Here is a 72089-nt window from a genome sequence, read left to right on the forward strand (position 1 = left end):
AGACAATTTTATTTATTTATTCTATAAATCATATTTGAACATGTCGCCTTTTTACTGTGAGACAATATAATGCCCTGTTTTTTTTAAATTATTATTTCAACAAGTTAATTGTTAACGCCTGTGCGCCAATTTTTTAAAAAAAAATTACACATAGATCCATAGAGGACAAAAACGTCCGTGTCAAAACTTCAATTGGGAGCACAGACTTAAGATTGGTCTCATTTAAAAGAAGATCCCTTGGTAGATTGTCGAAGTAAAAAAAATAAAATAAAATAAAAAGTTTAAAAAGTGAAACTTCTTCTTTAGTACGTATTTTATTTTAGATAGTTGCCAAGGCAACGTTTCTAATTTTCAGGTTTTTTTTAAGTTTACGTTTTTCATCAAAAATATCCGTGTTTTATTCTATTTCAGCTTTACTTTAATTAACAAAAAAATAACTTTAACTTTTAGTTAATGATAACAACACTGTGTGAAACAAACAGTTGTATTAACCATTAACAGATACATAAAAGCTTATTTTTAATTCATGTTAGCCAATGTGTTAACAACTGTAACCTTATGTAAGTCTCACCACTGGAATTATTGTGCTATTCAACACTACGTTTGGCCACATTTCCAGATTTCTTAAAATTGCATGATTACACTGACCACACATTATTCTTCATCATGATAATGTAGTTATATACATATTTTTTAATTCCAAGTGAAAACCTCACACCAACTGCCTAACAGTAGGAACCTCTGAGAAAAAAACAAAGTTTGAGTATTCTGGTTATTTCAGTGTTTTCTTTGTGGTTTTGTCCCCAGTTCATGTTTATTCCAGCATGCAGATACAGCTAACACTCAGAATCACATGTTGATGCTTTGAAGTCACTTGAGTGTACGTTTCATCTTTCATGTTGTCTTTTTGTTGTCCTTTTTATACATGAGTACTCTAACAAAACAGGCTTTGTTTGGAGGGTTGGTTAAATCAAGACAACCTTCTCTTGTCTGTTTTTTGATTTATCTGAATCAGATTGATTGTTTTAATGCACCTGCATTTTGACTGATGTCTGGTTTGCCTGTATGCAGCAAAGAAACAAAAGAAAGTGTGTTCAGAGATTAAAGTAAATATCGCCATAAAATCACCCAGTCAAATAAGTCACAACCTTCCTGAGGTTTAAATGACTTTATTGCAGTTTTAAAAATCTTTCTTCATGTTACCGATGTGTGATTATTTCATACGTCTCTTAATGGACGGCAAGGAATTGTACATTTCCTCATGAACGACTACAAAAGGAATGTTGCTATTTTTCTATTTAAAAAAAAAAAAAAAACAGAATACAGGACCACTGGATAAACACCTTTCCCGTAATAGAAAACCCAAATAATTACAGTCTCAGTCAGAGCGGCTTCATCCTGTTTCACACATTCTCAATTATCATTGTTTTTAGGCTAGAGTCTAAATATCGAAGGCACACCCTGAACGCCCCCTTCCCCGCGGCGTCCATGTTTCCAGCTCGCAATGATTGCCAATTAGAGCAGAAATCAATTTATAGTCTCCATTGCTTAATTGATATCATTATGTTTACTGTAGAATGAATAATCGAATATTGTATCATTACATGAAAATGAAGTCGTGCATGAAGCGGGCCCGGCAGGTAGCCGCCGCTGAGAGGTTTCTCGTTAAAAAAAAGTGATTGCTGATAATTAAGGGTTATCATTACATTCCCACTTCCCCAAATGCCGGCATTAGAAATTCAGCCTTCCAAGTTCAGCCTAAAAAAAACAACAACAACTAAAAACGAATAGTTTCTAACATGAGAACCAAATCAAAACGACATCAACGTATCTTTCAGAACAAAGCATTTATTTGATAAGAAATCATTTCAGATTTTAAATATTTACCACAAAAAGCTCTTAGTGGGAAATGTTAAATAAATTACTAGTTGACTAAACAGTCATAAATAAACAGAAATAATCAAGCACGTCTTGGCTAAAGCCCGTCTCCTTAGACTTGTGTTCATGTCTAAGTTGTCCTCCAGGTGATTGTGAAAGACTTTTCAATGGTGTGAGATAGTGGTCCTGCGTCAATCAGCAACTCCTGATTCTGAAGGAGAGAAAGAGAGAGTTATTCGAACAGAAAAATGGAACGAGGGAGTTTGTGATGCAACTTTACAGATGAAATGAAAGCTAAAACGCACACTCATGGTCAAGAGTTACTGCACAAATTCTCTTTAGGAGCTTAAACTCGTGTTTGATTGCAGGCTGGTTCCGTCAATGACCTCATAATGGCGTGATGAAGAAAAATAAATGGTGTTTCGAGCGAATCGTTGGAAAACGCCACCTCTGATCTGACATACGCTGCTGAGGGCAAACGCACGCATGGAGACAGATGGAGCTGCCTCGCCTCTTTCAGACTTATTATGCAGTCGGGAAATACTAAGAAAGATAAATGATTTGGTGTGGGCTGGAACACTAGTTATTCAGATGCGCACAGTTTCTTTGTCATTTCCCCCCCTTCGATTCTTCTCATGGCTGGTATAAATCTCAGTCTCTGGAGCTCATGCCTGCATTCTTATTAATAGAAACGGTCGATGCGCACAACTTTTAAAAGGCATCTCTTTTTTTTTGTTTGTCAGAATGTAAACTTCTCTCTGTATTTCATCAAGCTCACTGTACAGGGTGAGGATATAGAGGACTAGGAGAGACACTTACAAAATACAATGAGGAATCAATTTGCTGAATGCATTCAGATGTTTAGCTTTTAAAGTATTCTTAGATATTTTAGTGATTCTCATTACTGTAATAAAAAAAATATTTTGTATCGTTCTCAGCATCATTTAAAGGCGGCAAACACATACTTCCATGATGCATAAAAAAATCATGGATTACAAATAATTTGAATTATTATAAAATTATTATAAACAATATAAATAATTAAATTGTCATGAAAATGATATCACTTATGAATATTAAAATTAAAATCTCTTTAAAAATGTACAAATATTTATAAATAAAATATAATTTTGTCTTTCTTTGTATTGATTTTGGGGTGAAATACGATCTGGATCAATAAAAGGCAGCAAAATACTTCCAATTTAAATAATATAATCATGTATAATATCCTCAAAAGTCATGCAAATAATATATCTTGAAATATTAAAACAAAAATATTTATATTTTAAATAAAATATATTTTCATATTTCTTTGTATTGATTTTGGGGTGAATTTTGATTCACCCAATTATGAAAGTTTACAGTATACAGTTTACATTTTTAAACGTTGTGATATATTTACATTTTTATTTTTAAATGAATAAACAGAATACAAATTAAATAGATTCTTTTTAAGCAGCACCTCTTGTCCTCCTAATTGTATCAGTGATTCTGAAAATATGGCTGAAGTATATGTTTGCATGAAGCATCTCACCTCCATGTTGTAAGTAAAGGCCAAGTTGGTATCAGGCTTCTCAGGTACTCTCATGGTAACCACAGTGATGTGCTCTTTTACACCCCACACCTTCACATTACCCAGGGTTAACCTGTCAACCTCGGCCAAACCATCATTGAGAACCGTGTTAGTAAGAACACCCTATAAATATAAAAACACAGCTGTTACACAAGATACACACACATGCATATTTAAAGTTAGAGCAAAAATGCTATTGCAAATGATAATTGCTGAAAGTAAAACATCTGGATACATTATATTAATGCATATTTGTGGGGGAAATGTACTTAATTATCACAAATAATCACAAAAACTCTGATTAAAACAAATATGACCCGTTACTTGAGATTCACTCATTTCACTGAAATTGTGTTGTTTCAGTATTAATGTAACATCTGTGCCGAGACAACTCAAACTAGCTGAGTTTGACCTCGTTTTTACAAACAGTTCTCAACTCCATAGGGCCTTGTTTTTTCCCAACGCTCAAAAAATCTCCCCACATATGACATCAAACCCACAGGAAGTCCAGAGAGCTCTGACCTGGGCCAAGCGGCCTTGAGCTGCTACAGCATGAAATAGTTTTGGAACTGGATTTTGTTTCTAAATTGAGAGAGGCCACAGATGTTTGGCTTCAAGTGAGATGGACAATCTTGAAGTCCCTATAGGTTTTTAATGGTAACGGTGTATGACCACAATCCAAATAAATCTGAAAGAACTGCACACATAGCGTTCTGAACATATGAACATACCAAAGACACGTTGAAATTTATCAAGAGGGAACCGTTGTTCTGAACAGTATCTGTAAGGAGAAAGACGGGAAAAAAAGAAGACGATTAAGAGAAGTACAGGAAAGGGCCATAAAAAAAATAAAAAAAAACTGTGATACAATTATTATGATTTTAGAAAAAAAATAAAAAAAATAAACACTTATAAAGAAACATGTTAAGAACATTTTATTGCGTGTAATGCTGATGAGACCTATTATTAAAATTAAATATGTTATCAGTAATAGTATTAACTATGTGGAAAAAGTTATAAATCTAACATAGGTTAATCGGAAATACATGCATCTACTGTACTAACATTTCTTGCAAATCTCCAAAAACAAATCTATATTTTGAAATGAACACCTGGGGAAAGCAAAACACCAACTTGTATTCCTTTTCACACAAATTATGATTACAGGGACAGATTATCATTTAATAAAAACTTACTTTCGAGTGGTTCCTTGCACACTATTATGTTATGATTACCTCAAAATGCTTTGTGCATGATTTGATATGAGTGTCACATAACCAGCTCCATATGTATGACTTTTCTGATGTAGTAAACTTGTCTGTTAACTCACCTTATTGCACTTGCAGTGCAGAGTAAAACTGTGTTTTTATCTCACGTTTGCTTTTGTTAACGCTATTGTTAGGTTTAGGGCCCTATCATACATATGGGCACAATGCAGCGCCTGGCGCGACACAAGTGTTTTTTGCTAGTTTCAGCCTGACGCAGTTATCATTTTCACGTCCTACGCCATGTTGTTTAAATGGCAAATGCATTTGCGCTCATTTGTGCTCTCATGGGCGTGCTGGTCTGAAAACGATTTAGCTAATTTGAGGCAACTGAAATAGACTGTGCCATTGACCAACAAAAACAAATATATGGTGGAATCCAGCTTGTCCCGTAGATGGTCTGCTTAAGCGCTTTAACCTCACGCACGAAAAGATCCATTTCCTCTCTGGAGAAGCGTTCAGTCTTTCCGATTGCAAATTCCGCCATGTAAATAGCGAATCCGACATGGCGCGAGCACAACTTGCTTTTAAAGGGAATGGGAAATGAGACTCTGATTGGTTTATTACACGTTACGCCCAAAACACACCCATTACTCATTAAGAGAATAGGCACAACCCTTTTAGACCGAGCTTGCCGACCATTTTTCCCGTCGTTAAACTAGCAAAAGTGCAATTGCACTGTGTGCCTTAGACTATTTGCTTAGATTGTTAAAATGGATTGTTACATTTCTGAACTACTGCAATATGTACAACAACCACTGAACTTAATGTGTTTTTAGAGTCACTCACTGGACATTTCAATTTGAAGTGAAATGGTGCAAGAAGCAACGTAATACACCCCCCCCCCCCCAACACACACACACACACACACACACACAACCAAACATAACCCACCAATTCCCTCTCCATCATCCCAGAACAGGGATCCATGTGCTGAATCTGCATCATCGAGAGCAACAAGCAGACCCAGAGGATTCTTACGACTACAAGACAAAACACAAAACAAAATTGTGAACACAACATTCATTTACGACATCACAACCATGAACACCAACCTTTAAATGTTAACACTTATTCAGTGTTCAGAATCTTGATCGTCTTGATAAACAACAGTGTGAAGTCATGTCACAGAGAGAAGGTGGGAAATGGACAAATAAAAGAAAATTGACTGTTTGTGTTGTAAGAGACTTTTTGAAAGTGAAAAAAAAAAAAAAAAAAAAAAAACTATGAAGCTATAGAAAGTCAAGTCAAGTTTATTTATATAGCGCTTTTTACAATACAGATTGTATCAAAGCTGCTTCACAGTATTAAATTAAATTAATACATCAATGTTTGTTTCTAGTGGAAAACGTCCACGTTTGGTAATGCTGATCAATAGTATTGTTGATTGATTGATTAATTAAATTAAATATCCCCAACTGAGCAAGCCAAAGGCAACAGTGGCAAGGAACCGAAAAAACTCCATCAGGTGACCTGATGGAGAAAAAAAAAACCTTGGGAGAACCCAGGCTCAGTCGGGGGCCAGTTCTCCTCTGGCGTCTATGAACTAGAGGTCGGATTTAACTGTAAGATTAAAAGTATTATATGAATGCCTGGCTGAAGAGATGCGTCTTTAATCTAGTTTTAAACTGCGAGAGCGAGTCTGAGCAACGAACAGTATCTGGAAGACTATTCCAGAGTTTTGGAGCTAAATGTGAAAATGCTCTCCCTCCTTTGGTGGACCTAGATATCCTAGGTATGACCAAAAGCCTCGAATTTAGTGATCTTAAAGAGCGCGATGGATTATAGGGCGATAGAAGGTCCGTTAAATAGACTGGAGCTAAGCCGTTTAGGGCTTTATAAGTCAGTAGCAATACCTTGTAATTAATACGGAACTTTATAGGTAACCAATGTAGTGATGATAAAATTGGTGTTATATGATCATATTTTCTTGATCTAGTAAGAACTCTAGCGGTGGCATTTTGGAATAACTGTAGCTTGTTTATTGAGGATGCAGGACAACCGGCTAATAAAGCATTACAGTAATCTAGTCTCGATGTCATGAATGCATGAACTAACTTTTCTGCATCAGAAACAGATAGCATGTTACGTAGCTTAGCAATGTTTCTAAGGTGGAAAAAGGCTGTTCTTGTAACATGAAATATGATTTTCAAAAGACAGGTTGCAGTCTAGTATAACACCCAGGTCTTTTACTGTAGAGGATAATGTAACAGGACATCCTACTATGTTAAAGTTGTATTGTGAGAGGTTTTGTGGACGTTTTTTTGAACCAATAAGTAGTACCTCTGTCTTGTCTGGATTTAATAAAAGAAAATTGTGCGTCATCCAATCTTTTATATCTTTAACACACTCTGTCAATTTGGATAATTTAGCGTTTTCATCTGGCCGTGATGAAATATAGATTTGAGTGTCATCAGCATAACAATGGAAACTAATTCCATGTTTCCTTATAATATTTCCAAGTGGCAGCATATATATTGAAAATAACAGAGGGCCTAACACAGATCCCTGCGGCCTCCATAGTTTACTGGAGTTATGATCGATTTTTCTCCATTTAAATAGACAAAATGGTAGCGGTCAGATAAATATGATCTGAACCAGCTTAATGCTTGTCCTTGAACACCAGTATAATTTTGTAGTCGATCTAAGAGTATTGTGTGATCTATAGTATCGAACGCAGCACTAAGATCAAGTAAAACTAGTATTGAGATACAGCCTTGGTCAGAAGCTAAAAGTAAATCATTTGTGATTTTAACGAGTGCAGTTTCAGTGCTATGGTGCGGCCTGAATCCAGACTGAAACTTTTCATAGATGTCATTTTCTTGCAAGAAAGAGCCCAGTTGGGCGGATACAACTTTTTCCTAGTATTTTAGACATAAAAGGAAGATTTGAAATTGGTCTATAATTTGCTAGGTTATTATGATCTAATTGTGGTTTCTTAATGAGTGGTTTTATAACTGCCAATTTAAATGTTCTTGGAACATGACCTGATTATACATTAAACAAATCTTAATAAAGATGCAGGGTAGTTTCTTCACCTGTAGTGTGTGTTGTTCTCTGGTTTCTGCCAGGGAAGGATGTAGCCTCCTCTCACGTGCAGGTTAATTTTCTCTAATGGTGTATCCATATCCACAAACTGTCCTCTCACTCCAACATCTTTGCCCTGGATGATAAATCGCAAACAAGCAGATAAGAGACCCCAATATATAGAGGACAAAGTACCGCAGATTGAAATTGTTGCTGAAAGCCAGTTGCATTATGACTGGTTGTTTAATTCACATGCTAACTAAATCTTGCTAATAAAGATTTGCATGCTTGCTAATAAAATGTTTTCTTGCATGCTGATAGAATGCTTACCGTGTGGTAATCGTACCAGCGGGCATCTGGCACGTAGCCCTTGACCACAGTGGCGCCCTTCACAAAAAAAAAAACAAAAAAAAAAACAATGAGAACAAAATAATAAACAACAACATAAACAACACTAAGAAGAACCATCGATCTCTCTTTACTGATTGCATATAGTGCTATGTGACAGTGTGACTTGTGATTTGCTTATAGCACGAATATAGAGAAGGTGTTTTTGTGAGGATACCTTGTCCAAAGCAGGTGTGATTAGAAGGGCGGGACCCCAGAGGAACTGCCTGTCGATTTCCCATGTGTTTTCATCATTGACAAACCTACATTACAGGACACAGCGCTGAGAACATTATTTATACAACACAGTGCATGCAGATCGTAATGGAAAAGAAGAAAAAGTGAGGAAAAGAGAAGGAGGATAACAAAAACATGAGATGCAGAAAAAAATAGAACAGAACATTCAGTCCAATAGTTCAGGCTGCTAAAAACAGAGTGGAAGTGGAAGGTTACACAGGACAACAGGAAAGTAAAAAGCACTGATATCAAAGCAGGCTAAAAAAATCATTAGATGGAACATCAGAACATAAGAGTTCTGATTAGTCATCCCTATGATTGAGATGTAATTGATAGAGAGGATGGACTGAAAATAGTGTCAGAAAGAAAATATGGTGTAATGAAGATGTATTTGGAGGGAAATTGAGGAGCAGAAGGTCTTAAAGGGATGGTTCACCCAAAAAATGGAAGTTTCGTCATCATTTCCTCACAGGCACTGTTACATTTACTTTTATTGCATGGGAAAAGAATAGCATGAACATTCTGGTAAACATCATGGTTTTGAAATAGTATGAGGGTGAGCAAATGGAAGACAAAATGATTTTCATTTTTGGGTGAACTACTCAGAAACAGGGGTACTGGTAAACACTCACTCGTGCAGCATGGGTCTGACCACAGTTTTTCCGTTAACGTGAGCTTCATACATCAGTGTGTACAAATATGGCAGGAGGGTATAGCGAATATTCAACACATCACGGGACATATTAGCAAACTCTGGGCCCCAGGCCACGGGATCCTGCCTCTGTGAAAGATTACAAAAATCTCATCAGATTAGAAATATCCAACACTACTTCTGAACACAACGTGAATGGATTCTCCAGCAAACCTCGTCACCAGAGCGTTTGACAGGTTGCTAGAGCATTATTAAGTAATTGCCCTGGTGTTCTGGGTGCTTACAAGTGCATCCTAGTATTCTATTCTTCAATAAAGGTTCTTTGCTGGCGTCTATGATTCCATGAAGAACCTTTAAAGTTTAAAGGTTATTTATAGTGGAACAATATTCTTTAAATTATTAAAATGTTCTTCAAACTAAGAAAACGTTCACTGAATTGCTCTTTATGGAACCAAAAATGGTTCTTCTATGGCATCACTTCAACAAAAAAATTTCTGGAACTTTTCTTTCTTAAGAGTTTTCATTGGAATGTACATGTTTTTGCTTATCTATTGGTGACATCTTTTATAAATGTTTTCCTCACAAGTTTTGTCTTAAGCTTGCTCAGTAATTGTATTGCATTGTTTTATGTAAAGCTGCTTAGCAATGTTTATTATAACAACATGTTGACACTAAATCTATCTGTACAGACCAAACTTCTACTGCATGTTCACTTCAAAATGAAAATTCTGTCATAATGTACTCACCCTCAAGTTGTTTCAAACCTGTATGAATTTCTTTCTTCTGCTGAACACAAAAGAAGATATTTTGAAGAATGTAGGAATAACCAAACAGTTGATGTACCCCATTGACTTCCATAGTATTTTTCCCTACTATGGAAGTCAATGGGGTCCGTCAACTGTCTGGTTACCGACATTCTTCAAAATATCTTCTTTTGTGTTCAGCAGAAGAGAGAAATTCGTACAGGTTTGAAACAACTTGAGGGTGAGTAAATGATGACAGAATTTTCATTTTGAAGTGAATTATTCCTTTAATATCAAATTTTCAGTAAAGTTATGTTTTCTCTCTATAATTCATTAATTTATGATCCAGTTCCAAACAAATCAAACTGGAACAACAGCACATATCCTGCATTATCCATTATGAGATCATGGGAATAAATACTTTAGCCCAGAACTATATTTTGCATGATCCAAATCTGTACAGCAGTATCCTGCTGAATCCAGATGTAACCGTACACCACAGTGAGCATGTGTGTGTGTGTGTGAGAATCTGACTCCATATACAGGCAGAATGTTAATTGTCTGCCAGACAGAGAATCAGTTTGCCCCCTCGGTGGCACAATGAGTGGTGTTAAGAGCGGTGGGTGTGAGTTAATGTGCTCACAGATATAAAGGTGAACCATATCTGATAATTATTTCTCAAGTACCACACGTTCACATGTCTGACCACTAATGCGTGCATGCTAACACTTAACTTTTTTTAACACAGAATTTTCCGTCATTTATTATGCAACATTTCCCCGCCATTGACGAAATATGTACCGGTGTTGTAGTCTCCAGTATAGGTAGGTTTAGGATTAGCTGTGGGGTTAGGATTAGGGGGGTGGGGTTTGAATTAGCCAATCAGGTAATGGCTTCATTTAAGGGGGTAATAATTTGGCAGTGAGTCGAAATTTGGCACAACAGTGGAAATCCATGTTTTTCACTAGTGGGCGCTATTACACATCTTCTGAAATAAAAGACAACAAGTGAAGAAGAAGCAAAAACAAGCTATAGAAGCATTGCTAATGCACATGTAAGATGATGTGATTAGCAAATATATAACGGCATATAAATCAAAACTGCCTAATGTAATGTCGAACCCAAGAAGACGTATGACTGTGCAAGCTTTAAGGGTGTTCATATTAGACAATCTACTAGGTCTACTAGATCGGTCCGAATCCAATCCGGACAAAGTCTTTGACAAAAACACAATTTTCTCAGCTTTTTGTTCAAAATGTTGCTTTACTTTTTTATTTATTTATTTATTTTTTATTATTGATTGATTGCTGGCAATAATAACGAAAATATGATTGCGGGGAAGGAGTTACACATGAACTAAACACTTTATGAAGTAAGAACTCCTCACAGTTTCTGTATGTTATGCCAAGGCTAAAAACGGTTCGTGTCTTGTAAACGTCCTTTAAACAAGACATTTTTACCTGATACGCAAAAGAGATATTAAGGCTTGTTTTCAGAGAATGTATCTTGAATATTAGTGTAGTTTGTCTTGTTATACTGACAGATTTGTCTTCCAACTGCTCATGTTTAAAAGAAGTGAAAAAATATGCCATTGCATCAAGACAAAAAAAACTTTATATTAAAGATAAATGATCTGAATACGAGCCTTAATATATTATGCAGTTTGACTTTAAGATCAATTTATCTAAGTCTATTTTTAAACAACAACAAAAAACATTTAAGGAAATGATTTGTGCATATGAACATGTAATTGTCAAGTTGTTTTCCAGGTTAAATATATAATTAGAATATAATATATATATATATATAAATAAAATAAATAATTATTATTATTATTATTATTATTATTATTATTATTATTATTATTATATATTAGGGCTGTCAAAAGATTAATCGCGATTAATCGCATCCAAAATAAAAGTTTGTGTTTACATAATATATGTGTGTGTACTGTGTATAATTATTTTGTATATATAAATACACACACATGCATGTATATATTTAAGTAATATTTGCATACATATACTGTATATATTTATATATATTTTATATTATATATAAATATAATTTTTTTATATATAAATGACACATTTTTCTTAAATATATACAAGCATGTGTGTGTATTTATATAAACAAATTTAATTATACACAGTACACAGACATATATTATTTAAACACAAACTTTTATTTTGGATGCGATTAATCGCGATTAATCTTTTGACAGCCCTAATATTACTGATAAAAGTTACAATAGTATCTCAATTATACGAAAATAACACTGTGTGGGACAACTAAATTTAATTTGTTCAAAAGGTTTTTTTTACAATTGTAAAATAATAATAGTGAAGCCAGCCTTAGTAAATACACTGAATTCTTTGGATTTTTAATGTTTCTAATGATTTTAATGCCCTTTTGACCTGTAGAACCTCTAGTGTTTTCTCCTCTCTCCCGCACAGAGCGAAAACTCCTTCTCCTAATGTAATGGGGAAAGCTAATATCTCTGTGTTAATGTGTTTGAATGAACTAGACCTTCCTCCTGTTAGAGCTAACTGCTGCTCGCAGACAAAAAAGCCAAATTATTCCAAATGTACTGCCCTCTGACTCCATTAGCATGTGACTCAGCGTGATGGAGAGACAGCCGAACTTGGAAGCCTTGGCAGGAGCCTAAGAATTATGACCCTCGCTGTAGAAGCTGGTCTATCTCTCTCTTTCTCTGGCAGCTGCCATCACAGGGAACATTTGCACAGGCAACTGACTTTGCGAGACATTAGGAGTAAATAAGATGGTCTTTTCAAACTTATTTCGGCATCTGTTCATCTGTTAACTCCCTCTTTTGTTTTTTGCCTTATGTGGGATTTATGTTTTCTCCCATTGCGCTTTTTAGGATTAGCCTGAGCAAACAAAGTTTTGCTTTTTTTAAAATAGCTAATAAGCTTTAGTTTATGTCATAGCCATGAACAATTTTTGTTATCATCTGACAAATATGTGGTCATTAATATTAGTCAATTTCCTGCAAAAGAAAAACTTTAAATGATTATGTGTGCTATAAGTGAATTTATTCAGTTTTCAAGAGTAACAACTCCCTTTCAACTCCTTTCAACTCCCTTTTTTTGATTTCATTAAGTGTCTCTGTATCTTATTCAATATCCAACATGTCTTTCTCTCTATCACTTTGTAATTCAGGCCACCTCAACGCCCTCCATCCTTTGCCATTTGTCTCTGGATGACCTTCCATTTGCCTCCGTAGCCACATTAAAGCTAATGACATCTTGGAGGGGTAATTACGGCACCAAGGGGACGTGCAGGGATAAACACGTCCGGGCGCAGGGGTAGAGGCAAGCTGAGGACAGTCTCTTATTGGAACTGTCATTGAGACACGCAGAGGGCACATCCACACCGGTGCAAGTGAATGACTCGGCAGTATAAAAGCGGAAAAAAAATATGCAGACATGCTGTCTTGCAAGCGCTACTGTGCACTTTTGTTTTAATAAAGCCCTCTAAATCCCCTGGTCACTGTCAGAGCTTGTCAAACACTGGAATTAATACACATCATGCCATTTTAAAAGTGTTTTTGTTAGCATTTTTACTTTTGTGTTTTTTATTTTTCATTCTCCAGCCAAAATCCCAAAAGACTTTACACATTGCACGAATGCTTTTATTTTTCTTATGCCTTTTTGTCATTTTTACGGCATAATTTTTTTTTTAGTCTCTCTGAAAAGCATGCGTTAAACTGATTCTTGTTTAAAAACGAATCAGCAGTAAAATGAAATGAACAGTGTCTCACTGACGTGATCTGGAACTTTAAATATAAAGTTCATCCACGCTGTCGTAATGTTAGGAGGATCACAAGGAAGATAATATTTTTCCAAAACGCCTTGCAATCCTGACCAGCATCTATATGGTTTAGTTACTGGAGTAACCTTGTGTGTATTTTCTACTACATGGCATGCATGAATCGCTGGGCAGGGCTAAAGAGGTAAGGATGTAGAAGTAGGTGTTGGTCTTTCATCGCACTATGACATCATAATGGGAGAAAATCTGGAACGAATCATTTTGTCAGCTTGGTTTCAATAAAAGCTATTTTTGGACTAGCGATATCAAAAACATGGAGTAGATAGCAAACGCTATGTCTCCAACTCCCCAATTTATATCATAATTTGGAACAAATCCTAAAGGATTCTAATCGGAATTCATATACTGTATGATTCCGACATAACACAAAACAAAAACTTGATCTTCAGTTCCCCATATCCTGTTTCCAAAAGGTCTATAATTACCAACAGGATAAAAAGATGTTGTTTGATAGCACAAGAAAATGTAAATTAAATACGTTTTAGATTTTAAAAATCCCACAGCTTCCCTACAGATTTCCTTTAATAAAGACATTATTTCAGTAGCGAGACATTATTCCAATAATATATATACTTTTCTGATTAATAAAAATCGATATATATAAAATCGAAATTTAACTTAAAATATAATATACAAAATAATAGAACAATATACAAAAATATTTAACTACAACACACTACTTTCAACAGAACTCTCTAATTACCATAAAATAATCAAAATAAGATCCACAGGGGTTTTCTATTTAACTAGTAGAATGGTGTTTGATTCCCATTAGGATTACATTTACATTTATTCATTTTGACAGACCATTTGTGTCCCATGTCCTACCACCTGAGCTACAGGATCCTTTAGGGCATTATGTGCACAATCCTTTAGGATTGTTAGACTACAATTCCACTCCAAACTCTATTTCTGTTTGTATGTCCTTTGTTTAATCACCCATTAGCAAAGCATTTTTAAATGATTGAAGCCCAGAAGGGTTCTGAATAACTTTGAGCATTTAATTATACCCCCCAAATGTAGCGGTTAGCAACAAAGCTGCCACGTCCACTCACTGAAGAATTTTCCCCACGCCATATCGATCCCACTCACTCCCCAGGCTTATTGGATTTTTGTGACAGGTCCCAGCACTTGCAAAGGTCACATTTTAAACAAGTACCAGAGTGAATACCTGACAGCCCACCTGTCTACGGATCTCAGATATTAGTCAGCAGCCTGTGCGGGGGGCCCTTTTCAAGTGCCACCGTGTGTTTTGAGGCTTTGTGATGGACTACTGTCTGTCTCAGGGATTCAGAGATCATTTTCATACGTCCTAAGGGTGCCACACAGACAAGCGTTCATGTAGCAAGTTGTCATGGCTGTCCGTACAGTAATATTATCTTGTTTCATGCTCTATTTTGATGCCTGTCACTCAATGTCAGTGATTATCAGGATTAAGACCATATAAATCTCAATTAAGGGTCCGTTTCACGCTGTCTGCTGAACAATGGTCCCTCACGTCCATTGCCACATGCCCATCAATTTTCTGTCAGACCAAATTTCTAGATGTGCACGATTAATCAAAATAAAACCAAAACCTGGATTGTTTACAAATAGTAAAGGCTGCAGTTTAATTAAATAAGTATAGATTATTTAAAGTTTGAAAATTAAGTAACGAAGACAGCCATAAATATTAGTATAATAGTTAGTATAGTAAAAGTTGTACAATAAAATTATTATTATTATTATTATTATTTCTCTTAAGTAGACTCTTAAGTCTTTACAGTGAAATATTACAATATTAGCATTTCTTTTTTTCATTTTGTTTAATATAATAATAATAATATTAATAAATATTTTATTTTATTTTATTTATTTTTATTGTCATATTGATATATAATCACAGTTGTTTTGGCCAAAATGTGAAGCCCTGCAAACAAGCACAGCAAACCTTGGAGTTTTTTTTGTATGCATTTGTAAACTGCAATTTTGTATCATAAAAATCACAACGATATTTTCCCTGAAATTGTGCAGCCTTACAAATATTTGTCCAATGTTCAGATCCCATTCCCATGTTCAGATCCAAACATAGGAATTCCCATGTTAAGACTCAAACATTATTATAACGTGATGGAAAAACATGAGTTTTTAAAAGGAAAAAGAGGTCTGAAACAATTTGACTGAGTAAACTCATACTAACCTCATATCTAAGCTTAGAATAAGATATTTGCTTTGGTTAACACTGCTAAGAAAATCTTAAATCTGTCCATAAAAAGGTGCTGTGTGTGTTCTTACTGGCATGTTAATGGTGTTGTGGTTTCTGGAGAATGGGTAGAAAGCTCCGAGCTGCATCCAACGCAAGCACATCTCGTATTCGGCAGGGTTAAAGAAGCCACAGATATCAGCACCGGTCTGGAACACAAGCGGAAAGTGAGAACGAGAAGGGAAAAGAGACATAGAGAGAGTAACACAATTATAGATCTCTGTAAAAACAGGGCCAACTCCAAAACATTAATAAATAAACTCTAGAGTCAGTGTAATGGCCGCATGCTAGTGTAATGCACCTAAATGAACTAAAACATTGTTTGATAGGAAATAAAGCACAAATGAAAAATCAATAGCAAGTGCTGCGGTAGGATGAGAGAGGCACTTACGTAAGAGATGCCAAATATGCTGAACTCCATCATGCCTGAAAGACAGAAAGAGAGAGAATGGGAGGAAGGTGTTCAGTTTCAGTACAGTAGACCTTGTTCAACACTTTCGTCCAACAAAAAACATTGGAGGTTTAATGGAGACAAAATAGATGTTTATACATTAAAATGTAATTTATTCCTGTGATGGCAAAGCTGAATTTTCAGCATCATCACTCCAGTCTTTAGTGTCTCATTATCCATCAGAAACCATTCTAATATGCAGATTTGCTGCTCAAGAAACATTTCGTATTACTGAAATCATTGTAATGCTTGAGTTTTTTGTAGAAACTGTGATACTTTTTTTTCTCTGGATTCTTTGTTGATTAAAAAGTTTAAAAGAACAGCATCTTCCCAAGAACCAGAAATAAATAAACTCATACCAATGATGGACTTCAGAAGCTGGTCCCAGGCAGAGTAGTTGTCTCCAAGCCAATGTCCTGCCCACCGACCACTAGATGGGTACGTTGAACGCGTAATTACTACACCTCTCTTGCCAGTGGTATCAAGCAAAGCTCTGTGACATACACATAAACACACACACACACAGAAGTTACAACTTATTCCAGAACAACCAAGAAATAAATACATTAGTGAATATGGATGAACAGAAAACTCACTTATAAGTGGGTTCTGTGTGAGACCAGCCGTACAAGTTGTGGACATCATAATGTTTGACATGTTTGCCATCAGCAAGGATCTGCTCACTGTTCATGCATAAAGTCTTATGGTTCAGACCCATATGCATGGACTCCAGTGCTGGGAATAAGTATTAATATGAGCAGATTCATTTCAGATGCACAGTGCTAAATACATGTGTTGACCATCTGTGTTGTAAAATCTGTTTAGCCATGTATACATGTCGGGGCGCACACATTGGAACTTACGGGGCATATATGGTGGATTTTCTAAATTGGGATCCCCTAGACATTTTCCTCCAACGGTGCCATGCACAAAACTGGCTGGCTCATTCATGTCCTTCAGAAAGGAAATAACAATGACAATGAAGGCAAAGGATAAAAACATTGATTATATGCATATGTGCATAGACAAGACAGTGGGTGTGGCTATGCTAAACCTTCACTCATTGCATGCTTACCATGACTTTCTCAAATAGGACGTTTTTCTGAATCAACACCCTTGTTTCAACAAAATTCTTAAAAATGTAATATTTCACATTTGATTTTATAGGTATTTAATGGTTATGGTTAGGGTTATGTTGTTTCAAGAGCAACAAATGTTGTTGTGTAATATGCATTGACAGTGAACACAGATGTCCTCAAATAAGGTCTTGCACAATTGTAATCATTGAAATTGCTTTACTTTGCATTCCAACATTAAATATGAAAATGACAAAGCACTCACAATCCAAAGTCCGTCAAACTTCATGATGTTGTTGTAAAAGTCTTTAATCTGATTCTGCCACCACTGTGATGTGCTATTTTTGAAGAAATCAGGGAATGCCACGAAAGATCTGAATAGCTGAAAGTTGATGAAATGAAAAAGACATTAATAACTGTGCTTTAACTATTACTACACTTCAGCAAAGTGCTTTAACCATTGCTATAGTCTGTGCTTCAGTAATTGGATATTACAGTAGTGCAACTAAAATATGCTAATTTGTTTAAATAATGTGCTGATTCACTTTTATAGGAGTGGGTCTGCTATGTTCTGAATCTGATTGGCTGCAATGACTTTGTTTACTACATGCTGATTGGTTGATATACTAGTGGGTGATATACTATAATACTAGTAGTCTGGTACAATGTGCTCATTGGCAGATAACGTGTCTTCAACATGCCGATTGGCTGATAGTATTCTAAGATGTCACACTCATCTCTCTTGACTGCATGTGCAATTATAGTCCATTGTACTGATGATTTCAGTATGAATAGAGTTGCATATGCGGGAACAAGAGAAAAAGATGTCTGATTCTCTGATTAAAGGGAGAAAGGGAGAAAGGGAGAAAGGGAGAAAGGGAGAAAGGGAGAAAGGGAGGGAGAAAGGGAGAAAGGGAGGGAGAAAGGGAGAAAGGGAGGGAGGGAGGGAGGGAGGGAGGGAGGGAGGGAGGGGCAGATACCTCTACTTGAGTATCCCAATCCAAAGAATTGTCCACAGTGACATTGGGAAAGTCAGGCCACACCTATGACAGACACAAACAGCAGCTAAAATCCGTGTTTCAGGTTAATCTAAACTAGAAGGATCATTCCTTCTTGCAGTACATGTCATCATACTAGATCATCATACTATGTCTTAAAACATTAGATAAACAGGTTCTCTAAAATCAAAATGTTTATAATATTGTTTTATTCTGTGATTAAGTTATACTTTTTTCCCTGAAGTGTCTTCATTATCACTTTTTTTTTTTTTTTATCCTGATAGTCTTTTGTGAAATCCCTTTAACAAATGTCGCGTTCCAGATGAATTTGGAATTTCCCGTTCAGCAACTCTGAATTCCCAATTCTTCCAGCAACACTTGAAAATAATCAACGGAATTCTGCTTCAGTCAACACCATTTTGGAGATGACATTGATTAAAGTATATCACTGATGTAGGGGGTTCATTAATTTGAGGTGTTATTCCAGTGGTTATTTCCAATTAGAAGTTAGGAAAATTCATGTTTAGGCCTGTGGAATGCAGCATAACAAAACATAATGACATTGTCCTCTAGAAAGTGACATTTTTGGAAAGAAAACAACAACACAAACATCAATAAGGAATAGCAATGGATTTTATGAATTTGTTGTGGTATTATGTGGTTTGTTTCATTCTAAACATCCATCCTGTTTGAGAAAATTGGTATTATCTAAAAATCGTTTTCATGTAAGCTAATTGTCAAACTCTCCCTGAGAATCAATACATTTTTCTCTTCCTCTTTTCGATTGTCATACCTTTCCCCACACAATGTCTCTGCTGAGCTCAGAAGGCCATTTGATGAAAACGTCTTGTTCCATCCCAAGTCGGAACGCAGGGTAGTCTTGCGTCTCATTGGCCGCTATAGCCGGGTCCTGAAGCACACAAACAAATAAAGCATGTAGTTCTGACAAGGTACAGAATACACCTCACTGCATGCGCCTGGCCAGAATAAGACCAGACTCATTTCAAGACTACATCAATCCATATTTATGAATTCGGCTCTCATTACAGTTAAACGTCCATTACCACTTTATGATAACAACTTTGTTTTTCCAGTAATTGAGAACTGTTTGTACCAAAATGAAGATGAAACGCATCCCCTCAGCCCTCATGTTGTCCACCAGAGCAGGCAGTCCATTGAAGTTCTTTTGGTCCAGCGTAAAGTCCATCTGCCTCTCCATGTAGTCAATGTCCGCATATTGCACATCCTTTAAGGTCAAATATTATGATCATTAAACTTGAATGTGAAGTTCCAAGTTAATTATTGAACAATTTTGTGCAAAAATAGCAATGCTTTGATTTGAAACATAACTTGGTATGCAGATGATAGGTGGTTACTTAAAGCTGCCATCGGCAACATTTTTTTGATCAAATTCAGTGAAATTGACACTATAATCCGACAGAACAACATAAATAAGGTGGTTTTAGAAAAAAACCCCGAGCTTCTAACTCCACCTGGAGCGTGTTATTTGTTTTGCAAAAATCCACCGCTCCCGTCTCATCGGGTCCAATCAGCGCAGGGGGGTGTGAGATCTGACTGTCAATCACAGTTCGTGCACACGCCACAGATCCCACCTCCCTTGCGCAGACGTGCACATTACAATATCACATGCACACGACACGCCTGAAGTTCGCCTGAAGATTGTACGAAGCGTGATGGCGGAGAGAAAATCTACTAACAAGCTTCCAATTCCTCGGTTATTGCTATCTATGGATAGATTAGCCAGGGCAGCCTACCTCCGAGTCCATGGTGTTGATCGATTCTGAAGAGATGGACGCGTTCACAGAAAATCTGGTGCACACGCACTGATGATGGGCGGGTGCTCGTTGGTAGTGGGGGAGGGGCATGAGAGTTGTAAACATTCAAAATTTTGGCTAAGTCCACTCAATCTGCCAGACTTGCCGACTGCAGCTTTAATGAAGTTCCAAACATAGGTTTGGGAGGAGCCTAAACATTCAGTCCTGTCAATCATCATTACAAGTGTATATAAACAGCAGTCATTGCACCATCCCAGGGACATTCCTCCTCCTCCCCATCTCAACCTTTATTTATTTTATTCTTCATCTGCGCAGTAATGTTATAGTTGGGGTTTAGCTCAGAGCGCAAGCCGAGCCTCGGGTTCGAGCCTCCTTCAAGGACAGCAAGCCGAGTTTGTTTACCATTAATTATTAAGGCTGAACGGGCAGGCGAACTTGTGAACTGGCCCATGTCAACAGTCTATTAGAAAATGTTAACAATTTTATCATATGCCTTGCAAAAATTGCCTTGTAGAAGCAACAGCAGACTTCTAAACAAGCCGGACATTTGAAGTATTATTCATTATCAGCAACACAAATGGAGCAGGAAAAGCTACATGATGAACTTTAATACATGGTGTTAGGAGTTCATTCAAATCCTAATAGTGATGCTTGTCTTAGAAAGACCTGCCAATAAAAGATTTTTGTGAAACGATGCACTTTTATGAGTCACTAACCCACTCCTGGTATTTGCGTGTGATCTACTGCTGACGCAAAAATTAAAGAACTCAGACGCAGTCAAATCATTTACATAATGACCAACGCAATCTACCAAGAGCAGCGCAAATTAGCGTTGGGACCACTGATAATGCAGGTGAAAATGCGGACTGTAAAATACCAGCTAAAGAAGCAACAGTACGTTGAAAAGAGCCAGAGGTCAAAAAATTAAGGGTTGCAAGAAGTTGATGCACCAGGTATTGCGTGACTCCTTGTAGTTGACGGTTCCAAGTCGTCTTTTATTTCCTGCAGCAAATTAAAAATAACATGGCTTGACAAACGATATGTTCGAATTACGTCTTCTTCTGGCATTCCAGAGAAAGAAATGAATACGAGAGGAAAATATTTTCTCCCTTCTACCACGCACTCTCTGTTCTCTGCGGTGGCTCCTCTTAGCAGCAACAATTGCAGCCATGTCGCAAAATGGGTTAAGACATGTTTTTTTGGGGGGCGTTAAATAATGGCGCAAATACCAGTAAATTGACTAGCAAACATTAGTAAATTGCGTTGCGTGATTCATTTAAATACTCTACTCCCATAAATTTTGCGTCTGAACGGGAAACTCCTACAAATGCATATGCAATAAGGTCAGCCTCAAAAACAACTCAGTCCACAGCTTTTCAGCGCTAATTTTGCCCTGCCTAAATCCAGACAGTTGTTTTTTTTTACGCCAAAAGAGGGTTTGCGCTGGCGCAAGCTGTTAGTAAATCTGGCCCTAAGTCTTAATACGGTCACAGATTGCTCTGTGTTGTCATTCAAGTTGCACATTACAGCCAAATAACTTGTTGAGATATTTACAGCAAGAAATGTAATATTCCTGAAATTCTAATGAAAGTTTTGAAAGTCGGCGAGAGTTACATAACCATGCTTATTGTTGCGTTCAGGGGGATAAATCAAAGACACACATGCACACACTAAAAGATGAGATTGCTTACATAAGGAATTGCAGCAGCTTTCATGTCCTTGTAAAGATCTGCAATCTCCTTATCATTGGCGTAGCCGTAGCGACAAAGCTGGAATCCAAGTGACCAATAGGCTGGAAGAACCGGGCGGCCAATCATCTGTCAGACAAAATCCACAAAACGAGAGAAAAATATTTTACATTTTATGCAAATACATTTTAGAACATAAATATGCAAGTGGTTTAAGAGAATCTAATGGCCCCTTCTGTCTATGTGACAAGCAAGCTTCTTTTAGATAAATATTTATGTATTTCATTTATGCATGTGAGTTTTTCGGATGTTATTTTGTGTGTGTGTTTAGATTGAGTACACTGTGGGCAATGAGGCATGGAGACTCCAGCTGCTAAACCTCATAAAGCCAGGAATAACACACACACACACACACACACACACACACACACACACACACACACACACACACACACACACACACACACACACACACACACACACACACACACACACACACACACACACACACACACACACACACACACACACACACACACACACACCTCGGTGTACTGCTGAACCACATCTTCTGGAGTAGGTCCTAACACCATGTAGAAGTCCAAGATACCTCCAATGGTGCGATAGGTCAGAGCTGGAGTAGACTGGAAGGTCACATCTAAGAGCGAAACAAGCAACACCTTTTTTACCCACCTACACTTGCAATCTCTCAACGGCAATAGTTGGTGGATTCCTTTTAACAATTTTATACCAGACCAATCACAGTAAATCACAGAACACATTGAAAACATTATATGATAATGTTTTGTGGTTTTAAAGGCATAGTTCAGCCAACAAATTTAAATTCTATCATCACTCACCCTCAAGTTGTTCCAAACCTATATGAATTTCTTTCTTCTCCTGAACACAAAATAAGATATTTTGAAGAATATGGGTAACCAAACAGTTGATGGGCCCCATTGACTTCCATCATATTTTTTCTTCCATACTATGAAAGTCAATGGGGCGCATTAGCTGTTTGGTTACCCATATTCTTCAAAATATCTTCTTTTGTGTTCAGCAGAAGAAAGAAATTCATGCAGGTTTGAAACAACTTGAGGGCGAGTAGGTGATGACAGAATTTTCATTTTTGAGTGAACTATCCATTTAAGTTCTTGTCAATTTGGGTTGATCTTATTAAAACATGTCTAGGTCACAATTCACCCCAAAATCTAAATATAAAAATATACAATTATATTTTGGTTAAAGAAAAGGAGTAAAGTTTGTAACACATTTCTCCTGTAATTATTTTCTTTTCTAACCACAAATTAGTAAATTAACTGGCTTTATGTTATTCATTTTAAAAGTGTCTTCATTGCTTTTGTCCATGCACAAGCTGCTAAGTCAAGTCAAGTCACCTTCATTTATATAGCGCTTTTAACAATATGGATTGTTTCAAAGCAGCTTTACAGTGATAATAGGAAATTACCGTAACAGATTGTTTAGGCTTTACAACAGCTCTAGGATAAAGATATTGTCCAGCTAAAGTTAGTTTTGATTGACTGATTCACTTCCGTTGCGAAGATCATTAGTTATTAACTTAGGGGCCGCTAACACAACACCGTTCTAACAGGAAAACCCTTAACGCGCTCCGGCCACCTATTCGCACAAAACAGTGCCTGGTGTCTCGAGAACACACTCCCTGAAATAGGTTCGAAGATGCAAACGATTATCCGTTATCTCTGCGCAAACCTCAAAAACGCAAACCTGCGAAACGAAGTTGTCGCACACATGCGCATTACATGTTCAGTCCAAAGGTATGTGCGTTTGCATATATATGTGTGCAGGCGAGTAGTCCTTTACAAATCAACCCTCAATAAACTACTTGTCTGGCCTTAAAAATGTATACAAACTAAACACAATTGGCAATACTAAAAATATTAAATATGTGCATTCCAGATTTCCTTTTCTGGTGAACTTGATTTCACCAAGTACAACATGTTCCTGGATCAACATCTTTTTTGATCCTGGAATAACATTCCAATCAACCAATCAGATCTGAGGGACAACTTTACAGTTTATGTCAAGTTTACTATCCATTTCTGCGTTATTATGTTTGCAGTGAGGTATTAAACATCTGCATTCAAATTAAACGGCACTTCTTTGAACTTCTCTGGGTAAAGTGAACCGCATCAAAGCTATTCTCCTGCTGCGCTTTTCAGGATGCTCATTTACTGCCTGTGCGTGTGTGTTTATGTAAGAATTAAAACGTGTGTGAGCACTTGTGAGACAGCAGTTGAATGCAGAACACTTTCTGAGAGCACAGCTCGGTTAAAAGCCACGCTGCAGCACCACCATTATGTGAAAGCAGCTCAAGAGAAAGTTCTGCAATAAGCATAACTGTTTCTCACACAAAAGCTCTGATAAATAGCACCTGCTCTAATCACAACCTTAAGACCTGCTGAAAAACTCCTGTCAGTGTTGGAGCCAGTGGTGAGCGACAAATTTATTTGCGGACGATTATTTGAAAGAGATTTTACAAGTTCACATAATAATTAGATTGAGTAAAAGAGTGTGTGTATTTCGCGTGCTGTCTGGGGGAGGGCTCCGAGCTCGGATTGTGGCCCGAACCCAGAATACTCAGAATACCCAGAATATGAGGGGTGAGTCTGCTACAGTATCTATATATAGGCGTCCAGTCGTACTGATTGGTTAGATCATTTAAACGTGTTACTCCCGAACTTTGTTAATAAAACATAATTTAGTGCTAGGAGCGTGTCTATGATGTCTTAACATTCTGCACACTAGGTGGAGGAACAGAGTTTATATATTTATATATCTATCTATCCATCTTTCTAATTGTAACCTGAAAAATAAATCTTAAACTTTAAATGGGAACAATTAGTCAACTTTAAACTAGCAAACCATTTTAGGCCATCTTACAAAAAAAAGTGGACACAAATGTTTAGTATATGTGGTTGTACTCACCCATGGCATTGCTGTTGAGCAGGAGGACACCATGTGCATGTTTTGATTTCTCCAGACCCATGTAGAAGGGATGGACACCGTAACTGTTCAGCTTAAACTACAGATGAGGAGAAAGAGATTAGAGTTTGTGATGAGATTTCAGTTGTTCTCAGTGTTAAACAGACAATTAAGTGTCAATGAGAGATTTTTATTTGGCTTAAAGGAATGAACCTTGCAAATCCCATCTCTCTGTTTTCATTAACCTAATTGCATCTCTCTCTCTTCATTCATGTAGCTTTCTCTTTTGCCTCTCTTTCTCTGGGCACTGTGTCATGAAGTGAGTCAGAGAATAAGGCTGTTAGCGTGTCCAGTATGGATTAATGACAACCAATAACTGTCACGTTCTGTAGTGTGGCTTTCCAACACGCTCTACTCAGCCAATGAATACAAATAGCCTTTAATAAACAAGGAGAATACAAATACGAGAACCGACAAACACAACTGAAAACACAGGACTATATATACAAAGTATGCTATGATCACACCCTGTCGTAATTACCGTAGGCTTTAGATGACAACATGTGACATTCTATTCTGAGCTATTCACTTCACATCCTCGGACTGGGAATTATGCATTTCTATGGCGACACTATCAATGGCTAAATTAATCTACAGTGGTCAAGTAGGAGCTCTCAGAAAAGTCCCAATTTACAAGCTGTAATTATGAGCTATACAAGACGTGAACACTTTTTACCAGATGAAACCTCGAAATTACGGTAATTTCAACATGGCGTGAATGCACCGCAAGAACAAAGGAAACCAAACTAGACGTAAATATAGAAACAAACGAGGACCAAATAATTAACCAATGACACAGAACTTGTCACAGTGTCTGGTTTGTGTTCCCTGGGTAACCACTAGAGGTCCTCTTCCCCCACGGTGTCATTCACATTAGGAACTGCATTCCCCACAATCCTTGTCTGCACTCATCACTGTTCATTGCACCCAGCTGTTCCCCATCATGATTGTTAGTTTCTGTGTGTATAAATACCCTGCCTGTTTAGTGTTTGTTACGGAGTCCTTGTTGTATATCACACCATTTCTGTTGTCTGTTTCTCGCTTGTTCCTGTTGTGTTTCTTGTTTTGGATTGCTTATTTGGATTTGACCCCTGCCTGGATGATTACGATATTGGATTATCCTAAATAAATATACTGTGCTTGGATCTTCCCTGTCTCCTTGAGTGTGGATCGTGACAGAACAAACCTGTAGCACGAGAACCATAAACACAGAAACGATCGCTGCATTCAAAATGGAATACTTCCTATACAGTATGCGAAAAACATTACGCCAAAAAAGTAGAATATACAAATACATAGTGTTCGAAAAACAGCAGGTGAGAAGTCCCCGGATGACCTACTACTTCTGCCAAGATTCTGAAGTGCACATTCGATGGACACTTTACTATCCCATGAGGCTACAGGAGAGATTTATGAATGGAAATGATGCGTCGCAACTGGCGCTGGTAGGTCACATAACGGTAACAACATGGCGGATGTAGTACATCCAAATTTCACTCATACTACCTATATCCACATAGAGCATACTTTTTTAACAACTGCAAAGTAAACACAAAATTCAAATAAAGCTGGGACCGAGATGGGTCTTGCACGTGTTGCCCAGTTGGGTCCCACCTAGTGGCAAGTGGAATCCTATATGAAATCCATATGGACAATTAACATGGAACACGCAGGCAATCCTATATGAGGCCCACATTTCACAGTACGTGATTTCGGACACAGCAAATGAGACAACTAAACCAAACACAACACTGACAATAACAAGGCGGTTAGTATGACTCAGCCGAGAGATGGAAGAACGTCACTGCAATGGAGTAAATCATTTGTTTGTCACTTTATAAAACCTACTCATATGAGTCAAATGCAATTCCTTTAAGATCACTCCTGGGAGCAGAGATACTGCTTATCAGAGGGCAGATCCATTTCTTCAATATAATATAAAATGCAGTCAAAACAGTAATATTGTGAAATATTGTTACAATTTAACAAATATATATATATATATATATATATATATATATATATATATATATATATTAGAGGTGGGCATAGATTAATTTTTTTAATCTAGATTAATCTAGATTAATTTTGAAATTAATCTAGATTAATCTAGATTAAAATGGCTCATTTGAATTCTGCCGAAGGCATTCAGAATATGTGTGCTACCCAAATAATGACTATAAAAGTAAGTCTTTGAGAACGGGTTTCTCAAGCCAGGTGGCGCATTAGACCAGGGGCTCATCTCCTGTTTCCAAAATGCATCACAAACTGCTTGAGAAAGCTGTTCTACTCATAGACTGTAAAAGGTTACTACTGTACTGTTACCGTACGTAGGCAACATTAGGTAGGCCTATGTTATTATCAACTACTATAGGCTATCAATTAGGGATGGGCGATATGGCCTAAAATCCATATTGTGATATACATTGCAGCCTCTTGCGATAACGATATTATAATAAAACCATTTCAGAACAGGTTACACAGACCCTGCTAAACAACTGCTAAATGTTTTTGTTTTTTTGAAAGGGTGTATGTAGTTTTGAGAACATATATTGTGCAAAACTGTAAGTATACAACATAATTTTGCAGATAAATAAAATTTAAGTACACTAGCTGCAGAGACTTAAGTAGGTCTAATGTTTATTATGGCTTGGAGCTTATGAAACCCCAAATTTAAAATTAGAATATTGTCTAACCGATGTCTTTTCAGTTAAAAAGAAACAACAACGATTCTTAAAATCGGGCGCTTTTAATAAAAAGAGATTATGTGCTACACCACTCACTAAGATATATTGGGAATAATACGCGCGCGCTGGTATTCAGTGATATGTTTCGTTTTGAATTTGAGGTGGTAGAACGGATTAGTCGTGTGTTAACTTACCGAACTGTTACACCACACAGTCTACGTCGGACGGCTTAAATCCGAACCAAGTCCAAATAATGGATGTTCCACCGATCTTTTACACCAGCTTTCACTTTCAGCCGTGTTTACTTAAGATGACGACGAATATGTTGCGTTCCAGCCGGGTGTTCCTCGCGGCCGCGGGTAGATTGCGTCATCATAGCTTGTGTAGCTTGAGCCAGCTCCCAACCCAATTTGGAGAATAGATTAACGGCGATATTTTTTTTATCGCGCGATAAGAGTCTCGCGTTAACGCAGCGCGTTAACGCCGATAACGGCCCACCACTAATATATATATATATATATATATAGCTGAAATTTACATTACTCTGGTCTTCAGTGTCACAGGATCCTTCAAAAATCATCCTAATATGCTGATTGCAAAATATACACTGCTGATCAAAAGTTAGGGGTCAAAGATTTCATTCTAATATGCTGATTTGATGTTCACGAAACATTTCTTCTTATTATCAATGTTGAAAACAGATGTGCCACTTGAAAAATTTGATAGAAACAGTATTAGGATATTTGAAATAGTAACATTATAAATGTCTTTACGTCACTTTTGATACATTTAAGGCATCCTTGCAGAATAAAAGTATTTTTACAGGTTATATACACACACATACAAGTACCCTTGACGATATATAATTTATTTTGTATTAATTGTATTAGTTTACATTTTCCCCCTTTTTTCTCTGCAATGTCACACATTCTATGCAGCAATTAAAGAACAGATATTAATAATAATTGACACAATCAGTTGTGCAAACAGACAACTAACATACAAATTTAACATGAGTCGTTTCCACTCTAATAATCTCTCAGACCCATTCAGAGCATTTGATCTTGATACAAGTTTGACCCACATATCAAAACAATTCTGTCTGAGCAAAGAAGATTTCATTACTACATAAATAAATTCATCTGCATTCATTAATCTATATGCAAATTATATATATTTTTATTTTATTATTGGGTTTAATATGATTGGCCTTAAACCAGGCCCAAGCAATACACTTGCGTCAGCTGAGTAAAGTAATGTGTGAAGTGTGGATGACATATCAATGCAGGGAGGCTTGTAAAACATCACCAGTAGTTCTGACACTCACCCCTGGAGGCTGGTCTTTCGCAAACAGGCCATATTTTTGAAAGTTGAGGTCATGTTTGTAGCTGGGGTGCTCTGTTTCACCAAAACCATAGACATAGTTTGAGGGGAGGAGTGTGGAGATCTGAAGGAGCTGGTCGGAGAATATTAACCCTGGCACAGTAGAGTTCCATCTAGCGAGAGAATGAGATTTAACAAAACATTGAGAACACTCAAGATGTTTTCTGCCTTCTGAAAAACAAGTTCCTTTCATTAAGAAAGCAAACTGTGCATTTATAGTCCTAAAACTCCCAGAAAACCATAGAAAATTGCATCATCAGCACTGCTATTTCTGTACTAAACTCCTGTGCTCATCTACAAAACTGCTTCTTTGTTGCTTTCTCCAATTAATTTGCAGCTGCAATACCTTTGGGAACTTTGACAAGCTAATCTCATTCTAAAATGATTTTAAATAACATTTAGCTAATATTTTAAAATAAATATAAATTATATATATATATATATATATATATATATATATATATATATATATATATATATATATATATATATATATATATATATATATATATATATTTTTTTTATTATTATTATTATTATTATTCAATGCATTTTATTTAATATATCAAGATATGTAAAATCATGCAATTTATTTGACTCAAACAGTGGGCTAGCAAAACCAAGGTTGTGAATTAATTTGATGATATATTGACAAAAAGTATACCCTGAATACAATGCAAGTCGTTTTGGATGAAAGTGTCTGCCAAATGCATACATGTAAATGCAAAATTTATACATATAAATGTATTACATTTATATGTATACATTAAAGTGACATCCAATTAGATACAATATACACTTTCCCCAATCTATTTATATACATTTTAAACTAAAATGTTGATGTTGATTTACAATCCAGAACCTCTCTGGACTCCATGTTACCAGAGTAATTCAGGGATATTACTCACATAGTTTCTCCTGAGCTTTTTCTGATCACTTGGATCCCAAATGGGTTGTTAGAATATTGGACCCTATACATTCTCTTGGACTCGTCTGTCTCTGGTGTAGCTGGTAGATTGAGGGGAATGGGGACTTCGTAGCGTGTATTGACTCGGTCAAAGATCTACATGAACAGGACCAAAATCAATCTTAGTCTTTATCTTAAACTTAAATATATGCATTTATTTTCTTAACAGTTTAAAAAAAAAAACCTATAGCTCAAACAATAGAGTGTGGTTACACCAAGGTTATTCGTTCAATACCCGAGGGAACGCATGTACAAAGTACAGTGTATCTTGATTGCAATGTAAGTTGTTTGGATAATAGAGTCTGCCAAATGCATGCATTTAAATAGTATGTTCAGACATTGTCTTTGTCTTAATCTTAAAATTGAAAAATATACCTTCCAACTTAGGCTGTGTTCACTATGGTATGTGATTTCCACACGGAGCTTGGTGATGTCTCGAGATAGAGAACGCTGACTTGAGAAAGCACTATTGATGTCAAGATCTAGAATGATGCCATTGTCTGTCTCAGATAAAACGTTGGATGTGTAGCCGTGTGTCTCGGCGTAATAACACTTGGGAAAATTGAAAGGCTACAAAAGAGAGTAAAAACAGATGGAGCAATTACGTTACAGCAAATGCAGAAAAAGTACAATAACAGGAAATACAATAGCCTTTCTGTATATAGACTTCAGACCAATCAGTCTCTTTGAAAACAATAGGGTTAAATATTAAATATCATCTCTCTCTCTGACCTGCCAGATGCAGTTGCGGGCTTGGCATTTAGACTCATCGACGCCAAATTCAGGGTGGCAGTCGAACTTTCCAGTGGATGTGAACTCCCAGCTGACTGTATAGCTCTTCCCAAGCTCCAGCTCCAGATTCCTCAAATGCATCACCTAGCAGACCACAAACACCCAATGATTTATATCACACTAAGACAGCAGGAGCATTTACATCAGAATCCTAGCCGGCGCCAATGGCTCCTCTAGTTAAAGGATGCGAATGACAAATACTGTTTCACTGAGTCTCTTTGTGTTACTTTGTGAATGTGCCATAAATTATAGCAACTGATATTAATGTGTTATGTAGTTTCAGACTGAAGTCCACACATCCTCGTGTTGTCATTCCAAGACCTAGAGCTCTGGGAGAAAGCAATGCCCTTCATCATAGCCTAATATGTATGTGCTTTTGAGAGCCCTGACAAATTCAATCACTGGTCCGAGAGCATACCTGGACACTCACTTGGAATGACAGGGTCTCTCCTGGTACCCTAGGGAATCCTGCTCCGTATTAAACACAAGTCAGGCTCTGTTTTGTGGACATGGTTTGTTGGACTGGCTCACAGTCCAAATTACTGTATGTTATGTCAGCAGTGAATTATTTTTTAATTAATTTTTTTAGAGATAATTTAAGAATGTCAAATTAGCTAATACATTTCTGAGAATTATGGGATGCCCTTTGAAGGACAGCTATTTTCAGAGGTCTTTTGATAACCTTGGCTTTTAATGGAAGTATTAGATGCTGTCGTGATAGTACTGTGTATTTATATATATATATATATATATATATATATATATATATATATATATATATATATATATATATATATATATATATATATATATATATATATTAGGGCTGTCAAACAATTAATCGCGATTAATCGCATCCAAAATAAAAGTTTGTTTTTACATAATATATGTGTGTGTACGGTGTATAATTATTTTTTATATATAAATACACACACATGCATGTATATATTTAAGAAATATTTGCATGTATATACTGTGTATATATATTTATATTATATATAATTTATATTATATATAAATATTTTATATATAAATAACACATTTTTCTTAAATATATATGCATGTGTGTGTATTTATATATAGAAAATAATTATACTCCATACACACACATATATAATGTAAACACAAACTTTTATTTTGGATGCGATTAATCGCGATTAATCGTTTGACAGCCCCAATATATATATATATATATATATGTGTGTATGTATGTGTGTATGTATGTATGTATGTATGTATGTATGTATGTATGTATGTATGTATGTATGTATATATGTATATATATATATATATATATATATATGTATATATATATATATATATATATATATATATATATATATATATATATATATATATATATATATATATAGTATATTATATTGTATATTATATTGAACAGGAAATGCATTGATGTTAAAACTAAATGATTACCTGTTTGGTAGAATCGTAGTGAACCTGGGACGACAACAGAGGGTTACTAGTGGAACCGACTGTCACAAGCACGAGAACAGGAGCAGTAGTCACTCCCATCACAGTGATGTTCTCAAACTTCAAGTTGTTTGGATCCGTGTATCCATTGTGGGCAACATGCATTGACAAGACATTCTGATCCAGCAGAAAAATATCAGATATTAATACTGATTACAATTTTACAATATGTAATTTAAAAAAAAAGACTTAAATGTTACTGTTTGGATATACTGTACACTATAATGCCATCTAAAAGAACAACAACAACAACAACAAAAAAGTGACAGTAGGATGACGTACTTTATCCACTGAAAACTGGTAGTGAATGTGGGAGCCGGATGAAACAGTATCTAAGAAAGAGAAGTTATGAGAGACAAATAAACATAAATATGAGTCATACAAGATTTTTTTTTTTTTTTTCATTAGCGTAGATCTAATAATTTAGCTTAAACAAAAGATTATTATAGGGCTCAACAATAAGGACAAACCTGTGATCAATTTGAATTTGTTTTAGGCCAGTGTTGCTTTTTCACTACATCTTAAGTTTGTTGCTCATATTCATGTCTTTTTATGCCTTGCAAACTCTAACATTTGTTTTTCTCAGCACTGTTAATTTATTGAACATTTGGATGTTGCAAATTCTGCTTGCAAACCGAGAAGGTTTTCTCAAACGTACAAGTCTTGGATGAATCCAAGCAAAATGTGTGTTTACTGTATTTGCCATGGGGTTAAATTATAACTGTACTTGCGAAGTAAACATCTAACTTTTAATGAAATATATACATTTTGTTCTGCTAAAGAAAAAAATGTAGCTAAGAATAAAATAATTTTTAAGTGAAAACCCTGGAAGTATAAGTAAAAATCTGAAATTCTGGCTTAACCGGGCTTGCAGAAAATCATCCGTATTATTGAGCCCTCTGTAAAGGTAGATTTTTGTTTCTGACAGTGAACTGTCAGAGAGAAAAAAACAACAACTTCTAATTAATAGCAAGTCCCTCAAAAATACCTCGAGAGTCTCCGTCATCCCAAAATAGCTCGCCTGACGCAGCCTGGTTGTCATCGAGAGCGATGATCAGTCCCATGGGATGACGTCGGCTGAGGGAACACATAACTTTCATCACACAAACGTACAACTTTTTTACCAGAAACTGAAAAGCAGATAGAAAACGGATCCTTTGAAGTTCAGATGGGATTCTTGTTTGTGAATAACATGTCACAGACACCGTACAGCAAAGCGGGATGAATTTTAAATAAGTTGTACTGCACCTTGTATTTGTGAGGCATTTGTGTCACCCCTATTTTTTGTGCAAGCACACCCCAAAAGATACTTTGAGAGATAAAGAACATTTCCATGCCTATTGTTGAAGGTGTAATATATTCATAGGGAAATAAAAGCACTATAAAATAAAAAGCTATTGAGAGAAATTCAAACAATTTTCCCTAATGTTTAATGGAAACTCAGGCCTCATGCAGATGAACAGGAATGAGAAGAATGAAAACACAGAACTACCTCTGAGAAGAAAAATAAAAAAGACAAATGTTTGAAACACACAGAGGCAAAAAAATATTTGTATATGTATTATAAACATTGTACTGCTAATAATACTATGGTGATATTGTGAATCATGTTACAACAGTGCAAAATGATGATCATATTCACATGCTAAGGTAACTCAAAGACTATTATTGTTGTGTAATGGTAAATGTACAAAACACCATGAAAAAAAAAAAAAAAAACCTTGGAAACTATTGTACTGGGCATCAGATGTGTTTGATGAAAGCGGGCAGGGCTAAAATATTCCCTGAAAGCCAATTGGCTGTATTTTCATGGATAGTGTTTAGTTACAGTGGTTTAATATGAGTATTTTTTTATGTAATTTTTTTGCCATTTAATGCTATATGTATTTTCAGGTAAAGTCTACAGGAAGGTGTTTTTTTTTTTTTTTTTTTTTTTTTTTTTGCATTACCTGGATGTGGTAGTGACATCTGGTCTTTGAACAGGCAGAATGGCTCCACCTCTCAGGTGTAAACCGAGTTTATCTTCGGGCAGGTGCATGTTAACTTTCACTTTGCGTTCTGTAATCTTTGTCTCCTAAAAACAAATCAAAACATTACACTGTAAATATATACAGTATATATATATATATATATATATATAAATAATGGACAATATAATCTTGTATTTTACAAAAAAATATAAGGCAGTTGGCAGTAAAGGCATTTATAATGTTACAAAAAATGCATATTTCAAATTTTGTTCTTATAATATAATTCAATTCTGCTCTTTTAAACTTTATATTCATCAAAGAAAAAAATAGTATCATGGTTTCCACAAAATGATTAAGCAGCACAACTGTTTTCAATATTGATTATAATAAGAAGAAATATGTCTTGCGCATCAAACCAGCATGTTAAAATTAAATCTTTGACCCCAAACTTTTGAATGGTTGTGTATATTAAGCTATCCATTTCAAAATAATGCAATTATTATTATGTGTCCCTGAAGCTTATTAAGCAGATAATAGCAGATATTTAGTTAGCAACTAAACATGAATTTAAATAAATTTGAATAAAATGTATTTAGACAAAAACGATTATTAAATTATTTTTTATAGTCTTAAAATGTTTTTTTAAAAACAGACAAACAAAAAATATGATGACGACCAGAGTGTTTACAGCTGACATTGGCATCCTAACTGTAAAATGTGTATACAAAACTAATACATTTTAAATTACATCAAGATATATTTATTAATTTCAGGTATCAATTAAAATATAGATTTATTTAGAATCAGCAAATTAGATTTAGGATCAGAGTCATAGTTTATAGATAACTTGGTATTCATCATCACTTTCATAAAAAGACAAAGATAATCTGAAACCCCATATTAATTCATTATTGATTTTACAGTAATAACAATAACTGTAATCACTATAATATTACAGCAGAAACTGAGCTTAACATGCTTATTTTCAGCATGGTTTTCATTGTTAATTCGTCTCACACTGGCTGACTTCCCCATCTCTTGCACAAGACCCCTCACCCCTCTCTCTGACTGTGCGACTAGGTCAATGCCGAGTCAGACATTGAGTCTCCGCTCTATCCATAAGTCATTTCAGATCCAATCGGATTCTCCATGTAGCTCCTCTCCATCAAACTTTCTCTTCCTCTACCAGGGTCATTTAAAACCTGCTTTGCCAATCACGACTTATGTAATCGACCCGTTCTGGGACGCACAACAGACGCAATGGACCAATCCAGTGATCTGATCGCTGGTAGTTTATCTGGATAGAGCACTAACCACACTCTTAAACGAAAAACTCTAGAGGAAGTTTAAAGCACAGATTTTACTGGAATAATTCACACAAACATGTACAATTTTGATGATGGTCTTACCGTCTCAAAGTCATACCAGATGGCATCTGGGATATAGGCCTCCACAGTTGTAACACCCTATATAACAGAAGAACCAGCCGTGTTAAAGACATAAAGACGTGTGAAAGCATATGTGCATGTTGAACATAATGACAGAAATTATTTTAATGGTTTAATAATGAGCATGATTCATTAAACTAATGGGCAGGCCCTCAGGGATGGTGTTTTTTTCCAAGAGATTTGGTCCTCCTGTCATGGTTTTTCAAGCTTCAGAAAGAGAGAATACAAGCGAGATATTGGAGAGTAAGAAGCTGACAGAAAGAGGAGCAGCAAACGAACCAAAAGACAAGATGATTCATGCCTGTGCCTAAGGGAAACCCAACTGTACATTTCTGATGGTGGCACTCTAATATATTCATATCAAGCTGAAAGCAATCTGAACTGAGGAACTGGGTGACTTTAAGACAGGAACAGTGTTTCTTAAAACGAGAGATACTCCAAATAATGATTAACCTGAGCCACGTTTGACACCACTGTAAATGTAAACACTTGGGAAACATAAACAGCCTACAGTTAGTAACTAAACTAATCAGCAGAAGGTCCATGGAAATTGTGTTTTATTTTATTTAGTCCTTTTTAACTTAATCCTAAACCCTAGGGATAACTACAAAACAACTCAAACACACAAGCAAGCAAATAAACAAACAAACAAACGAACGAACGAACGAACGAACGAACGAACGAACGAACGAACGAACGAACGAACGAACGAACGAACGAACGAACGAACAAATAAATAAATAAATAAATAAATAAATAAATAAACAAACAAATAAATAAAAAGTTTGGACTGTAAGATTGTTTTATGTTTTTGAAATAAGTCTCTTCTGCTCACCAAGGCTGCATTTATTTGACCAAAAATACAGTAAAAACAGTAATACTGTGAGATATGATTGCAATTTAAAATAACAGTTCTATTTGAATATATTTTAAAATGCAATTTATTCCTGTGATGGCAAAAACTAATTTTGTGAAATATTATGCAATATATTTTAAAATGTAATTTATTCATGTGATGCAAAGCGGAATTTTATATATACATATTTATAATTATAATAACAATTTTATATATATATAAAATTGTTTTATAAAATATATAAAATATATATATATATTTATATATATAATAACTATATATATATATATATATATATATATATAGTTATTATATATCCTTTATATATTATTGTTTTTATGAATTTTATTTTTACATTTGAGAGCAGTCCTGACCCCCACACAGCGGTGGCTTCTCCCTCTTTGAAGCTCACCAATATTCTTGACTCTTTAATTGAGAGCGAAGATGAGCGAGAACATCTGAGCACTTAAAAAAGATGGCTAAGATGACAAAATCTCTGAAGGTGGGAATAGATTTCCCTAGTCAAAACCCATGTTGAGAAGATCAAAGTTCAACTGATCTGCAAGTTAGATGTCGGGTGTCATTAAATTAATGCTTGCGAGATGAAAAACAACAGCAGTTTTTCTTCCCTGCAACTTGTTTTAGCACCTAACAACTTTTTCAGACCACATGGTCCAGTAATTATCATTTTCATGCATCTGATGCATATGGATTTTGCTGCAGATTGAAGTGTTTACATCACATGCACTCCCTAAAGATTTTAAATAAACCCAACACTCTCGTCTCTTGACGTATGCGCATCGAACTTTCTCAAAACGGGCCTTTTGCCATGTTCTCGTGGGAAGCTCTTTGAACATGAAGGGTTTCAGTCATATTCTTGATAAAATTCACGAAGCCTGTTCAAACAATTCATCACCCATTTTCACATGGCCGCAATCTATATTCAGTTCTAATTTCTTCATAATGAGGTCGACGAACTCATTAGAAAGAGAGAAAAGGAGGAGATGGAAATGAAAAGAGTGAGAAAAAAGTCCCATCTTCCTCGCATTTGTCCCAGAGGAGGTCATCTGCATGTGCACACAGGAAGTCATACAACACAGTGTGTGTGTGTGTGTGTGTGTGTGTGTGTGTGTGTGTGTGTGTGTGTGTGTGTGTTCACTCACAGGATCCAACACAGGTGTGATGAGAAGGTGTGCTCCCCACAAGAACTGCTTGTGCACCGCCCAGGTTTCACTGTCGGAATAGAACCTGCAGAGTGACAAAAGATGACAAAAACATCTTATAAAGCAGTTTGTAGTTTGTTCCTGGATGCTGACTGGTTAATACAACTTTACATACATCCATACACACACACACACATACATACATACATACTAGGGGAGTAACGATTCATCAACTCAATTCATCAGACAAAAACGAAATTTCATGTCCTGTCATCGTTATACTGTGCTTGTAGCGTGCACTCTTTAATTGCACGCGCAAATGCGCCGGCGCGCGCTGTATCACTTCACTAAAGCGTAAAAGAAACACGAGCATGCAACGTCGTAAACTGGTAAGTTACGAAATAAAACTAAAATACCAATAAATTACGATATTGGTACGTCATGTGTGTTGCTATTTATCAGGAGCAGTTTCCATGTTTCTTTACCAGTTCTTCTAAGTATTGTGTATCACCATGGTAGCCTAATTGTTGTTTGTTTCCATAACAAAATGCCACTTACTGGTTATTTTGTATTTTTATATGACTGTGGTGGCTCATACCAAGATTGTATTAACAAAAACTAGTTTGGGACTACTATTTAATAGCTTAACCTCGCAGTGCCTATCAGTATTTGTCATATTCTTACAATTTTTTTTTTGTATGTTAAGTAAAGGGGGACAGAACTTGTGTGTCAACAATTTTTGTGTAAACAAATGTATTATAATAGGCCTATATAATTCCTAAAAAGGTGGGTCGCGGCTTGATGACCATGGGGAAATGTGGGTCCCATGGCCAAACTATTCAAAACATCATTCAATGTTGTGATAATCGTAATTAATAATCGCAATTACAATTTCAAGGGAATAATCGACAATTATGATTTTTGTCATAATCGTGCAGTCCTACTTTATTCAAATAAAATGTGAATGCATTTGACATTAATTGTTGTTTACTTGTTTGTTTATATCCATAATTAATTGATACCTGATTGATTCCCTAACAAGAATTTTTGGCTAAAAAGTCACTGAATCGATTTCAAGTCACTGAATCGTTTCGGATCGTATCGTTTTAAATGAACCAATATCATCCTTGAATCATATCGACAACCACGAATCGCGATAAGAATCGAATCGTTGTTAAAAAGAATCGTTACAGCCCTAATACATACATACATACATATATACATTAAGTTAATAAACACAAAACAAATGTTTGTTGTTGAGGCTGCCACTGTTTGCACATGCTTACGAACTCACTCATGCATCAAGGGACGCACTACGGTCTCTCCATTAACGTTGGCCTTGTAGAACAACGTGTAGAGGTACGGCAGAAGGTTGTATCGGATGTTAAGGTAATGCCTGGAGGAGTTCACCAAGAGGGAGTCAAGGCCGTATGCTGCAGGGTCCTGGTCCTGTTAGAAAAGGGACATCAAACTAGTCATGGAGAGTAAGCTAAAGAGCAAAGAGAGACCGAGAGGTAAATGGATTTTTACTGTGGCTACTGATAATATGTTCATCATGGTGGAGAGCCATCGGTCCCGGAGACAGCCGAGGAATGATTACTCTCTGACTAAAAGGTCAAATCTTATTCATCTAATTTCGCCAAGAATATCATTTTCCATTCATCCTCATTTGCCCTCTCAAACTCTCGCTCCGGAGGTCTGATTGCTTCTCTCACGCCAATCTCACAATGATGATTAGAGAAATAAATCTTCTACAAATAGCATTTAAAGAGAGAGGACACGTTTGTAATTCCGAGCATTGCCGTTGGGCTAGTAACACATAGCAGAAATGTTAGAAGAGGAAGACGCTTTGTACACTTAGACTGAATGTTTGTTGGTATTTAGAGGTCGGGACGTACACTGTAACCTTGTGCGTTGTGGTTACGGCAGAAGGGGTAGAACGCGCCGACTTGCATCCAACGTCTGCAAAGCTCCTCTGTTGAGTTGTCGAAGAACCCACAGATGTCCGCTCCATTCTGCCGAATAAAATCATGAGATTCAGTATCTCTCCAGAGGAGGAAAAATCACAATGAGAACTATGTTTCTCCAGAACAGCTAGGTGATTAAATTGAGAATTTAAGGTTATTTATTTATTTATTTATTTTTTATGAAAAAGACACCAGTCAACTCTTAAACGTCTCTCTAGAGCAGGTGTCACCAACCCTGCTCCTGGAGGGCTACTGTCCTGCAGACTTTAGGTCCAACCCTGTTCCAACACACCTGCCTGTAATTATCAAGCAACCCTGAACAGCTTGATTAGCTGGTCCAGGTGTGTTTGATTGGGGTTGGAGCTGAAATCTGCAGGACTGTAGCCCTCCAGGAGCAGGGTTGGTGACACCTGCTCTAGAGTATAAGAAAAGACCACAAAAAATAGCTAATTGTTGCCAAAATACCAAAGTCTGCTATTAAAAGCCTCAAATATGAACTCATTCCAAGACCGAATTGTCTCATTTGTGAATCTCAATTGAAATTTAAAAATAATAATCAAAAAAGCTTTTTTTTTTTCTCTCAGATATAGTCAGCTTTAGATATTATTATAAAATTGGTGACTTATTTGTGTTTATTTTTGACTGGCTTATGGACTTTTCAGAGAGGCAGATCCTTAAAATAAGTTACTCAACCCCTTCAAGATCACAGATGTTTTTTTGTTTAACGATATTATTGTTGTTCAACATTCACTACCCGTTAAAACATCACACTCTTACTTGATCTAGACAAACTGAGCATCATTAGAAAGATTTAAGACTTCGATATTTGACTGTTTATGATAAATCTGGTTTGCAGTGACATTAATTTCTTAATTTATGCCAGGAGTGCAAAATTATTCATCTGTAACATTCAATATCTTGAATAGGAATCATCATTTCAATCACGTTTTCTCCAGTTTATTTGTGTTCACATACATGCAAAATATCTCCTGATCTTTGAAAGAAAAATTCGATCTAAGTTGAGATTAAGTGGAGAGTTTTGCTGAAGTCTCCTATTTCTTAGATGTTTCTACTGAGAAAAAGACTCATGATTCTTCATAAGATATCTGTGCTCAGATTTGCAAGGGCACCAAAGTCTGAAATCAGAATCAGAAATGTCTCAATATTTGATCAAATATTTCTTATCAAGCCCAACTGATCTGAGATGCTCTCCACGTTAATTTTTCAGCTTTAAAAGCTATTAGCAACTCAGATTATACTCTTAAACTTTACAATCTTACTGTATGTCATTTATGAAGTTTAGTGTAGTTGGAATTTGTTGAGAAACATCTGAGACAATGTAGATAATTAAATAAGATTGCAATACTGTAATATACTGCATTTTATTTGAGAACTCACAAGCTATGAAATATCAAACTCTGGCCAATATGGGACAGTTATATACTGTTATAATGATAATAAAATAAGAGGTTTAAAAACGATATACCTCAAAGTACAAATCACGGTACGTTTGGTGATCAGATAATATTGTGCAAGGCCTGCTTTTAAACGCAGCAATAACAAGAGATGTTTACATCGTCTGTCCAATGATGAATTCATTGGATCTGACTGTTGAGTCAGCCAGTCAATGTTAACTCAATTCAACCTGAACACTGAGTCCAAACGCCCATTCAATTTCTCATTGCGTTTCATGGAAACATAATCAAAACCAAAAGCTTTTTCTAAATGCTTTCCATGTCTCTCAGTGGGGCTGTTGCGTTTTGAAGAAAGACTGGTGTCTACAATCGATTACCAATGTTTTGAAAAGTCATTTTATTTGGACACATAAACTGAATGAAACCACTTACGTAAGGGATTCCGAAAAGGTTAAACTCCAGCATGCCTGGTATGGCCCACTTAATGTCATTCCAGTTGGCACCGTTGTCGCCCAACCAGTGCCCAGCGTATTTGCCCACCCCGGGGAAGGAAGAGCGGGTAAAGACCATGGAACGGCTGTTCCCAAACACTGCTTTCGCCGCCCTGGAAGCAAAAACACAATTTTAGAGCTAAAGGGAGTGTTGGCACCAGAATAAAAAGACATAAAAGAGGGCATTTAAAAGACACAAAGCCAAGTAGGGTGGCCCAGGAAACCATAAGAGATGAAAAGACATACAAGCAGGAGTTAAGTGGGAGTTAAGCTGAAGGAGAGAGGAGGCGTAAAGGAACGAGAGTGGAACAAATCAATGATGTAGAAATTACAAGATGAGTAAAACAGATTTCCTGCTGAAAATAAAAGGAGCAAGCATGTTACAACTCAACTCTCTTCACCCCCCTTTGAGGAAAACATCCTGCCATATGACAGTAAAACAATGAGTCACGCGTGATGCAACTTGAGTCACTACTGCTGACTCAGAGCTGTCGTGTGCTGTCCTACATTCTTCAAATAAATCATTTCAAAACTGACCCCCCACCCCCCACCCCCACACACACACATTCACTTTTTTTCTTAATTCTCTATTGAAAAAAAAAAAAATAATAATAATAATTTACTTGCATTTGTATACACTATGAACAAAATAAATGGTTCAGTTTTCTTGTATTAATTGGACATTTAGCAAATATTTTGGAAATAAATTAAAGTTTTTGCTGAAAAACACAAACAATTATTTTTCCTTTATTATCATTTAACTTTGTCATTTAAATGTAAAGTAAATACTAAAATAGTAGGTAAAGATATTTACCAATGGATAATACAAAAAACAAATAACAACAATATTGCATAACTCTGATATTCTCTATAGCATCTGCATTCATTGCATCCATATCCACATAATTCATATCTATTCCACTGTCACACAATTTTTAAGAGAACAAACACATTTAAGCAATTCCCCAAAATGCACAAATAATTTATATGACTCCAGCAGTTTTAAAATGTTTACTCGCAAACAAAAAAAATTAATCATATTTCTGAAGTCAGTTCTCCAGAGCAAAAATATGCATCCTACACAATGTCTCATGCCAGAAAAAAAAAAAATAAGATCTTAAAATGACATCAAGGGTATATGATCAAGAAAGTCCCTGCATCTTATTTCCAACTTTAAAAACATGCTTGCAAAATTAAGAAAATGTGTTTGTTATAGAGAGGCAACATTGTGCAAAAGATGGTTAAAGTAACTTTGGTAATACTTTAGTTTAGGGTCCAACTCTCTCTATTAAAGTTGCTTATTAGCATATAGAGTGTGGAAAAAACTAAACTTACTTCTCAGTGGCCAGGACCATAGAGTACCCATAGAGACTGTGGACATCATAGTGGTTCCCCCATTTCTGTTTAGCATCCATACATAAGGTCTTACTGTACATCAGGTCATCAAGGACATCTTTAGAGCCGAATGGAAATAAAGAGTACGGATGTTTACAGATGGCGAGGAAATGCTTAGCTGATATGCATCTGCTATGAATAAATCTAACTGTAGATGCATTTCAGACTCACGTGGGGTGAATGGAGGATAGTTGAGTTTGTTTTCAGAGCAGCCTTTAATGCCTCCCTTCACAAAATTGGCCACCTCATTCATGTCCTTAAAAATAAAACAGCAATTAGTTCAGCGCTCCCTAATTCAGGCAGCAAATTATCTCGAGATTAAAGCATCACCCTTTAGGGAGGCTTTAAAGTCAACATGAAATGGCATTCGGAACCATTTTACTTTCAGAATGCAAGTCAGAATATTTCGTGAGAAAAAAACAAGATGGGCAGAACTTGATTTTATCAACCAGGAATTGATTGGATGGAGTAAAGTTTATAGATTTTTAATATTTTTGAAAATGCATTTTCTATAAAGCTGCTTTGAAATGATATGTACAAATAAACTATACAAATAAACATTCATTGAAATTTTGATATCATGTTGACTTTAAAGCTTTTATACTGTTCTGTACAGATCAGATGGAGTTTAAAATCCTACAGCGATGTTTATAGAGCTTTGCTGTGTTCGAATATCATGATTAATACATATTGAGTCAGTGACATATCATATTGATTCAGAGACTGTAGGAAGTTGGAGATATGAATCAGAACATTTTTCATGACCTTTCATGACCTTTCTACCAAGTCGTAAAATGATCAAGTTCAATATTTGGTCACGGGCAATGATCTCTGTGGGTTACTTACAATCCAGAGAGCATCATGCTTGACTTCTTTGTGGAATCGCGAAATTTCATCAACCCACCAATCAATGCAAGCCTCGTTTGTGTAGTCAGGAAACACGGTTTCCCCTGGCCAGACCTGTGACATGAGACAGAGGGGAGGAGGAAATATACAGAGTAAATAAATAAATATGCATTTATTAAAAGTAGCCTATATACTATTTCTTTTTATTATTTGGGTAAAATTCCCATGTTTTATGAGATTCAATCACAAACATCACAATCTTTCACAGATGACACTTAGCACTGCCAATTTCATTTTATTTATGTCTTTATGTTTTAAGCCATGGGCGTTTCCATTTCCTCTTGTGTTCTTTTCTTTTCCTCATCTCACATGGCTCTGAGGTGCATGAAAGCGTGATATTAAACTCTAATGTAAAATCAATGCACACATTGACCTGAAATAAAACTATAAAAAAGCAATTAGCATCTGCCTCTGCCTAACCGGCTAAATAATCACAAGTGATATTGCCATGTGATATGTGTCTTGTTGCCTTCAGGGGTGGTTAATAAATGATCTAACTCAAGGTTACAGATGTTAAATTAATGGCCTCTCTCATGGCTATCACATGGCAACTCCAAATGTCCTTCACTTTCTCGATGTCTCTTTACTTATTCTACTTCTTTATAAATTCCTGTTCTAATTTTTACAAGGTTCAATTTTGTTTTTACAGTTTTGCATGACACCACAAGGTTCATTCTTAAACTAAGTCAGTAAATACAATAGAATAGTTTCTTAAAATAGAATTGTGTTCATGTTTAATGGGTTAAAAGGTGGATGGTAAGTTTTTCCTTTACGTTTATCGCGTACAAACGACAATGTTGTCAAAACGATTCCCGTTCACACGGATTAAAAATGTTGTTGGCGATGTCACTTTGTAAAGAAAAACTATGTGCCTATAGATTAAACATGCGTAATACACATGTGCATGACGTCAACGTTTTACAAATTCAAACTTTTGTAGTTTACACAGAGACAATAATGATTTTCAGTCCCCCAAAATGCCATTGTTGTGTAAATGAATGGCTAAAACACATAAAAAGTTTTCAGTTTTTTGTTGAAAACAGTGTTGTGTAAACGGCCCCACATTCAACTTGACGATTACAGGCTTTTAGTTATTTTAAGTAAGCACTGTTGTACAATCCTCCACCACAAAACTGTAACATAAACAGTTAATAATTATACTTATTAATATATAGATAGAGAAAGAAGATAGAAGTCTATTAAGCTCATCAAGGCTGCATTTATTTGATTAAAAATACAGTCAAATCAGTCAATTGTGAAACATTATTACAATTAAAAATAACTTTTTTTTTTTATTTGAATATAATTTAAAATGTCATTTATTCCTGTGATGCAAAGCTGTCCAAATGCAGATGTCCAACAACAATTACTAAAACCAAACATTGTGAAAACCATTCAGTTCAGTAAGTTTTATAAATAAGAGCCGGTTTTCAATTCCAACCCTAATAACAATTAAGCAACAAAATACCACGATCAGGAGTATCTTTGGAGGATCTTACCTCTCCCAGTAAAGGTGTTTCACCGTCTGATTCAGTGACCCAAACTTTAGCAGCATGTCCCCTCTCAAGTGTTTCATAGGGTCCATTTATCCTTGAACTTGTGGACACAGCAGGATCCTACCAAAAAGGGTACTTTTAAACACTCTCAAAAAACACTGAAAAAACACTGAAAACACTGAAATATATGACTCAAAACTTGCCATTGCCTACAGTCCAAAAATCTGAAATAACTTGCCAACCTATAAAACTCTAAACCTTAGCATAAACATAACTTCGATATCAATGGCTTACCAGTATGACGATGTATTTCTGCCCTTTATCATGCATGTAGTCAGCAAACTGAGGCAAATCCTTAAATGTATCCATATCATAGGTGAAGATCTTTTTGTTCTCCATGTAGTCAATATCAGTGATCTGGGCGTCCTGAAACACAAAACATGTGGACATAAATAATGGTTTGGCGTTGAGTCCCTTAAAATCAAAGTTTTCTTCTCTCATTGAACATCCTGTTTCACTTCAGCATCAAATCATGGAAGTTAAATAGGTTGTTAATGTTAATATATGTATCAGGCTATTCTCGCTGAAGTCTCGCCCATAACTAATCCTTTATGCCTCTTTTGCATGCCAACATTGTCCATTTTGATTTTTGAAGGCTTGACTTCCATCGAACATCAGCAGATGGTGAGATTCTCCTGCCAGTAATTTGCTCATGCTAATCAGATGGAGATGCAATATCCTGACATGCTAATGCCCTCTTTGTTCGAATGACATCAAACATTGAGCTTCAATACATCTTTTGGCAATTAAAACCCTACCATAAGGTGCTAAACGTTTCTAACTGCGTATACAAGTGAAATTCACATATGTAAAGTTATTATTAATAAAGCTTTGTTCCGTGCTCCCGATCGTGGCTTTGAAGTGCAGGATGGAATCAAATTTTGTAGAACAAAGTGATGAACCCTCCTTCTGTTCCTGGCACTTACATACGGAAGGCCGGCCTGTCGGTTCCTCTCCACGACTGTCTTCACATTGTCTAGGCTGCCGTAGTCCCAGCGAGAGATCTGGAAGCCCAGAGACCAGTATGGAGGGATGAAAGGCCTGCCAATCAGCTGGAGACACATAAAGCAATGTTAAACACGCTGAACATCACAGGACTCCCTCAGGCGAAAGGTTCATCTGGGCCTATATGATTTTTAGTACAAATTTATGGCGTTCTCCTGATCACCCTGTCAAAGTTTATTTTGCAATAACTTATTATGGCTGCTTACCAAAAAAATAAAATAAATGGACAGGTGTTATTTTGGTATCATTCTGTTTTACTTTTTTATTATTATATATTTTTTTTATTTTAGTTAAACTTTTAGTGATTTTGTTGTGTGTTTTTGTCATTATTATTAGTATTATTATTTATATATATATATGACTATATAGGTCTTATCCATTTTTATTTCAGACTGAGTACTACAAATAAAATGATGTCTTGGCAGCTAGCTGAAAAAAAAATGTCTTTTATATATCAGCTTATGTATATTTTATATTTTATATATTCAATAGTTTTAGTTTATTTTTGTGTTAATGATAATAACCTTGAAATGGTCATGAAATATCAATGTGATCTGAAATAGTTGTATTGTGTGATCAAAAAGAGAGTGTGGAGAAATAGGGAGGACAACAAATTATAATATTGCTATATGTATATTTCATTATTGTTTTATCTTTGCATTTAATAATATGTGTAATTAATAACATAACATTTAATGGTTATATACTGTACAAAAACATTTGACGGCATAATTCTGCAAATGACCAATCAGAATCAAGTATTCCAGAAAATTGCGTAATACATTTTTTTGTTGTAAATTTAATTGAAAATATTCATAATATGTTTTTATAATGTTTATAATTTATAGTATAGTGGTTTAGCTGTCATTTTCCAAAAAGTAAATAAATAAATAATAGACTGCAGAATACTATAACTGACCAATCTGTATTTTTGCATAATACATTTTAGTATTTTGTTTAAAATATTTCCACAGTAAAAATATGTAACAATTCATGAATGAATAAACAATCTATAAAATGTATTATACAAGATTTGATGCATTCAACTTCTGACTCTGTTACAATATGAAATGTTTAAAATGTTTTTGATAAGCAACTTTAGACATTTTACTAACTATAAATAACTTTGCAACTACATCTCAACTAACTCTGATTAGAGTATTAGACAGTTAAGTTAGGGTTAGGCTTAGTAGAATAAGTTGTACTTGCAAAATTTCTAAGTCAGTGTCTGTTAGGGGACCATCAAAATAAAGTGTTAGCAGATATACAGTCTACTAATACCTAATGACTGCTAATTTGCATGTAGTTGCAAAGTTACTTATAGTTAGTAGAATGTTTAAGTGGACTATCAAAATAAAGTTTTACAACTTTCTCTTTTTTGCTTTCAGATCGGACTCGGGTTGTCCACATACTTCCATGTGTAGTGTGTACTGCCCACCTCGCCATGTCTCTATCTAACATGTAAAAGCATTTCTAAAATGCAGACACTTTTGTCAACAAGTGTTGTTAGAGTTTCTATTTATATGCGACAGCAACGCTCACCTTCGTGAACTCGCCCACCACTGCCTCCGGTGTGTCTCCAACCAGGATGTAGAAGTCCAAAACTCCTCCAATAGTTCGGAAGGTTACAGCCGGAGCAGGCTGGATAGTCACCTCTGCACACAGACATTAAAAAAATGAAATTACCCTAATTTGCTAACCTTAAGCAAAAGCAGCCATTCCAAACACACAAGCACATCAAGACGCACTATATATGCTGTGCACAGACATTGCAAATCATGTTGTTAAAGATTATGACTTTAGCCCACGGCAAAGCTCATGTTTGTTACTGGGAATGCAAAAAAAAAAAAAAAAAAAAAAAAAAAAAAAAAACAATGGCAATGGCAATGACAAAATAAAATGACTGTTTACCCATAGCATTGCTGTTCATGAGGAAAACTCCAATGGATTGGCCGCTCTCATCTTCCAGACATGTGAAATAGGGGTAGTGTCCGTACAGGTTGTGTGTGCCCTGGGGTAGGAAAAGGCATTAATGTTTGTGATGGCAAATTTCAACCTTTTATCAATTAATGAGACAATTTAGAACATTTATGTTGCATTGTCTTGAACACAAATGCCAGGGCTAATCCCACACAGAAGTTTTGTTAAGTAACCTAAACAATGTGCTTCATGTTAAATATTTAAATTAATTGTTTCATTCATGTTAATATGGCAAAATTAACCTGACTACATTGGGTTATTCCAACAAAAGTATATGAGTAAGATAAGTTATAAATAGCTCATTAAAGGTAAAGTTAACCCACAAAACGACAATTCTGACATAATTTAGTCATCCTCATTTCTTCTCTGGAACACAATATATAACTTATGCAGTATATTTTAAGTCCTCTGATATCATGCAATAATTTTTAAGTTGTAATTCACTGAAAATCTTGATATCTGCCTTAGATCTCGGAAAAATATCTATGTTGCTCAGACTGATTCATTTCTTACATTCAACGCTGACTCACTGATCCGATTGCAGCAATTATCAGTGAACAATGAAAATTTTATTTCAATCATATGACTTCAGAATATTTGGAATATGTTGCATGATGTGTATGAACTACTTCTATGATTATCGTATGATGCTTTTGCATCATTTTTGAAGCTTGACATCCTTAGTCCTTCATTCCAGAATGGCCAGGATATCCCTCAAAAACTTGCCTAAAACGTTGTATTCCAGTGAATAAAGTAAGTCATACTGGTTTGGAATAGTGAAAATATTGTGACTCACTCCATTGGGAAAAGCATCTCTTGTGAAGATAGGCCAGGTCCTCCAGTTGGTGTCATGGCGGAAGGTCTGATGGACATGCTCTCCAAGTCCATAAATATTGTGAGAGGGGAGTTTAGCTGAGAGCTGAAGGTACTGATCAGCAAAAACCAGCGGCCCAAGGGTTGTGTCAAACCTGATGGAGCAAAAGGTTTAGAAATGTTGTAAATAGTAAGTTTATAATTCATTTTATGGGTGAATGTCATGAAACCCTTAAATAACATGTGTACAGATTCACCCTTCTAGCATGTCATCAAGAGGGGTCTGAAAACACTGAAAATGCACATCCAAACTACATGAAAACACAACTATCGACTGATAGGATCAGAAGGATCATCTTCTGTAACGTAAGGAAAATTACTGCCTATTCCCAAAACCAAATCTAAACTGACTGCTAAGAATCTTTCTGTGACAAACACATCTTCTTATCTAAACTTCTACTTGGAGTATTAATATCACCAAAGATAAGGTAATCAGCATATTACGCAACTACACTTCTTATGAAATACCAATATATGCTGAAACCTCTATATGAACCATGCATTTCTATGATTAAAGCCATTATTGTTAGGCTTTAAAGTAATACAATTCAGGAGATAAAAGATTACTGATCCATTTATTGTTTTGCAACATGCATACAGACAACATGAAAATGGTCACGTAAAGGGAAATGTGGCTTTTATTGACTGTGGTTCCCTATTCTTTGGAAATAAGGCCCATTTCTCAATGGGCAATCCTGCTATTGAAAGTTTTAATAAAGAAAGAAGCATCTACTTTGGATCATTTGATGTACGTATAAAGTCTGTTTCACACATATTGCATCTGCAGCGTTTGAGCATTGCAACAGCGGTCACATATTGAGCTTTCACAGCGTAACACAGAAATGTAGCTTTGTAATGGAAATAAACTGATGTCTAGCTTGCTACACTGATAATGTCCTTTGATTAATGCCACAAATTATGAAATGGTTGTCAGTTTGAAAACTAATACACTTTTTTTGTAAAATGTAATTTTTAAATGTTTAAATTACTTGTATTGCATGTCTGTACTGCAGAAATATATTGACAACAAAGTTTAAATGGCATTCTCACTCAGTTTTAGTATACAGTGTGCACTAAAAGTTTGCCCATGCCTTGCTGCTTCTGCTATGCTCTCTTATTAAATATGAATGAGTTCTGTTTTAAAAAGGCCCCCAAACTGAATATACATTGCTTATGTGACAGATGCAACATCCATAAAGCTGGCCTGATACAATCAAACAATCAAATTCGACTTGAACATGTGTAAGAACTAGGAATCAGAACTGGTCATTTTCCTGCCTTTCATTTTCAACAGTGTAAAAAAACAAAACACAAACGCACAGATGGCGGCAGACAATAACAAAAGGAAACAAAACAATTTCCATCTACAGCATGTAGACAGCGAGAAGAAGACCAGCTCCTTTACAAAGAGCTTGTTTGCATTGCTTCAGAGGCTTCTTTCTAGTTTCTGTCTTTTTTGGTGTTATTGTGATTGCTCTTTATATAGTCAAAGCAACATTTTCAAATGATTCTGTGCTGTATAGTTAACGATGCACTGAGCTCACAAAGAGTCAACATATAATCCATCTGTGAAAATTAAGAGAAAAGACAAAAAGCTCCCAAGTGGACGCCACTTACAGGAGTTTTTCGGGAGATGTTCTCCAAACTTTCAGTCCAAAGGGCTTATGGATCAGCTCCATTCTGTATTTTAGGGTGCCGGTGGGAGGACTGGAAGGGAGATTCTGCACATGCTCGTGAGGAACCTCATACCTGGTTTGCTTTGGATCAGTGATCTGGTAACAAAGAGAACATTGCACGCCATCATAAACATGTTTACACTGACATGATGTCGTGGCTATTTGTGTCAGTTGGTCAACAGACCTTAAATCGAAAGCGGTTTTCTGTCTGCATTTCAGCGTAGAAGGTCAACTCTTTAATATCAGCTCCAAATAGAGATGGGGCGTCCATTCTTGTCAGCTTGGCCTCAATATCTACAGCAAAACATTTTCCAAAGAGGTCTTGGTGAATTGTCTGCTTTACTTACTACATGGTAAAATACAAACTTTAAAATACAAAGTTCACACTGATTGTTTGGTGGGTGTGTGTGTGTGTGTGTGGGGGGGGGGGGTTACAAAGAAACGGGAAAGAAACACATTAAACCATTACAATTTTGAAGTAGAAAACCTGAAAGTATTAACACTTGTGACCCTGGATCACAAAAAACAGTCATAAGTTGCACGGGTATATTTGTGGCAATAGCCAAAAATACATTGTATGGGTCAAAATTATTGCTTTTTCTTGTATGCCAAAAATCATTAGGATATTAAGTAAAGATCATGTTCCATGAAGATATTTTGTACTGTAAATATATAAAACATTTATTTTTGTGAGTGAATGCAGCACAATCATGAACATAAATGGACAACTTTAAAGGCGATTTTCTCAATGTTTAGATTTTTTGCACCCTCAGATTCCAGATTTTCAAATAGTTGTATATCGGCCAAATATTGTCCTATCCTAACAAACCATACATCAATGGAAAGCTTATTTGTTCAGCTTCCAGATGTTGTATAAATCTCAAAAAAAAAAAAAAAAAAAAAAATGTGACTGGTTTTGTGGATGTAAGGTCTCATTTGTTGTAATGTATTAACTAACATGAACTAACAGTGAGCATTTTTTTTTATAATTTTTTTTTTTTTTACAATTTAAAAAAGAAAAAAGACATAAATCTGTGAGCAATGGAAAGTATATTTGTGCATTTTCTGAAGGAAATGTAAGATGTGTGGGTCAAGTCCTTCATTCAATGTCAATTGAATTTTATATGAGGTATCACTTATGTCCATAGTACAAATGTTTACAAGTTGTATAATGAAGTTTATCTTAAACCCATATTATGATCAACAGTCATGGTAAGCAAACACTGCTAATTAAAAAAAGCCTTCTTTTAAGCCTTGAAATATCTCAATTATCTTTATTTATTACCACAAGACCATGGGTCAGTTGAATTTGATTCACACGATATCTGCAGTTATAGAATAATAAAAAGAGACTGTTCTACCTGATATAAGCTTGATCAAGGGTACAATGGTGATATCTCATGGTGACATCCACTATTCCACACCACTCCCAATTTATAAATATTCTCCGTGTAATTGGCTCGTTACAAAAGATGTATTAGGAAGACTTATCTTAAACCCAATGATACGTGCCATAATGTTTTATTACAGCAACGTCTCGTTTCAGGCTGAACTCACGTGTGCTGTCAGGCTTGTTTTCACTGACCACGCTGTAGCCGTGGTTTTTGGAGAAGAAGCACCAGGGGACGTTAGTCTCATTCAGGGGGCTCCAACAGCATGCTCTTTCTGAACATTTTTGCTGTAAGGACACAGAGGAAGATTCAGAAAAGCATGCTGGAAGTTTTTATGGAATGTAGTAGGCATGTCCACTGCAGTTTTACCTGGGAAGCACCGCCATCTGGAAAACAGTCCACTCTCTCTCCATCTGGAATTTTGGGACATTCCGGGACAATGTCTGATCCTGAATCTGAATCTGAAATAGGAAATAACCATCATGATATAAATCTTTAACAGATTTTAAACCGCATACAGTGAAAACAGTAACATCGTCCAATATTACTACAATTTAAAATAACTGTTTTCTATTTTAGCTTATTTTAATGTCATTTATTCCTGTGATGCAAAGCTGAATTTTCAGCATCATTATACTCATCATACTTTAGTCTTCAGTGTCACATGATGCTTCAGAAATCATTCTTATATGCCGATTAGCTGCTCAAAAAACATTACTCATTATGTCAAAAGCAGCTGTGCTGCCTAATAAGTTAATATTTTATTTTTATTTTTATATAACTTTCTTTAATAAAAACAAATAAAAACACCTGTGACCAAACATCAGTTGAATTTGATGTTAATTCCACAACAACATCCTTTATGTGTTTTAACACGAATGTCTTTTAACCCCTTCCTTAAAACGTAACTGTTGCAAAATCACTAGTAACCAAACTCTGGCTTATTGCCATATACAACATACATTTACAAGGTCAGAATTCTTCAAACGTGCATAGTACATAACCCAACAGATGTTATTTTGTAATCATTGACCATGCAATCTGATATAATCATAAATCAAAGACCACATTTATCTAAATTACCTGCTACATGTGATGTTTTCCAAAAATATGTGTGTGTATATATTGCTTTTGTAACCTGATCTCCATCAGTACCCTGTACCCCTAAAACAAGGTCATGCATGAAACCATAGAGACTCCCCCCACCCATCCATCTGTCCGAGGCTCAATTTGTTCCCTTTAAATATAAACCACTTGACCAACATCAGGGCGGTAAATTGAAATTGAGAGTGACAGCTGTCATAATAACCCTGTCTGTGCGTGCTTGAGTCCTCGTCCCCATGTGAGCCATTCCCCAATGTCTCTGTATAGTCTCTGCTTTTGGTTTTCTCACTGCTGGGTGTCCTTGATAACAATCAGGGTGGACATATTTATTTATTTATTTTAGTGGAACAGACACACATTTCTCACTGTCCTTGACGAAGTGGGCACAGTTTTTTGTCATTAATAAACTACTCCTCAAGAGCTGTAGTCCCACTCGACAATATGTTTGCAATATATATTTTTTTTAAATCCATAGTTTATACATGTGTGCTCATGTCTCTGCATGTCATCATTCAAAGAGATAATACTGGCATCTCATCACCTACCTTCTCTCATCACCCCTGGTTCCCCAGTGGCCAGTACAACGACCAATGCGACAGCGACCACCAGCACCAATGAAAACAACACCATCAGGGTCACCTCCAACCCTGAGAAGTGCCGCTTTCCCATCTGATTAACACACACACAAAGTATAATCAAACAGCATCCTGTAATTCATCTTCCTGCACGTCTTTGACATACGCAGTACATGTCCTTGAGTCGGTGTATGAAATGCAGAGAATAATATTCAAAAGGTTTTTCACTTTTGCCATATTTTGTTTCTTTGTCACTAAGTTTCAAGTTACTGCTTTTTGAGAATTATTCTTGTACATGAAAGGGTTAAAGATGTGAAACATCCAACAATAACAACAGGACAAAACATTCAGAAACATCTGGAACACACACACTGTTTTTTTTTTTCTGTCAATTCTGCATTAAGTCTGTTAATGTTGTCCAAATGTTGTTTAGCATGTTTCTTCTCTATTTTCTGCTTTGTTTCGTTCAAAAAGAGAATTTCGTTCATCAGTAACAATCTGTTTTCAGTTTGATACTGTACCATCTACACTTTGTATTGTCTTCCATCTTTTATTTGAACCCAACTTCAACAAAACACCCAATTTTTCAGTATTTAAAAAAATATTGTTGACTTGAATCGATTCACATGACAAAAAAGAATAGCGACCTAATTGTTCTTATGGATCAAACAGTCTCGATTTAATTTCAGTACTTCAAAGTTGAATTGATTGTTTTTTTCATTTTCACAGCAGCTTGTGGTTTGAAACAATCCTATCAAGATAACATTTTTGGAAAGCATTCTTGTCTAGCTAAACAACTGAACATTTGTACATGCAGCAAATGGCCTATGAAGCGTCATAAACGTCAAGATAACAAAAATCATCTTTCGACAGCTATGTATTTCAGCTGAATTTATACATGGACGTCTGATATTAGTTGATCATTTTTTACAAATTATTTCATTTAAATATATTCTATTTACCTTCACTGTTGTTAGTTGGAAATTCACTGTTGTTAATTCCTTCTTTTCCAGTCTTGTGTGCAGTTGAAGTCGGAGCACACTAAAGAAGAGCAGAGCTGGAATGTCTGCTTTATGTTGCAAAGGAATGAAATTAAAATCCTGGGTGGGTGTGTTTGTGTTTTACAACAGCTTTACAACCATGATTTGTTTTGCAAGATGAGTCTCTACCAAAGGTCGTGGTTATAAAGTAGTGCCCCTTGAGACAAAGTGTCTTTGTATCCATTCTAGAATCATTCACAGACAATGGCTTAACCATTTGTTCCTCACGTTGTGCTGTTAGTTTATGTAAGCATAACAAAACATTTCTTCTTTATTGATGATGTTTATGTTATCTCATTCACCTGAAATTATATTAATGGGTACTTTATCATTATAGTATTGTTTATCAGTACATTTTACAAATCCCCATGCTGAATTAAGCTGTCAAATGAACAAGCTGTTACGGAAAGTCTTTAGCACCACATCTGTGTTGAATAAAAATCATTGTGCAAGATATTTTCCGTTCCAAAAATATTACATGAACTCTTTCAAACTGCTTCAAAGAAGCAATTAGACAAGACTGGCTTCATGAGACATTCAGATTTAAGCTTGAAATGTGTGATTTCCTTTCAGTGATGTGTTGAATGAGAGCTTAGAGACATACAATTATTCTCAGACTAATAAGTATATTTTAATGAAGCAATTACATGTGGCGTTTATGGGCTTCTTTAAGACTTTATTAACGCTAGAAGTGCCAGAATTCCATAACTACTAGAACTGCCGCAAGTGGTCATTTTGACCGCTAGATTCCAAACTCTATATCTTTAATGATCAATACCCAATTGAGAGATTAATGCATTTATTGTATTAGGATATCTTTTAAAAACAAAACAACACCAAACTGTACATTTAAACAATTTTAATTATACATTTATAAATAACAAGTAATAAAAACTCAGTGAGTGTTTTAGCGCAATTTTCTGACGTCATGGGATCACAACACTAAGAGATAGTAAATGTTTTTATGTTTGGTTTTTTTTGTGTGCGTTCCCGAGATTAGACCTTCCTTAACATAATGCCGAAAACCCGAAGTCTCTAGGTGGTCTGGTTGAGGAGGAGATAGAAGTGCAAGATTGGTGCGCACAGACAGAACAGAAATCATGAGTTAACAATCGCAATTTTGTCCGTAGGAAAATTGCGCTAATAATATCATTAGTAGCCTACCGTAATTATCGCATATTCACAACAGATAGGCTATATTTCCATATCCATTCAACATAACTCAGAACAAGATAATAACAACTAAAAGTATCTTAATTAATTATAAAACATTTTATTTTAATATAATAACAGAGAAAATAGGCTAATAGAAAAAGCTGGAAACGAGCTGATCTAAAACAAAACAAAGAAGAACCAAGAAGGAAGCGTAGGCTACAAAAACATAAAAATGGCCTATATTACAAATTGTATGTTAGCTATTTACATCAATATAGTGCTTGGCTATTTAAGCTTCACAGTCAAGGCAAGTGACCTCTCTTCTCCTCGCACAATTTCCACACACAGGTTTGCAGCATTTGCAGCAGGTGTCGTGGGTTTTGTTTTGACTGCAGCTTCTCCGAACATGGCACTGCCTCCGCTTTGGTGTCTCCTGCAGTGGTTGCTTCTGCTGCTGACTGGAACCTTGTGCCAACTGCCATACTGCTCTTTTCTCCTCCATGAACTGTGCTCTCAGCTCCTCTGCAAGTTGCTGAGAGACAAAGGTCAACCGCGGGAAATGTAACAAAAGAATACCGCGGAATTCAGTGCGGTCAATATGACCGTCTATGGCCGAAATAGGTAAATATGTTCATTTGGGCTTTTTTGCCTTGTGTAATTTATATGAAAAACATTTTAAATGAAAATACAGACACTTTTAGGAAAAGTCAAGTTATTCTGCCGTGCAAAGGCAAAAGACCGTAACTTCGTTTTTGGTCGAAAATGAGTTATTTATATTTTTGGCACATTCAAGACCTCCTTTATCATGTGGATAAGTATCTTGAATCAATTCCGTTGTTTTTTCGAGAAAATAATGAGTTGTCTTAACAGTAACTTCCAAAAGCCCATGCGAAACAAAGGCAGAACACCATAACATCAGTTACCGCTCTTTGGCTTTGTTTTGGAATGCTCAAATTGAGTTACGGTGCTCTGCCTTTGTTTAACTGTGCCGGTGTTCTATCAAATAATGCTACCTACCAGATTGTACGGTTATCTGCCTTTGTTTTAATGTCCATTAAAATTAATATTACGGTGTAGCCTGTAATACACCTCCCTCTAACTTCTGATGTCCTCAGAGCTTTGTCCTGCACAATTGCGGTCAGAACATTATGGTCTGAAACCGCTCCATTGACAAACGTGCGATATCGATCGCGAAGGATTATGCAGAGTTGACAGAAAAACATTATTGCCGTATCAGATGAATACAACCAAGAATTAAAGCCCCGCCTCACTCAGTTTGGGTACTGGACCTGGTTGAAACACTCATGCATCTAGCTGGCAGAGTGCCAAAACTTCGCCGGCGACTTCAGCCCCGCCCTAAACACGGTCGAGCCAACGCTGGACTAATATATCTATGGAGGTATTTTGTCATGTCAAATGTATTAATAATGCCATCAGAATGCAACCAAAGCACAGGATAGCAATAAGTAGATGGCTATAAATAATTGTAAATCATACAAAATAAATGTCATGATCACTAGATTTTATACAGGTGTTACTATAATGATTTTGTTAATGGTGATCAGCAACCAAATATTGATAATGTGGAAGTTACTGCCTTTTGCCTTGGCATGACTTCTCACTTTTTGCTGACATACAAAGGCAGAGTACAGTAACTTTAAAATAGTGGTCAAAAGTCAAGTTTGAGCTCAAGATTTTTTTATGTATATAATTTTCATTACTAAAACATCTATTTGCCAGATTTCCAGTGTCCTACCTATAATTAATTTGGCGGGACAACTAAAAAACTTTAAAGTAATTTTTCTCAGTTCCACACTCCAGCGACTTAAGGTCTTTTGCCTTTGTAGGGCAGTATTGCAGATATAAAATTCAAAACGGTCAAAATAACCGTCATGGCACTTCTAGTGTTAAGTTGGATTGTTTTATGATCTGAGGATTGACCTTTGAGCTGAAAAAGACGAGACGTGCATGAAAAATTGTCTTTTTGAAGGTGTTTTGTTACTTGTTGCCTGTCTGTTTTTTTGATAGATAGATAGATAGATATATAGATAGATAGATAGATAGATAGATAGATAGATAGATAGATAGACAGACAGACAGACAGACAGACAGACAGACAGACAGATATATAGATAGATCTAGTCGCCAAAATCACATCCCGTTGTTTACCTACTATTTCAGACCATGGGTCATCAGTTCTACAGAAAAGCATTGTGTGACGGACTCTGCTTAACCTGACCCGCAGAGTCTATTGTGTGATGTAGCACTCGAAACTGAAGCAAACTGTCAGGTATAATAGCTCTCCTTCACCTCACTGAAAACTACTTGGTGGTGATGATACCATTAGAGTCAGAGCTAGTGCTGACTGCATCATGCTTTCTCTAGCGCTAGCACAATGAGCCACAATGAGCTAGCATAGCGATTTCTCCAGATGTGCCTATACGCCCGCAGTCAAGCTTTGATGGCCATATCAGGTTAAGAGCAACGCAAGCAGCTATCAGAGCTGAAAGCTGGTTCCAACTGAAGGAATCAATACCTTGGGATTGAATTGCCAGCTCTACTTTGAGGTACTAGAATTGGATTGGAGCTGCAGGTCCAATGTGTGAGAGAATAGATTTGGAGTCGGCTGTGGGAAAATGGATGCGGAACAAAACTGAAACAGATTCACAATTCACAAATCCAGCCAAATTGCATTGAGTGTAGAGACTGCAGTGGATAATAATGGAAGACGACGAGACAACATCCCAGAATATAAGAAATATAATCAATATATAACTGATTACATATTATTAATCAGACACATTTAGCAAATGTGCAGATACATTATTTAATAATAATAATAATAATAATAATAATATCACAAAAAAATCTAATAAAAGAAGACCAGTTCTCATCTTGAAGGAATGCAATATAAATTAAAACGAGATTCCTACACATTCTTTTTTTTTTTAATTCTTAGTTTCTTTTTTGTATATATATATATATATATATATATATATATATATATATATATATATATATATATATATATATATTTTTTTTTTTTATCTTAATTGATTAGTTTATCATGAAAAGCCTTTCTTTTGTACATTGTGTAATAGGGGTGTAATGATACAATCATGTCACGATCCGATACATACACTGTAAATGATTTATGTTGTTTTCACAGTATTATTACTATATTTTCAGTGAAAGTTTACTGTAGAAACAGTTTACAGTAAGTTGCTGTCAATTTTATAGCTTTTACATTATTTTTGCTGTATTTCCAGCTTTGTCACTGTATAACTATTCACAGGAAAGTTGCTGTCAATTTATGCTTTTCTTTGGTGGGAGGAAGAAAATAATTACAGTAATTCTTATACTCCTGTTAAATTGATGACAGTAATATTCCAACAGACAAGCCCGACAGAGGACATTTTTTGGTTTATTGAGGTTATTTCATCTTAGGAATTTTATAATACATTGTTTCATAAGGTAACCCATAGATTAAGGCATTTAGCATATAGTTAAAAAAAAGTTTAAATTTGCTTGGGTGTTTTTTTCTTTATTTATTTTTTTTTCTTTATGGTTGCCAGATTTTGTCACAAACCCAACTAATCTCAAAGGTTATTATAGCCTAAAATGTTTTGATGGTAGATGTAGTCCCATCCAATGATCAATAATGGTTTTTATTAAAACCAGCTCATCATTGTCAGTATTTAAGTCAAGAATGAAAAGACACTTGTGTGATTGTTAAAATGTTCTATATGTGTGGTGTCTTAAATTGTCTGCCATTATTGTGATGATTGTTGTTATTTATTATAATAATTTGGTGTGGTATTAACTGGAAAAAAAACAGAGGGGAGGTCTCATTATAAGCCCTTGGGGGTTTCGCACCTCTCCTGCATAATCCATATGAATTGTTTAAATAGCTATTTGTTTTATTCTTTTCTGTTATTGTTTGTGCTAAATAAAAAAAAAAAAAAAAAAAAAAAAATAATAATAATAATAATATAGGCAATGTAAAATAGATACAAATCGATTTCCATTATTTATTATTATTTAGCCTGGGAAAACCCAGACAACTTCCGGCAAATTCAGATTTGCTCGAGAAGTAGTCTGGCAAAGAGCTCATTCAAGCCCATTTCCATGACCTAGAAATCGCGACACCAATCAGAAACGTTGAGGCGGGCTTTACACAATGACGATTGCTCTGATTGGTTTTAGGTCTATCCAATTGCGCCCAGAGGCATTTGAGCGACGTCCATTCAACTTTTAAATGCATTATTATATTCAAATTGCAAACACATGAGGACAGTCTCCATGAAAGACCCACTGGCAGATGAACGTGCTACTACATTTCTCTCCGAAACGGTAGGAAATTAAATTAGATTTAATAGAGGATTTTAACTGTGACACAATGATTGACAGGGCAGTTTAAGTGACAGGATGCATGCGACAGATCCGTCCGATAAAGATGGCGAAGTAGTATGTCCCAAAGCTTGCCTACTTTTTTGCTACACATTCAAAAGTAAATACCTTTTCTTCACAAAAAGAGTACATACTTTTATGGCGTAGTGTAACTTAGGCGAATTGGGACGCAGCATATGGCTTTACACGATGACGATCGCTCTGATTGGTTTAAGGTCTATCCAACTGCGCCCAGAGGAATTTGAGCGACGTCCGTTGGTGACGTCCCTCGGGAAATGATTTGTCTATGGAGCTTTGCCAGACCATAACTCAGTTACTACTGAGAATGGTCTGGTTTTAACCAGGCTAATTATTATTATTATTTTGCTTTCGATTTACACACTTAATTACATAAAGAGCGAATCGCACGGGATATACACCTGGCAACCAATCATCTAACCGTCAGCCGTCACACTCAAATTTTCCATTTCACCCTGACTGAGAGAGACTTTGAGGATGGAGCACGCAGAACCAGCCAGGTAAGATGTAAAATTGTGTTCAAAATCTTAAAAATTTGTATTTCTAAATGTTTTACCATTAACTGTTAAGTATCCTAATCGGTGGTGAGTTTGATATAAAGGTAAAATTAAGGTAACGTTAGCTTTTTAAAGCGAACATTCTAGCCAGTTAGCCAAAATACTAGTTATCACAAGGTTTGATGTTAATGTCAGTTGTTATTTTCAAGTTTAGAACAAAGTAATCGAAATGTTCTTGTTTCTGAACACTTGTGTGTAACTTACAACGTGTGCGTGTTGCCTGTCGCGATCGAAGCCTCATACAACAATATGTTTACATATAACGTTATAACATAACCCTACTGGTAAGTTATGTTATACACGAATTGAATGGACAACCACAGTGTTATTAGTCATATTATACATTTTATATCGTTAGTACGATGCACACTTAAAGTGAATACACAGGTAGTGAAAGTCCCGCCGAATGAATTCCCGCGTCTTGGCATCGTCTCGATTTTGCTCATTCGTTTTCATTCACTAATTCAAGTGGACTGTATTAGTTTATTTATGTCTGGATACAACCACTGCCAACGGACTGTGGTTAATTTAGTTGTATTTTTGATATTAGTTTGATATTCACGAAAATGACCATTATAATCCCCGTGGGGCAGCACCAGAGAATTCTTAACGCAGCCACGCAGGTGCTAAGGGGGTGCTAGATCATTAACGGGGGAGCTGCGTAAATTGAACAAGCACAACATTCAGCATTCAATAAAATTTCGACACCCAATTTCGAGGGAAGACGCAGTTTCGGGGTGAAGGACGGAGTGAGAAAATAAGGATGCATCAATTTGTGTATTGGGAAGCACTCATGCTCTTTGCACGGCACAAATCGACATTTTAAAGATCAGAAGATTCATTGAGAAAGTAATCTATCTGTGTACGTCTATGCAGTGTTGAATATGTTTTTCATTTCTTTCAGCGTGTACAGTTTGTTCGAGATTTCAGCGTGCTGAGGATGAGTTTTGCTCCTACATTAAAAACAGAGGTAAGTCATTTCAGTTATTGAATAATAGGGGTGTAACAATACATCGATATGGATCTATGCATCGATCAAACGTCTAACGATATGATGCATCGATACCACACATAAAATTTCAATATACGGTACCTTTATTTTGACACTCCACATCCTCACGTAACTTTTCTCCGCTGAAATAGACATCTGACAATATTGACTGAACCCTTTGTCACAAAAGCCGGTATTTTCCACTTTCAAGGCATCATGAGTTCATGTTTTACAGCAGAAATGACAAGCCCCGAAAAGTCTGTTTTAGCGAATCAGTGCACAGTATTCAGGTCAGGTGACAAGGCCGCTTGCTTGTCACTTTTGAAAAGACGCGCCAGCTGAGAGGAGTTTCGTCAAAGCTGACTAAAAGTGATCGAGGATGGATTTCAGCGAACTTGATGAACCCGTGATATCTTCTTCGGGCGTAAAAGGAAAATAAAAGCTGAAACTTTTTCACGGAATCTTGCTAAAACAGCACGTTAGTGGTGAGGGAAAAGCTCTCTGTATTGTGTGTACGTTAATCACAACAACAAAGTTTGACAGGCGTAGATGTCAGCTGAGAAGATTAACGTTACAATTGGGAGAGGGTGTGCAATTTTCAAAGAGTTCAATTAAACTTTCATGTTATATATTTTTGCATGTATTAGTGTGAGTTAATAAACGTAACTGGTTGTGTACACTTGACAAATAATATCTAAATATCGATTAATCGATCGATATAACCCTGAATCGAATCGTAATCGTATCGTAAAAATTTTTTGAGGTATCGGCAAATATCGTATCGCTGGCTGAGAGAATCGTATCGTATCGTGATTAACTGTCCGATTTACACCCCTATTGAATAATGCACTAAAATTCATAAAAGTAATCTATCTGTGTACATCTATGCAGTGTTGAATATGTTTTTTCATTTCTTTCAGCGTGTACAGTTGATCAAGATTGCAGCGTGCTGAGGATGAGTTTCGCTCTTTGCTTGGCCCTACCAAGTCTGGAGTGTTTCTAGTTTAATGAATTCAATTTTAATAAAGAATTTTAAACTGACTTCTGTGTGTTGTCATAATTGACGTAACATTTAATAATCAGTAATATAACTGTGTGAAATATTTTTTGCATACACGCCTTTAGCTTTCATTCTTTTTTTATATATATATAAAAATACCATAATCAATTGTACTGCATAGTAACTTTACAGTATTTTAAAATACAGTGCAAAAACAAGCACTGTAATTAATTTTACAGTATAAAAATGCTGTAAGTTATTATACAGTATGCTGCTAACTATTGTATTTTAAAATACAGTGCAAAAACAAGAACTGTAATAAATTTTACAGTATAAATAATATACTGTAAGTTATTATACGGTATGCTGTGAAGTACTGTTGTCAGATTTACAGTAATTTTACTGTGGAATAAAATACTGAAGCTTGCTGGATATTTGTTGCCAGTAAGTTACTGTTGATTTTACGTTAAATTTGTTACAGTGTATCACAATACTGAACTTTCGATAATATATTATTGTGATTATATATCGATTATTATATATATACTCCAAGACACATGTGAAAAGGTTAACAAGGTGACTTGGTGCTGATAACCCAATGCATAGGACAATGATGACACCAGAATAAAAATATTCATGATTCTGAAGCTGAAAATACCAAATTATTTTAGATGAATATGCTTCTACACTGTCACGGACTAGATATATTCAAAATAATGTAGACCACTTTTTACTGGTAACATCAGACATTTGGCATTATCAGGACCCACAAATATTCACCCATTGCATTAGTATACATTATATTTAACACAAAATATATAGAAGTTTAATGTAGTACAGGCACTAAACTCTGTATAGGCTACTTTATTTTTTTCTCTAACACAGTAATTATCATTTTGGGTAAACTGTACACAATACACATTGTCACTATCCACAATACATATTGTTGTATTTTTGTATTGCGATATATTGTGACACAATATATTGTTACACCCCTATTGTGTAATCTCAGTAAAAATAATAACAATATCAACGATATAATCATCTTGAGGAAACACAATGGCAATCATATTGTAACGATGTGATAAGCAAGCAAGAAGCAGAACCAAGTAGATAGTCTTTATTTCAAAATATATGAGAACTCAGTCAGGGATAACCGCTAACCACATTAAAATCATAAACGAAAACCGGCAAGGGACTGAACATAACAGCCATAGAAACAAACGAGGATAAAATCAGTAACCCAGAAAACCGAATCTAAACAGAGCAGGGAAACAGGAACTAAAGGAAACAAAAGAGAATTTCACAATAAGAGCTGTGACACATATGAGATTCCTACACATTCATTTTTATTATTATTATTTGATTATTAAAATAATTTATTTTACATATTGTGTCATTTTAATCAGAGCTCTAACTGTATAAGATTGAAAAACTGTAGTAGATTGAAAAACTGTAGTTTTCAAATCCTAAAAGATTTTCTTTACTTTCCTTTTGATGCCCTAAAACACAATTTTCTTCTATTAAAATCATACTAATCATACAAGATTTATTTTTAAGTTTTTATGTTGAGTTTTGTTAGCATCCAGAAAGAAAATCTCATTAGAAATCAAATTTAGATAATTAATTTCCAACAGGAAAATCCTGGACATATTGGATTTTCTAACCTGAACTTCACTGATGTTTATATCACCTCCTAATCTTTATTGTACCTGCATAAACACATAAAACCTTCCTTATTAGTTCATGATAGAACAATAATGCAAGTCGCTATAATAGTTCAATGTGTGTGATATAATACAATAAAATCACATGCAAGCCACCTGTCAAAGTTTACCTTGGACTCTATCCTCTAATGCAGTGGTTATCAACTGGTTTGGACATGGATGGGACCACGACTCGGATTATACATATATATATATGCCCGTACTAGATACCCCTCTATATACTGCGGGCATTCTGTCCCAGGAACTCAGGTCAATTTGACTGAAGCAACAAACGGCGAGTCATGCATCATGATAGCACGGCAAGTTATGCAGTTCTCATTCCTGTTATCTCTGGGAACCGAGGTTACGTTAGTAACCGAGGATGTTCCCTATTGATACGGTTCACTTGTACTGCATCACTAGACGCACTGGAAATCCAATCACACAGTGCTTATAACTGCGGGACGTCAATCTTTCTAAGGCCTTGGCCCAGGACGCTTGAATAAGGGCCCAGGGGGCACCAAGACTAGGTAGGGTGAGGTAAACGCCCGACATTAAGAGACTCAGAGAGTATGTCGGTTGAGCTCATGTAGAGGTCAAAGCCCAGCTACACAGATAGGACCCGTGCTTAAAGAGCAGGGATGTTCAAGCTATAAAATCTGGCAAAGGTGGACGGCGAGGACCAGCCGGCCGCCGCACAGAATGCCTTAGGTGCATAGCCATGTCTTGGTTTGAGGATGACTTTGCAGTCAATAGGCCCAAATTCAGGGCAATTCAGAAGCACTCACAGAGAGCACTTGCAAGTCGCACACTCGCTTGACCAATGCTAGGTCTAGCAGGAGGGCGGTCTTTAGCGAAAGGGGGCGCAGTTCAGCCATAGACTTGTCCCATATAGGAACCGTGAGGGGGCGAGGCAGGTTTAGCCTTCTGGACCCCTTTAGATAGCGAACAACCAGGTTGCTCCTGCCTACGCACTGGCCGGCCACAGGAGTGTGGAATGCTGCTATGGCCGCCACACAGACCTTGAGCATGGAAGGGGTGCGACCCTTGTCCACCAGATCATTCCTTTTGATTGGGAAAGGACGTCCTTCCTCATGGGAATTGGCCACAGGGCTGCTGTGAGCAGCTGCATCAATTCTGGGAACCATTACTGGTTTCGTCAGAAGGGGGCCACCAGAAGGACTGCGCTGTCCTCTCTGATCCGTCTCAAGACCTGAGAGAGCAGCGCGAGTATAGGGGAAGGCTGGGCCATTTGTATAGGGGATAGGGGAAGGCTTTAGAGTGTAGGAGAAGGCTGGGCCATTTGTTGGCCAGCCCGTCCCTGTCCTTTGAGAAATATATTGGGCAGTGAGCATTGTCTTCTGAGGCGAAGAGGTCTACCTCTGTCCTCCCGAAGATGCTCCAGATCATGTGAACCATCTGGGGATGGGGTGTCCATTCTTCTGAGGACACATTGTCCCGGGACAGCATGTCTGCCCCTTGGTTCAGTCTGCCCAGCACATGTTGGCACAGGTTGAATCATGCCCATACGAGGAGGTGTCTGACTTGCTGGAGTCCACCTTGGTGGTTTATGTAGGACACCACTGTCATGTTGTCCGAGTGGATTAAGACATGGTATCCTCTCAGGTCTGAATGGAAGGTTCTGAGCGTCATAAAGACTGCAAGCATTTCCAGGCAGTTGATGTACAGCAGCTTCACCGCACTCAACCAGGAGCCGGAAGTCGCCTGTCCTCGCATAGTGGGGCCAGGACCATGATGAAGGAGTGGTTCACCATGATACGGAGGCATCCGTGATGCCAAGCTCCAGTTTCAGATTCAGCCAGTACTGTGGCCCGCATGTGTAGGAGGCCTAGCTGAAGTACTACTGATGTGGAGGCCATAAGGCCCAGCATCCCCTGAAACATTCTGAGGGAGTGCGAAACCCTGACCTTGAAAGACGCCGCGAGCTTGTTGGATCCCCAGAGCTTGCTCTGACGTGAGCATGACCCACATTTGGGCCTAATTGAGAACTGCTCCCAGGGACGAGATCCGCTGAATGGAAGACAATGAACTCTTGGCATCGTTGATCCTGAGTCCAAGGCATTCCAACTGTCTGAGGAGTAAGGATCTGTGAGCATCTAGCTCGGCCTCTGACTGGGCTAATAAGAGGTAATTCAGGATGCACACTCCTTTCTGTCTCAGGGGGAGAGGGCCGCATCCATGCTTTTCTGAAAAGTATGCGGTGACAGAGATAGTCCGAATGGAAGGACAGTATAGTGGTAAGCCACCACTTCCAACGTGAATCCCAATAATGGTCTGTAATGGGGGGCTATCTGGATATGAAAGTAGGCATCTTTCAGATCCACTGAGGAAAAACCAATCCCCCGGGCACACTAACATCTCGAATGGCCGTTTTTATAAGGGCACAGTTTAGATGCCTGAGATACAGGATGGGCCTGAGGCCGCCATCCTTGTTTGGCATGAGTAAGTGGCGGCTGTAAAAGCCTGACTCGCTGTGGGTCGGAAGAACAGCTTCTACAGCCCCTTTCACCAGTAAATGCATACATTTTCCCATTGCGTCTGATGACGCAGTATGAGTGAACCGTATCGATAGGGAACAGCATATTAGAATGATTTCTGAAGGATCATGGGACACTGAAGACTGGAGTAATGAGGCTGAAAATTCAGCTTTGCACCAAAGGAATAAATTACATTTTAAAATGTTTTCAAATGGTAAGAATATATATATATATATTACGCAATATTACTGATTTAACTGTATTTTTGATCAAACAACTGCAGCCTTCTTTCAAAAAAAAAAAAAAATAATAATTCTTACTCACCTCATACTTTAAATAAATGCAACTTAATTTATCATTAATTTATTTACTATTACTCTGTATTTAATATCTGTGAAAATATACCAGACCATTAAAAAGTCTCACTATAGTCTTAGAAATGTCTTCTCTGTTTTTCTTAAACATTATTGGGTTGTTAACTTAAAAACCTGGCTCTTACACTGCAATTTAAACCATAAAAAGTTTCTGGCCAACTGGTGATGTTATATTTACTTGCCAACAACAAATTTTACTCGCAGTTGGCACTTGGCAAGTGTTAATTCTGGATGCTCTGTGTGTACAGTATGAAAACAGAGTATGGTTGTGTATGTGAGAGCCCTTCTCCTGTGTTTATCAGCTCCAGCTGAGAGCAGTAATACACTCTGACAGCTAATTATCTCCTGTACTAGTCTCACAATACAGGGATACAATCTCTCTCTCTCTCTCTCTCTCTCTCTCTCTCTCTCTCTCTCTCTCTCTCTCTCTCTCTCTCTCTCTCTCTCTCTCTCTCTCTCTCACACACACACACACACACACACTGTTCTCAGCACTCCAGGAAGTAATCGGAAGACTATTTTTCTTTAAATGTTTGTCTAGAGTCATTAATCAATTATTTAGTGTTTGCATTTGCCTCAAACATTTTCTGACATGTGAACCATTAGATACCCCTGAACACCTATAAATCACATTGTTTTACACTGAAATCCAGGTGGCACTTAAAGTTGGACATTTAAGAAAAATGACAAACACTCTTTTTTTTAAAAATGTGAGTTCACTTATAATGGTTATCAATGATTACGTGGGCCAAAATTCTCATAATTATAATTTGATAATTTAGTTTTTCACAATCATATTCAACCTTTCTTACTCTTAAAATTCAACTTCCTTCCTTTCTTTCAAATATGGGATATTGTAAGAAAAAAAAAAGCGGTGAGGAAATACAAAACAATTAAAATGAGTAATAATAAAACTAAAAATAAACTTTATCTGCTATAGAGTGGGCTCAAGGTTAATCATATCTGCAAGTGCAGAAGTGATAGAGCCGTATATGAAATATTTACACAATTAGACCTTGGTCTCTCTAAACACACCTACATATAAATGCATAGAGTTCAAAACATACATATTAAACATTACTCTGGATCCTAAACATACTTTATACTGCTCACAGATCATTTTATAAATACTAAATAATCACACTCAATGTCTCATTACCCTGTTAAAAAAAAAAAGTTCATGTCATTTTGACATAACCTTGTGTGTATTTGACAGTTTAAGTGCAATAAGACGTGAAAGAAAACTTATTTTAATAGAGAATGCGAAGCTGACGTCACACTTCTGGGTAACTGCTTTGTTTAGACGCCATACTGGGAGGATCGCATTGCCTTTCTGCTATTGAGTTTAGGGCAGTATTTTCATTTTCGATTTTTGAGTTGTGATTGTGAAAAATGTCGGTATTGTGGGTCATTCATGCGGCATTGAGAATTGCCATAGTAACTCGCATCATCGTTCAGAGAGAAAACTCTTTAATAACTAACATTTGTGAGTATGACTCTCACTCGGCTTGTGAATTAGTAGAACTTGCATGCAACCACTGCAAAACTGTTCACAGGCTTCTATGGATTTGATTTTGGTTGTCATTTGTTGAAATAAATACCAAAAAAATACAGTGTGTCGGTGTCTGTCCGCTGAATGTGACCCACAATCTTTGATTCCCCTCTGTGGCCATATGGGAAAGTGAATTTTTACAATGACAACAATAAAACTTCAGTTACATTTACACGTTTCCAACAAAGAAATGAATCGACTTCTATCAGCTTGTTGATGGTGTTATCATTTCTACCATATGATGGATGAAGCAGCAGCGAGCGCCCCAGCGTGTGACACTGTTCTCATGGTAACCAGATCAACATTGTGAAAGGAATTCAGTGAAAACATCAAATGATCATGCGATGTGATAAAATAGCTTCTCTTCCCTGCAAACGATGCCATGAAGAATGTGAATATTTAACTTCAAGTCAAAAACAAATCAAAAGGTAAGCAGGTATTCGTATTAATTTCAGTACAAGTAGCAGAGAGTGACCCTCCCATAATGATGGCACCGCCCCAGCATGCAATGCAGCGTGACGCAGCTTCACATTCATTCACGCGCCGTCTGACATCCAGATTTCTGTTTGCATGCTTCGGATGTGTGCACTCAGAAAACCATATATCAGAAGTTTAGACTGATATGGCTTTAAAAAGCATGCAGATAATACACTTTAATGATGATGATGAACTGCAAACTGTGGGGTATTTTGAGCTGAAACTTCACAGAAACGATTTGGGGACACCTGAGACTATCTTGTAAAAAGGGGCATAATAGTAATAATATAATAATAATAATAATAATAAAAGTACTAGAGGTCTCATACTTCTGAACCCAGTGAGCATCTCTGGCTAGATTTTATCAAGGGTTTTGTAGAAGGTTCATACCGGTCTCAAAGCCTCAAAGTCTACTGGATCAATATCTTAATTTCTCCACTCACCCCGGGACACGCAAACGTTTGTGCCACACGTAGGAGCTGAAAGATGATGCAGCAGTTATTAATTATGGTGATAATGAATTATGGTGTGGCGTCTGTTGTTTGTCATTGAGATGTGACACACTGCGTTGAGAGAGGTTTGTTCTGATGTCCTCAGTGTTTATGGTGACCCACTTCAGCGCAGCCCATCTGACACTGAATGGGACACTGAAGTATTACGCACAAAGGACAGGAAGAGAGGAGAACCGGAAGAAGTCGGAGGAACTGAAGGATGAATTCAAATGAATAACCTGAAGGCAATATAATGAGCAAGAAATAAAGGGCAGGTCAATGTATTTTAAGCATGACAACTTATTTTAGACTGAATGAATATGAGTAACTGGAAATGATGACCCACTCTGGTAACACTTAAACATACAGTTATAAAGTACTTACAAATCATTATTGTTTATTGAGATAAAGAGTTCCGATAATGGTTTATTAGAAGTAAAAAGTTCTCACTTTAAATTAGGTCACAGAAAATGGGACTAAACCTGGTTTAGTCAGATTAAAGTTTTTTTGAAAATTACAACTTTGTGTGTAGAACATAATTTTAGTCTCAAATGTGCAACACCAACTTGTGAGTGTAAAATATATTCAAACATTTCTGAAGACTTAGATTATAGCATTATATTACTGACACTATATTTCAGGTCATGGACCTCTTGTAATTGTATGGCTTATTGTCATTTCTGAAGCTTGCATTATGAGTCAACATTCACTTTTATTGGATGTAAAAGAGCAGCTTGGACTATGTGCTAAGCTTATTTTTTGTTTCATGGAAGATTTTATACCTTAAATTATTAAATTATTATCCTTTAAGGGATGGTTTTGTTTTAGTTTTTTGTTTTTTTAAATCAAAATTTAGCCAATTCTTGTATCATTATGTGGATCATGATATACTCACTCTGAGCTTCCAATGGTTGTTGCCTTATTGATGTGCATTTGCATTGACTTTGTCACTTCGCCAATGGTTGCTGTCACCTCATGTCATCTCAAATCGCCAACTCTCTTTGAAGCTGAATGACTTCTGGTCACTTTGAAGCTATAAATCACCCCTTTAGAAGGTCAAGCAGCCTCCAGTTCCAGAGGGTAGCCCACCCCGTGCTGCTTTCAGTGCAGATTTCACCATCCATACAGGCCTTTAACAGTAGGATAAACCATTAGTTTCACACATTGTATATATATATACACACAGACATGCATGCAGACTAGAAACAGCCACAAACCAGTAGGATGGAGGTGGATCAAAGTGCAACACTTCTTTGCTCTTCTGGAGCAAGAGAGAAAGAGTGAAACTACACTCCACAGCAGCCACACACACAGTCAGGAATGAACAAGTGTATGTTTTTTTTTTTTTTTTTTTGTATGATGTCATGGATCGCGTTAGCTGAGAAAATCTTGTTTTTGTCAAAGATTACATCTGGATGAGATTCAGAACGATCATCAAGACTTAGATCACACCCCCAAAGTACAGTTTGTAACAATGTAATGTTACATTTAATTCAGTAACATTAGGCAGCTTTGATCTATAGGCTGTTTAATGGTGATGATCGCATTATATTACATGCTTACATATGATATTGCTTGTTTCTGCTTCTTCTTTGCCTGTGTTTTGATCAGGAGATTCAGTACTCTTTCAGAAGATTAATAATAGCGCACCCTACCATATAACAGTGAAAACACAGAAAGCCGAAAATTTCAGTCAATGGCGGGGAAGCATTGGGCTCTATCAAACACCCGGCGCGATGCGGTGCCAGGCGCGATGCAAGTGTTTTTTGCTAGTTTCAGTGTGATGTACATGTGATGAAACAAACTAAAAGTCAAAACTAACAGAACTGTGACAGAATGC

The 72089-nt window shown here is 36.3% G+C and overlaps 1 protein-coding gene across 1 annotated transcript; it reads right to left on the reverse strand.

Annotated features, from left to right (window-relative positions):
* Positions 1 to 1154: 1154 nt before the first annotated feature.
* si (sucrase-isomaltase) lies at positions 1155 to 55017 on the reverse strand. The gene is made up of 48 exons (XM_079874623.1): positions 54943 to 55017; positions 53951 to 54074; positions 52671 to 52762; positions 52468 to 52588; positions 51095 to 51204; positions 50852 to 51006; positions 49158 to 49329; positions 48293 to 48392; positions 47924 to 48036; positions 46303 to 46428; positions 45611 to 45742; positions 45320 to 45436; positions 43761 to 43874; positions 43086 to 43170; positions 42855 to 42972; positions 41461 to 41632; positions 39545 to 39661; positions 38941 to 39095; positions 37647 to 37731; positions 35589 to 35645; positions 34159 to 34283; positions 33198 to 33286; positions 32492 to 32541; positions 32153 to 32326; positions 30659 to 30802; positions 30302 to 30496; positions 29868 to 30022; positions 28904 to 29072; positions 24833 to 24929; positions 22411 to 22523; positions 21869 to 21994; positions 19496 to 19627; positions 19175 to 19291; positions 18364 to 18426; positions 17649 to 17765; positions 17171 to 17261; positions 16904 to 17042; positions 16667 to 16800; positions 16248 to 16282; positions 15889 to 16005; positions 9000 to 9148; positions 8309 to 8393; positions 8074 to 8130; positions 7755 to 7879; positions 5611 to 5699; positions 4183 to 4232; positions 3413 to 3574; positions 1155 to 2089 (listed from the first exon to the last, which is right to left on the reverse strand). The coding sequence occupies exons 2-48, from the start codon at positions 54072 to 54074 to the stop codon at positions 2009 to 2011; spliced, it is 5445 nt and encodes a 1814-aa protein (XP_079730749.1). The 5' UTR covers positions 54943 to 55017; the 3' UTR covers positions 1155 to 2008.
* Between the last annotated feature and the right edge of the window lie 17072 nt (positions 55018 to 72089).

Source organism: Squalius cephalus (genome assembly GCF_949319135.1).
Source record: "Squalius cephalus genome assembly, chromosome: 6".
Classification (NCBI taxonomy): Eukaryota; Metazoa; Chordata; class Actinopteri; order Cypriniformes; family Leuciscidae; genus Squalius; species Squalius cephalus.

Coding starts and splice junctions, on each gene's coding strand:
- si (XM_079874623.1), bottom strand. CDS start 54,074: ATGGGAAAGCGGCACTTCTCAGGGTTGGAGGTGACCCTGATGGTGTTG. Junction 17,043..17,170: donor AAATCCACCATATATGCCCC/GTAAGTTCCAAT, acceptor ACTTATTCCCAG/CACTGGAGTCCATGCATATG. Junction 5,700..7,754: donor GAGAACAACACACACTACAG/GTGAAGAAACTA, acceptor TTTGTCTTGTAG/TCGTAAGAATCCTCTGGGTC.